Source organism: Gordionus sp. m RMFG-2023, chromosome 3 (genome assembly GCF_954871325.1).
Source record: "Gordionus sp. m RMFG-2023 chromosome 3, tfGorSpeb1-WG-v2, whole genome shotgun sequence".
Lineage (NCBI taxonomy): Eukaryota > Metazoa > Nematomorpha > Gordioida > Chordodea > Parachordodidae > Gordionus > Gordionus sp. m RMFG-2023.
Genome location: NC_088777.1, coordinates 8,364,199 through 8,436,287, shown reverse-complemented (window position 1 = coordinate 8,436,287; position 72,089 = coordinate 8,364,199). Strand labels below are relative to the sequence as shown.

Below are 72,089 nucleotides of genomic sequence, written 5' to 3'. Positions count from 1 at the left end.
AATTACCACTTTAAAAAGTGTACAAGAGTCCGACTGTAACTCAACAATAGCTCTGTTAAAATTCTCAAGAATTTTGACTAGTTCCTGAAGGATCGGAAAGTCTATAATATAATACTTTTCCGATCCCCCATGTTCTTGAAGAACTTTTATAATTTCTTCATTTTGAGAATAAACAGAATTGAACATATTGTATTTAGAGTTCCAGCGGACTTCTATATCTTGATAAAGGGCTTTCAAATGCTGGCATTTAATATTTAGAAAGTCGAGATGGAACAATAATTTATATTTAAATATCTAAATTGAAAAAGACAATTCTACAGCCTAAATTATTATGATTGCAAAAGAAAGATTCATAGATATTTTTAAAATTAATGAAATTAGACAAAATTTATACCGGCAATTTTAAGCAAATAAAGAATAGGATTAAATAGATGAGTCTGGATAAATTTATTTTAAGATAATAAGAATGTTTAAGCATATAATTAAGATCCTAATTTATAAAATAATACGCTCATTAAAATAGTGTACCTGAATATGGTATAGCCATCTTGCAATCAAGCAATTTGGCGTTGATTAATTTATAAGGGATGGCCTCTAATAATTCAGAACAGTTTTAGGAAGTTGAAAAGAGAAGTTTTCAGGTTGGCTTCTCTGTCAAAAAAAAATGACAATGGTATAGATTTTAACTAAACCAATAGGGATGAGGATTTTCAAAAATGGCAATGGCATGATAGTATGTAGTTAACTTGCTGATATGGCATCTCATCCTAAACAATAAGAGATAAGACGAGCAAGGAAAATAGTGAAACTGAGCATATATCAATTCCACCTCCTTTAGTAGGTTGAGTAGAATAATCTAGATAATTCACAAATAAAATCCCTTTGGCTACTTGCGGGTTATTATGGCTAGAATTTTTTTTGTTAGGGGAGACCAGGGCTAGTCGGCGCAATTTTTGTTAAAATCATCATAGGTCCGAAAATAATTATATTTGAATTTATAAATTACTATAAGATAACCCAAAACATCTACCTAACCTAATATATATTGATAAATTTTTTAATTATTTTATACTTTTTTTTCAAGATTGATTCTAGTAAAAGTGACTTTTTGCGTCAACAAGCCCCAATATCCGGGGTTTGTAGATTCAATTAGTTTATTAAGTCTCTCATAGGATAACTAATATTATTATTCCATTACTTTCATGGACAATGTTATATTGATATAAATATACCATTTACATAATAATTTATATAAAAACGACAAAATATGACATAATAAATTATGAAAATGTGCAAAATTTTTAAGATATTTTTTTTTATTTTTTCCTAATTCTAGTATTATCGTATAGAATTAATTTAAATATATAATAGTGGCTAATAAATACTAATTTTCTATTATTATATAAATATATTATAATATATCATATTTGTAAGCATAATTTGATTGATCCGACTAGCACTGATTCTACTAGCCCCTAGTTACTAATATAATTACTAATACCTTTTAAAAATATATTTAAACATGATATATGTTATAAAACTTTATGAAAGGCGGAAAGAGGGTTTTAAACATTAAATAATGTCAATTTTATTATTTTTAAACTCTTCATATTTTAATGCCACCTAATATTGTGGTGTTAAAACATTTTGATTTTTACCTAAAAAGCACATTTTATCATGGAAAATTTTAAATAACCTAGGGGTATAAAATATTTCCTGCATCAAAAATACTTATTATACAATGTTATTACATAATTAAATTTGAATTTCTAAACATGTCTGGTTTATAAATAAAATCTGTTGATCCGACAAGCCCCTTGCGCCGACTTTCCCTAGTCTCTCCTATATGTAATAACTCATATATTTATGGTGGCCAGCTAGAGAGAAGAGATGAAAAGCAGAGCAATATATAAATAATATAATAAATAATATGTTTTTTTTCTTCTTTGTTTGATTTTTATATGAGGTATAATCATTTATATATTTTTTTATGTATTTTTCTAACTGTTTCATTTTTGGATGTAAATTTTATGATATCAAATTTTAGTGTTTTCATTTTTGAAAGCTAGGACAAGCATAGGTCCATTATACATACGTATTATATATGATAGATAACTAAAATTTTAAATTTTAGCTAGCAAAACATAGCCCAAAATTCGAGAATGATTATATAAAATAAATGTCTATTTATATATAATTATATTGCTGATAAGAAGATGAGTCCTGAAAAATCGATATTTTTCAGCCTAACCCAGCCTCTGGCAAACAATTTTAGCCTCAGGATTGGGTCTGACGTTTGTTCACTTTTTATGAAAAATGGAATCAGAAAATACATCTCAAAATGTCATTGAGTAATATATAGTTTTCTATATTCATTTATTTGCAAATTTTTTTTATAAATTCTTCATTACTATATTCTTTTATATTCACAATAAAAATGTTAAAATGAAATAATCATTTATTTGCAATTAATTCACTGTGATTCCCTATTTTATAATACAAGAAGTCCTGTTTTTTTAAAAAAGCTTTCCTGAACAATTCAAAAAAAAAATGGATGATATTTGCTTTCAAATTCAGCAGAAAATTTTTATGATTATTTATCTATTTTTCTTTCTATTTACTAGAAATTATGTAACATTTAAATATAGTAAATTAACATTGGTTTATATTGGTATTTGTTTAAATTCAAATTTACTAATTAAAAGAATAGAAATAATTATTTAAAAAACCCGTAATTTATAGTTTTAAATAAATGGGAAAAATATATCATGAAGCATTTTACCATAAAAACAGGGCTAAGAACCAACTCTTAAAATTTTACTCAAATTATTTTTTTAAACTAGGAATTTATTAGATGATGTGTGTATAGAAATTTTGATTTATCCATAAATTTTTTTTAAAAACAAACCTAACCAAAACATCAAATAATAAACGTATTGATTTTGAAATTTTTTATTTTGCACAAAAAATTTAGCAAAATGAGTACACTAAAATAACGATAACTCTTATTCATATAAAATACAGTGTAAAAGATTGATATAAATTTAATTAATGGAAAATAATTTTATGTCTTTAAGAAGGATCCTGCATGAGCATCCAACTATTATAAATAACACCAATATTGATATCACATTACAGAGAAGTTAGTATTGCACTAAGAAATATCAGATGTAATAAGTTTAGGCAATTTAAAGAAATAAAAAAATATACCACGATATGATCATCCATAAAACCAAATAATATGTGTATTTATCTATATTTAATATTGGTATTGGGATTGGTATTAGTTAATATTGTATTTAAACAATATATCAAACCAATATATTTAGATAATTGGTATTGGTATTAGTTGTAATACCAATACCAATATTTAATTATATATTGGTTGGTATTGGTATTGTAAACCAATAATATTTGGAATTGGTCCCACCCCTATAATTTAAGCACCTCGATTTATATTTTTTCGACGCATTCTATTTTTTATATCTAAAATGTGATTGGCAAAAATTTTTCTCACAAAAAATTTTCGGCCATTTTCGGCCATTTTCTGTCATTTGACTTAGCCTACTGAGATTTTTAAAAAACTTTCTTGTTTTTTATAATATTTCGTCAGTAAGAAAGGGAAATATATGATTAATATATTTAATCAAAAAGAAAGGACGAATGACAATTATGCAATTCATATTTTTATTAGAGCTATCCTGGCTCGGATTGCAACAGGCCTTGCAGAATTTCTAGTTTAGATATTATTAAAGTTTGTTAGTGTTAGATGTTTCAGTAAGTGTTTTTTAATAACTATTAATGATTGATTTGCACTATATTGTTTATTTAAATGGTATAATACTTCCTCTTCATTTTTTTAAAATCAAAATTATAAGTATATAAAAACCTCAATTAAAATTTATTTTAAAGGTACATATTATTATTTCCGAACATTTTCTACAATAAAAAATTTTGAAAATTTTTAATCTAGCGATATGAATACTACACTTTTAATATCATTATATATTTTTTCTAATTCTTTTCACATCAAATCCATTTTTGTATTATACTTCCTCTGTAAACAATGTTTTATATCCGGATAAGAGTAATCTATTTAAAAGGCTTTAGTCTTTAAGTAAGTCTTACTTAATTGATTATAAATTATAGTGTTGTTAAATAGTTCGAATTTTAAATAAGGTTATCCAAATATTTTAACCAAAAAACATTACGAAAGTCTGGCGATTTTGCTTATAGATAGTAGAAAGGTTTAGACTCTAATCTTGAAACTTAACAACACTTATAACTTGGAAGGTATTATAAAGGGGATATAAAAGTTTTGATCTTGTATAAAATATTATAGAGAATTTTATCCTCTGCATTAACCCATTGCTAGTAGCAATGGAGGGAATTGAAGAGGGGTATATACTAAATGAATGGATGGGTGGAAGGTAAACTTATAGGGACCCATATCTAACGTGAATCGTTAAACCAGTATTAGGCGTTATTATTTACTAAACCCAAACTGAACCTGACCCATTATAAATCATGTCATCCGAACATGAACCGAACTTCTGAAGAGTTCTGTAAACCGGTTTGATTGAGTCATTTATATTTTATATATTGCCACTTGACAGTGTCGCTACCCAAGTTAGCCTATAAAAATGTTGCCAACTAAAATTCATTCGATCTCCCCATTCATATAATTCGACAACCTATTTTAGAACTCAATAGTTTTTTGGGAGGAAACAATTAATATAGATTCAGAGACCTACAGAGGTACCATTTGCCCGGCTAGGATTTTTAAAAATTAATTTCATTTCGGCCCAGCCCGGGTTTTATATTTTCAGGCCCAGCTAGGCCTGGATGTTTTTTTAAAAAACCGGCCAATCCCGGATTTATTTAAAATATATTTTATTTATTCGGTTTTAAAATATTAAGCCCGGTCTGGATATATTTAAAAAATTTAAAATAAGGCACGGTTCGGGCTTAGGACCAGGCCTGCAGACTATAACACTGTATATTTATCTCATAATGAATATCAATAGTACGGAAGGTAATAATTTTTTTAAACCCTTTTAAGCTCAACAAAATGGAATAATTAAATAAATGATAGAATAATAAATTTTAGTTGATGAAGAAATTAAGATATTGACGTTTAAAAACATTTCCTTTTGATTTTTATATTTTTGGTTTATAAAAAAAAAATTTAAAATAATGTAACAATTAAATTAACACATTTACTAACAAAATATTTAGAAACACATTACTAATTTAATTAAAAGAGAGTGGTATTTATATTTTAAAAAAATTTGAAAAAAACTAAATATGATTGATTTTTGAAAGATATTAAACAAAACAATTACTGATTAGGAAATTTCATAATTTTGTAATGTATAGTGTTTCAATTTTTGATTCTAGCCGATATTTTCTATTTGAATTATGTATTTATCAATTATTTGTGAACTCAGGGCATTGATATCTTCATTTTTCTAAAAAAAAAAATTCCCTTAGTTTAAGCCTATATCAAAAAAATTCCAATATTTGTTTAAACAAAGGAAAAACTACAAATCTTTATTGAATTATGATATAAATTGTTGTTTTTTTTACAAATATGAATACATATACTATTACTTTACTGCTCTCTGGCATAACGGGCGTAGAATATCTGCTTATTTAAGGAAGATGGGATCTCATAAAAATTAACAATAAGCCGATTAGCCATTTCCTGCCCTACGCAAGAGTTGGTCAAGGGGTTTGAATTTAAGTTACAAAAGACTACGTTCACCGAAAGGTAAGGTGATAGTGATTGTTAATGAAATTATTAGGACAATACACGCACCTATGTTAACCTATTAGCTGAGTATAAAATGTGTATATAGTTGTTTATGGGGTGTGGGCAATACAATAATAAGGTTTTTAAGTTAGGTCAGATTTATAAATTTATTAATGTCGTTTTCTTTGAATCTAGTTCTATAAGTCAATAATACAAGGAATCACTAAATTAGATTCAACATGTACACTCTTAAACTAGATTGTTATCTGGTCTTAGTCAGAACCGCGTAGTTGAGTAAAAATTAAGAGAAACTTATTGACTACTCCACGCTGATCCGCAGCCCTTAGTATCTGTTACTTATTGTATAATATAATTAGTAAACTGCGAATTCAATTAAAAAACTGTTATAATAATAAATAATGAGAATATATTTGAAAAGCTGTGAGAATAATTTAAAAACTGTAAATATAATTAATAAACTGTGAACATAAATTAAACTATGAATATGATTATTAAACTGTGAATATAATTATTAAACTATGAATGTAATTATTAAACCATGAATAAACTATGAATATAATTATTAAATTGTGAATATTATTATTAAACTATGAATATAATTATTAAACTATGATTAAAGTTATAAAACTGTGCACATAATTTGTTCCCTTACTATTATTATGAAAAAAAGCCAGGGACCACGAACAACAGCATTTTCGCGACCTTGCCCCCCCCCCCCCCCCCCAACAAAATAAATAAATACGTTGCAAGTTTTGTTTTTGAATAAAATATATAAATTTAATTAATTTACAAATTTACAAATTTAATCTTTATAATATAAATCAATCATTACGTTATAAGTTTTAATATATTTTCTATAAGATTTATATTCAATATTTAATAAAAATTACAATATTAATTTTAATTAATAATTTTATATGATTTTAAAAAAAGTTTTAATAATCCTAATCACTTCATAAAACTGTATAAATATTAATCGTGGAATAGAGTAGTGCTATGTGAAGCAAACTGCAATAATATATTAAATTTGTTATCATGTTACATTTAAAAAAATATTCAATGTTCCTTGTACCGTCCTAATTCGGTTCTCGTTTATTTAATTAGTTTTGTTTTTTATACCTTTGTAAAGAAATTATGAGATCAAATTTTTAAAAAAATTTAGCTAGCCACTAGACTAGGGCCTATGGAGATAAAAAAATAAATAATGGAAATATACGAAAGGGAGTCAAAAATTAATAAGAATTGGAAAAGAAAACATTATAGTATTAATTGAATCCTTTTTATAAAAATTGAAGAAATAAAATGAATCTAATTTATATAATTCAAATTTTATTTATCTATTTCAATAAAATAATTGATGATAATCATCGATATATTGAGTATTTATGGTTTTACCTTGAAAATATATATTTTTAAAAAAGTACTTATTTTAAAATTATGAAAAAAATTTAATTAGATTATATGTCCAATTTTTTTATTTTTAAAATAACACCTTTTATTATTATAAATAGAAGATGTATTTTATCAGATTGAATTAGTTTAAAAAAAAAGATCAAATTGGCATAAATTTTGCATTGGCAAGGCGTCTTCATTAAAAATAATTCTTAACAATTTATTCATATAGAAATAATATATACCAAAATTTTTTATTAACTTTATTTCGGATATTGAGGAATAATTGCATAAATTAACTACTAAAAAAAAATATAAGCTAAATTTTAAGGAAAAGAAAAATTACCAAACTACTTTTTAGTATTTTTACTTTCAATATCCTTTTCAAATTCAACATTGTGTTTCGAAGAAGAAACCATGTTAATGTTAAGCTGCTCTGCTTATTATATAGGCAGGTTTTATAAAAATTTGATATATTAATATTAATAAATTATACTTTCTTTTCATTTATTTGTAAGATCATAATTTTCTTGTAAGTTAATTTAACATAGGCTGGAATTTTCCTTTCACAACATTTTTGCGACCATGAGATTTTAAATTTTAAAATAGGTGGCGGAGAGTTTACGGTAAGGATTTTATAGAAAATTCGCCATATTTGATAATTTACGGAAGAGTATTTCCGAATAAGATTATTTCCGAATATGGCTTCAAAAATCGCTTCAGTGTAAATACTCGATATAAAAGTTTCGTTGAGTTGACATGGAACCCTGTAAGAAACATAATCGTCAGTGCTTAAAAATCTGTCAACATGCTCCATCCCATTGAACCCGCCGACAACAAAAGACAGGAGGGTATACCTTGTCTTTTCGGAGAAGGGTGTACCCTTAGAGTGGAATTTTACATGCATAGATATATTCTTAAAATCGAATTTTCCCGAAATCTTACTCAATGGCTAAAAAAATACTCATTAAACAATATTCATTCCATTTTATTAGTACTTGCCAACAGGAAAGGTGACGGATACGCCAGAAAAATAGGACTAGAAATTTTTCCTATATCTGTGAATGCATGACTTCATAGTATAAGGGGCATAGGCGTAGTTAGGATTCCATTAAGGAGGGGAGGGGGATATTAGGTTAGCCTTTCTCCAAAAATTTTATCGGAGGTCTTTAGGTCCACTTGTATATATTAAAAAATCATTTAGGGATTTTACCTTTTTTATATTATGTTAGCGCCAATGTGTTTTTTTCCGACAATGTGTAATTTTTTTTTTAATTTTAATCATTTTTAAGAACGTTTTTTTTTTGAATTTAAAAATCTAATTTTATCGAAAATTTATTTCAGCATGTTTAGAATACCTATCTTTAGAATTATAGTTAATTTTGCCGTTAACCATTGAGTCATTCATAATTTATATTAAAAAAAAATATAGAAAACCTAATATAAATTAGATTAAGTTCAAAGGTTCGTGGCAAAATTGTCAGAAATTCATGGGGTAAGTATTCCAAACATTTCTGGCAAAATCAGACTTTTAGATTATAAAGAGCATAGAATAATTAAATACTCACTTCTTGGGGGAGGGAGGGTGTAGGAAAACATTTTTATCAGCTTAAAATGATAATTATAAGAGCACTCTAATTGCTGAAGGGAGAAGGGGTGTCACCACGACCAGTCCTTCTTTACGCCTATGCGCGGGAAGATTTATTTTTTAAATATAATCAATTTCTTATATTATTTTTATTTTTTAATTATTTTTATGTAAATTTATTATCAACTATTATCTTTTTATCGATATATTATAAAAATTAATAAAAGAATTTTTTTTTTCAAACATTTAAAATAAATAGAGAAAAAAAACGAATATTTTTAATTTTATTTTTCTTCTCTTATACGAAATTAATTTGAATCATTTATTTGTTATTTTTTTTGCCCATTATCGAATATTTAAAAAAAAATTTTTTAAAAATATAATACAAAGTTTATTCAATTTTAGAAATTATATTTTTTGATTAACAAAAAAAAAATTTTAAAACTAACTATTTAATAATAAATGTGTAAAACTAATATATAATTCACATTAAGAAAGCATCTTTTTTTTAAAAAAAATAAAAATAAAATAATATCATGATACAGATAGCCACAAATTTTTCGGAATCATACGGAAACAGAAGTTTTTTATTGAGGCAAGCCAGGTCAATGATACCCAATAATCAAATACCCTTAAACGACACCTTTAATTTGCCTCTTTGCGTTTTTTCTACGCATTCTTTTGTTTGGAATTACGATACGATTTACAAGCTGATAATAGCTCCTATATTATTAATCATGGGCGTTTTAGGTAACACCGTAGGGTTAATTTTTCTCAAGAATCTGCCTAAGAGGACACTGGGGGATACCTTTATGAAATATATGGTCTCTTTCAGTCTACTGTATTGCGCCTTTTACATGACTTGGCTGTTCGAGAAGATCAGGGTAATATATTATTCCATCTATTCGTTGGATCGAGAATGGATGGATTTCGTGTCACATTATCAACTAATATTCATGAAATCTACCTCGAAGGCTGGCATATTTTCGTTTCTCTTGCTTTTGATGGACCGGTTCGTGTCCTTGAGTTTACCATTCAGGTATGCCAGATTTCAAAGCTGCAAAACTTTGAAATATTTACCCATACCATTTTGGATCCTGGCTATGTTCATATGTGTCTCTAGCAACTTTTGGTACGACATGCGCTCATGCATCTGTGTATATCACAAATCCGACACCAATTTCAAGTCTCGATTTATGATGAAACATGTGTTCGAGCACGCCATAAAGCACAACGGTAAAACGCTGTTCAGATTGTATTACAAAATAAAACTCCACGAACCCATGTGGATATTTTACTACGATATAATGAGAGAAACCTTTTTATCCGTCATCCCAGGGGTACTCATATTATTTTTTGGCATTTATATTACTGTATCACTTTGGAAGTTTTTGAAAAATAGAAGCATATCACCCAGAAATTCGTCTAATCTCACTGGCACCTCAATAGTGGAAAGTAAGAATAATTCGCAAGGAGTCGAGAATAGATCATCGTCAAGGAAAGTAATAAAAGATATGTGGAGGCATGATATCTTGAGAAATATATCTTGCTTGATATTCTTTTTCCTTTATTTAGTATGCCACGTACCCAGTTTACTAACTGTCGCGATTAGGCAGCACTTGGAGAATATTAGGCCCTACACGCGAATGAACATCGATTGGTTGGTGGAATCAGGACATAATTTGGAATTTTTTTTCTTTATAACCGTGATATATATCACGTTGAGCATGGATAAAAGGTTCAAAAAAAAATTCGAAAGGTATAGAAATAAAATAAATAGCGTATCACTCGCATTTATTACCTCTAGATAAGCTAATAAAATAATCTGATGCCTTATAATTACTCGAGTCGATTAATTAGATATTTTAATTAAATATTGAGTGTATAATTTTTTCGTTTGAATATTTTGAATATATTTATTTTCATTTCCGTTCCAAAGAAATCCCACAAAAACGACTCATAAATAATTCTGGATTACTATACAAATTTGTGGTTAGAGAAAGAGAAATTATCAATAAAACCTAGTATGATTTCAATTGGATTCAGATGGTTATCTTAACTTATATTCATATTTTGTTAGATTAGTCTTTATATTGTATAAATTATATACAAATATATAAATATCTATGTTGTGATTTATTATATTGAGTTACTTCTTTCTCGTTTATGTGTTTTTTTTAGAAATTTACAATAATTTACAATTAATCATTAAATAAACCAATTATTATTGATTGTTAAGTAATTTTTTTTTTTTAAATTTGATTTCAAAATATTAAGTAACACTTAGTGAAACATTGAAAATAATTTACGTACAGAACCTTTTATAAGATTAGATTACTCTAAAATCCGCTTTTTAAATTGATATTAATGTTTAAAAAATATAATTATAAAATAAAAAATCCGTCTGGTATCTGACAAAGCCAAAGATTTAACCTGTTAATTTTTTTTGTTTGATAGTTGAATAATAATAAAACTTAGTTTTAATGATATTTTAACGTAGAAGCGGCCATGAATAGTGCTAGTAAGTCGGCCTAAAACTTAGCCAATTAGTTTTAAGAGTCGACTCAAGCAGAACAATAATTTATTAAGACTATTAGATATGGAATACACCAACATAGACTTCCATGGAAGGTGGGGGGGGGGCAAAAAAAGCATTAAAATGACAAATTATCAAACGTATATCGATACATACGTAGTCAGTATCAGCTTGAATTATTTTATAATTTAGTCAACTGGGGGGAGGGGGGGGGGGGTAAGAATCATTGGCTCGAGATAAAATTGAAGCTTTTTGAATTTTTTTGTCCCTAACCTTGGAAAATTTGTTATATATATCACTATCTTCTTTTATTTTATTTTTTAAATTTCAGAAATACATCAATAAATAAACTTGGGGAAATGATATAGGTGTTGCTAAGGATGCTCCATTGTTCAATGTCCCGATTCAAAAAAAAAGATAAATGAAATAATAAGACAAGAGTTTCATCATTCACTTTCAATCCTATTTGGCCAATTGATTTGGCCAAATAAAATAGTGAAATTAATTTTAGAACCTTTATATACTATAATAATACATAATTTAAACTCTATAAAAATAAGAATATTGTTTATTAAAATAAAATTATTTCAAGCCTTTTTTTTTGGTTTGTATAAAATTAAAAAAAAATTTCGATATTAAAATTAATAATTTATGACATTGATTTTGATATTCGTATAATTTCAATTATTTTTTTAAAATAAATATCATTTGGTGTAAAGTTCAACACGGCGGCACCTTTAAGATTTTTTTATAAAGGTTTTTAATCCCAGTCAGAAGTCCATAAATATTTTTTGTAATTATCGTAATTTTGGGTTTAGATAAAACTTACGAAACACCTAATCCATGAAATCTGTATGGTTATTTATATAGTTGAACATTGTATTAAGATTATGTTAAATACAGTAAATTATTTCGATAATATATTTAGTGAACTATATAATTTTTTTTTTAAAAAAAATAAAGCATTTCATTTCCTATTGAAAAATACAATAAGAATAATAAAGAAATGATTTATATAAATTATTCATGAACTTAAATAAAAGTGTATGATGAAAATAATTCTTAATTCCGAAAATAGTTGAAATCAAAAATTGACAATCACAAATTGTTTACAATAATAATAAAAAAATCTTAAAATTGTACTAAAATTATTTATTTATATCATTGGTTTATTCAATGCTGGACGCTTACCATTTTGTTATCCTTTTGGCTATTATCAAGCGATCATCATATATAAGAAAATCTCTATCTTTCCTTCACTTTCTTTCTACTGGCTGGTTATTCTTTGTCGACTGATGAATAAAATTTACCATATTTAAATTCTTGACTTTTAAAGAAATAAGTAGAATAGGTCCCATCCTCTCCATTTCAAGTAAAGAGATAGCTATCCAACATAAAACAATACATTATTAGTTAAGCTTGTCAAAAAAATGGCGTTTTGATCTACCCTAGAATCCTTAGAGCTAAACTTAGCCTATACCATTCAAGGAAGGCAAAGAATTAGTTTGGTATTTTTAAAGTCTACAATTGCCTTCTAAACTTCATTGTGCAAACAGAGATATGGAAGTTGAATAAATACTCTTTTTAAAGCAATTTACTTTTTATTCCTTTCGTCACGGTCACTTTAGCGTAACTTTAATCCTGCAGCTAAATAGTTTTAAAAAATATGAGGTCATCAAATCAGGTCCAATTTTTAAATTTAAGTCAATATTTAGAGTTTTACTTCATCTTCAAACCAGACATCGGTGGAAATAAAGTTTAGTAAGTAATAAGCAAAATAAGAGAAGCGTAAAATTTTGAAGGATCAATTACCGATCAGACGACAGAAGTTAGTGAGTTATAGGCAAATTAAGAGAAGTGTTATAGCACTTTGCAAAACCGAAAATATGAAAGATCATATTCTGAAACTTGTTCACTAATTAATAATTTGTACTTTAATATTCTCTAAACCGAATATCCGTATCACTAATAGCCGTCATCGAGTTATACGGAATTACGAAGAAAGTGAGGATCCAATTCTGAAACCTATGTCATTGTGTAGACCGTTAAGCGATCCTCCAAAATTTAAACCGTATACCGGCTGAATTAGCCGCTCGTAGGTTATAGGCAAAATAGAGGTTTTGGCACTTTATTAAAATCTAAAATTAAAACAAACATTTTGTAATTCGGGAAAATATTTAGTGGCTTAATTGATCCTCAATATCTTCCAACAGAATGCCAAAAAAATTAACCACCGTAATATGGTTCCCCGGAAGGTTCTCACTTGTAATAAAGATTCACTAATCGTGTTTATTTTGTATGACAAAAAACGCTAGTTAATAATTATTTTGCATTATATTTATTTATATAGAGCTAAAAACAGCTTTGAACAAAAGAGAAAATATCTCATCGTAAACATTGAAACTAGGCTTTCAAAAATAGGAATCAGGAAATATAGTGATAAAGATTTAAGAGAATACAATTAATAAATGTCTCGTTATGAGAAGAGAAATGAAGCTGAATAAAACCATAAGTGCAATTATATGGTGTTAAGTGATTGGAAAGAGTGTGAGCAGTTTCTTTAATAACATTGAAAAAATTTTTATAACTGAAGATATCTTCGTCTTGGTAGCTTATCCAATAAAAAAAGGGAATTCTCAGCAGGGAAATTTCTTTATAAGGACGGCACCCCATGCTATATATATTATAGGCAAAAAATACTTTCTAGATAATAAAATAAAGGATTGGAAATAGAATGTTTTCATCAAGTCTGACCTTAACCAAATCGAATATATTTGGGGAATTACGAAAGGAATAGTACAAAGGAGATTTAAAGAACAATATCCAAGATAAAATAAAATAGTATCAGTTTTGTGAACATTAAATTCCAATTAGAAATTGGAATCATGGGTTTATATAACGAAATTTCCATCCCTATATGATGAGGCAGTGCCATATAGAAAAAATTATATATGCATATTCCTTTTTGATATTATTATTCTTCCTTCTCTTTACTAAAACAAAAACGCTATTTCTTCTTCCATCGGGGTTAGATATGGAAGAAAAATGGATAAAATATAATTTTTAATGTTTTACTATTAGAATGAATAGTCGAGATACCGTTTTCCTGATCAAATTCCCTCACCAATTACTTATCTCCGGCCGAGGCTTCCAACTTACTACTCATATCATCTCTGGCTCTAGATTGCCCCCTTCCAAGTAGAGAATTACATTAGTTCATATGGGACTTTTTTTATAGTTAAACATGCTCGCCCTATGCCATTAAGTCGCTATTAAATTTTTAAAATTTGTTTAGTTATTTTTCGTTATTAATTATATAAAGATAAGGAAAGGACTATGATAAGATCAAGGTGAACCTGAAACCATGGTATTTTAACTGAACCCAAACCTGGATTTTTAAAAGTATAGGTAAATTTTATTTTTAATTAAAAACTATGTTCTACATTTTAAATGGGATCCGCCAAATAAGCAACTTAAAATATGAATTACGTAAAATTTATGCAATATATCATAGTAAAAAAAGGAGATGTGGGCGGTTTCCCCTAGAAAATTTGCCACTTGATAAGTATCGGTTCAAGTCTAAAAAAAATCCCCCAACACCCAAAAAATTAGTATAATGTCTTTATACAGTAATAGTCAAAAAAATTATGCAGCAGCAGTTCGCTTACATGAAAATCACGCTGGTGTGGTTTAAGTAAATAACGTGCCTTTACAAGGGAAATAAAAATTGAGAAATATACATCTTTATTTTTTTTTTACGTTTAATATATGAATTACTGAGCGGTATAATAAATATTCGCGTGAAGCCTTTCATTTTGATACTCACTCAATTATTAACGTATTCAAGATAAGGATCAGGGACAGAAATGTCCTGCAAAAAAGAGCCGGACAAAAATATCAACGGATAAAAAGATATCAGACAAAAATATCCCAATTTTCAAAAAAAAAAATTAAGGCGGTCCTGGATCGATTTATTTTTTATACCTTAGCCTAAGCTAAATAGTTTTGAACTAGTGTTGGTGGTGTTTTCTCTTACTTTATAGGGTGTTTAATAGAGATATAGCCGGTTAAACATCAAGCCATTTGGAAATAGGTAGGACCAAAATACGGCCTAAAATAGGTAACATATTTAAAATTACCAAAAAGAAATTATATAAACATATTTTTAAAATTTAAGGTATTTTTTTGTAAGTACTGCCTTTTTGTCCTGGGAACCTCTGTCTGGGTATCTTTCTCCACTGTCCGTGATCCATGACATGAGTATGACAACGAATTAATTTTTTAAATTTTATTGCCCAAAAATATTCAATACTCTTTTATATTGTGTAAACTTTTTTTATTAAAAAAAATAAATCTTATAAGAATTTGTTTTTTTTTTGCATTCAAGATATAAAAAATAATAATAACCACTGTTTATAATAAAATTAACTTCCCCCCTCTTTTCCTTCCATACAAATTTGAAGTTAAATAAACATATTTAAAATGAGAGGAACGTAATATATATAACAGGGTAAAAAACCGCCAGAAGGCAAGCCTAAATTCATATTATTTTCAGGAACCATTTCGGATCAGATATATTTTACATCTAAAACAGCCTTTTCCCAAAATGTTAACAACTTTAAACATCAAACGAGCTAGTTTTTCTTTTCCTTAAAATATCTTTATTTAATTCTTAAAAAGGAGCATTTGTTTTAAGAATAGTTTTTTTTTTAAAAAAAAGAAAGAAATGATGACATTATAAATATAGTATACCGATAAAGGTAATCATTATATTATATCAAACATTTATTAGAATATATTATTTTTCAAGGGGTAAAAAAAAACTATCCAAAAAGAAAATAAATTTGTATAAATTAAAATATTTTAAAAAAAAAAATATGCGAGTTCGTACTTTAAACCCGAAATAATATGTACAATTATCGCATAGTGATAAAACGAATGCGAAGCCGGGCTATAGATAGATTAAAAAAAGAGATTTTCTTGATATATATATTATATAATATATTTGCAATAAGTAAGTTTATAAATATCTTCAAAAAAAAATTTCTTTGGTTTTATTTATTATAATATTGATTGCGACGTCGGGGTTTAGGTGGTGGTAATTTATGATATCATTTTTTTTTTCAAATGGTGCACGAATCATTTAGATAATTTGCTAATCACTCTGATAAGAGCGCCGTTTTCGTGTTTAAGTCTTTGATTTACTTCTTTCAACGATTCCATTTTCTATAATAATAAAAAAATTTATGATTTTTGTAAATATATTACGCGATTTACCTTGAGTTCTTCTTCCAGTTCGCTAATCTTGATTTCCAAATTTCGTTTTTCCTGGTTAAAAATCATTTGTCAAGGATGAAATAAATATACATATTTTAAAAAAAAATGGTCAGAGATCTGGATGATCTTAGAATTCCGGGTTAAGCTTAAAACTAAACCCAGATAAGAAGGGACACACGAGCCAGACCTTTTTATTAAAAAAAATTTAATGATATTGCTAGTTAGAAAATCTGATGAAATCATATTACTTCGACAATTATTGTTGACTTCTCGTATTCTCAAAATATTTACAAAATACTAGGGCTGGGCCGTATATTATAGCCCTGCAATCGATTAAGTAAAAAAAAAAAATAACGAAAGATATTTTCTCAAATTTTGCCCAAATGAAATAATTTATTTATCTTCGTAAAAGAAATGCGCTTTAAAATTGATATATTTCATTTTAAAAATTTCAGGGCCGAGCTCGGGTCTAAAAATTTTTTTAAAAATATTTCGAGATTGAATTTCAGGGCTCTTGAATGGATCAAACTCTAAACAGGGTCTAAAAATACTCCTGGCCAATTAGACCTCTACGAGGTTAATTTATATAGTAACGTTCGATACTTGAAGATTCAAAATATATTGTTCATATCCAAAAAAAAAGACTTATGTTATACTAACTTTTCGCGAGAGGGTAGACTGAGAAGAATTGTCACTGTTATAATCACTCGATGGTTTGATTTCAGCCAAAATTTTACGATCACCCTTCATGATTTATAATATTATAAAGATAGTAAAAATCATAAAATTAAAATGTTAGAATATTGAAATGTTGATTCTTTCCATTTCTTTCTTTTTTCAATAATTTGCGGTGTTAAATTTTTTTTTTTAAAAAAAGAAGAGAAATAAGGTAAAACGTTCTTGATGGCAAATCCAAAAGAAAATCTATATCTTGGGCAGGACAGGCCAATTTATAACCGCTTAACAAATATATATTTTTTTTCCCCGATTATATCTTTAATAGTCTTGTAATATCATTGTCGTAAGAATCGGATGAATCTTTGACATTTAAAACATTTATGGCGCCTTTTTTAAATTAATTTTGCTAGAACTCTATTCATCCATATGTATAATATAACTTACCTTATAAATTTCGGACAATTTTGTCATAAAATTTTGCCTTAAATTTAATTAAAGATAAAAAAATATATATGGAAAAATCGAGTCAAATTAAAATTGATTCAAAATAAATGCATAGTGGAATACAATTCGGCCAAGATTAAATCTTTTTTAAAAAAAATGAGCGCCATAAATGATTTAAATTTTAAAATTTCCTCCATATCCTAGAGCAATATTGAATTGCACTAAATTCCTCAAGTACTCGCCTACAATAGTTTTTAGTTGCCCGGTCCGTCCCGAAATTTTTTTTTACTACTTAAAAAATTTAAGAAAGGTCAGGCCCGGCCTTATGAAAAGTCTGCCCAGACCCGATATTTATACGAATCTTCTGGCTACATCTAATTTTTTTTCCCAATGCCAATTAAGGCTCTTATATCTCTCCTCTATGGGTATCTTTTCTACAATAAACGTTTTATAAATCAATTTTGATATCTGCATTGTGCATTTGGAATTGGATCATATCATAAATGACTTGCTTAATTTTTTGTGAATTTATTATCATCATTTATAAATAGGGCTGGCTATCTATTTCTATAACAACCGTTTTATAAATCAATGGTGCTTGATATCTGAATTGTACATTTGCATTTGGATTATATTATATATAAAACTGATTTTTGTGATACCATTATTTTATTTTACGATTCTAATGTTCGGAATGTACTTTTACATATACGCAATTTATTTAAAAAATTTTACGCCACTTTTTAAGAGTTTGTCTTGAACCTTAAGCCCTCTCACTGTTTACGTGAGACAAAGAAAGATTTGGTCTGTTGCAAATATTTGACTTTGTCTATTTTATAAATATTATTATCAAGTCCTCTTCTGTTTTTTGTGTTATTCCTAAATTTTCTCGAATAAACAAGCAAATTAATAATAAATCGGATCCTAAAATTGTTTTTTTGCCGAGGGTTCGAAACCGGATGTTAAATTTTTTAAATTCCAATAAAAACTTAAATATAAATTAAATATAATTGATTGACAGTATTCTTCATTCCATTCATCTAAAGATGAATTTTTTGTGCTGTAACCAGTCTCGTTAAGCACTCTTTTTAAAAGGAGCGCGCTACCGCTACCGATATCTACCAAAAAAAAGGTAGCACGCCACCGCTACTTAAACCGGTGAAAACCAAGCGCGCTATTAGCTACCGCCACTTTTTAAAATTTATTAATAAATCTTTTTTATTTTTTGGTTATACTATATTTTATTTTGTGTACATAAAAAAATCAACATTTATATTATAAATATTTAGAAGTTTATTATTTATTATCATCCCCAAGTCTAGATCGCTGATCAATAAGTATAAGTTTAGTCTTATTAAATAATCGCTCAACATTAGTACTAATGGGGTATTTTATTTTATCAATATGAAAAATTATCAAAAATACTTATTTGCAAATTTTGAATTAAAAAATGAATTTAATGGGTGTTGGCTCGTATTATTAAAAGATATAATTTTTTTTATAATCTAAAGATATGAATTTATAACCGATTTTTCATACATTTTAAAATACTTTTGAAATTTCGGAAATGGAAACTTCTTAAAGTTTTCAAAATTTCCATTTTCTTCTTGTGTAACTTCCACTTCATTTATATTCTCATCTGAATCTATCTCACATGAAACTTATTACCTCGATATCCATTTACTTCGAAAATTATTTGGGTTAACATATTAAGAAAATATAAATTTTAATTTCTAAATTTAATAAAATTTAAAATTAAATTATAATTTTAGTGTTTAAAGTTATATTTTTAAAAAGTAACTAAGTAGCGCGCTACTTTAACAACTCTGTCTGTAACCATTTTGTTAATTTCACAGATTAGGGTACATCGAAAACATTTAAAAACTTTAAAGAAACCTAATGATAAAGTTCTGAAAATTTTCATAAAAATGTTTCATATTGTTTTTATTTTTCTACTTGAAAAAGGAACTTAAAGCGTATATATGATAATCAAATGGCGTAATCAATGTCTTAGGTGTCGTTTATAGTAAGTACAAAATCCGCGATGTAGCTCGAACTAGCTATTCGTAATTAATCGCTAGAAGTATAATTATTACGCGTCACTTGAAGCCATTATGGTATTTAGTGTTTATCATAAACGAGACCTTAGTCACGTCGTGTTATATCTTATAAAAAAAGTATTCAACGCATGCAGGAATACATCTCTGGATGAATTATATTAGTAAAAATTTTTTAAAAAGTCTGCTAAATAAATCATTTAAAGTCGGTAAATAGTACAATCATTTTGCTTAACTCGTTTTAATCTAATTTAGCCAATAATGTATTCCTATGTGCAAAATACCGATGCTATAAATTTCGAATAATCTGATCATGAACTTTTGAACCATTTTACCGGTCAAGAACCAGTCGAATTCAAAGAGGGAAAATCCCGGATCATGGCTGATACCGGATGAGGCACATCTCGAATAAAAATAATGTATATTATAAAAATAATGAAGAGACCTTGGAGGTTTGCAGCTCTTTTTCTAAATCCTTTATTTTCGATTTAAGTTTAACGTTTTCTAGCCTCGTTTCATCGTATAACTAAATTTAAAAAATATAATAATATTTATGTTATAATAATAGGGAGTATTTATAATAATAAATAGGCATAAAAGATTAGGCTTTTGTTGCTTATTACATTTTCTATATGTTACTAGGCAAAATTTCTTATACTTAATTTACTATTTTGTATTAGTGTTTGAATCGGCCTAATCAATACTATAGGTGCTTTATATTTTTATGAGTAATTCAAAAATTATCTAAACATTATATATATATATAGAAAATTTAAAGTATGCGCGGAATGCATTGTTAGCAAATAATTACACATCTTAATGTGTATATAAATTATATTATATATATATAAGTTATTTGAAATATTTGATAAAATTTTTGTAAAAATAATAAAAATAAGTATTTTAAAATAATTTCAAAAATAGTAATTTTTGTTAAAATAATATCAAAATTTGTACATCATAGCAATTGTAAATAATAATAGCAAAATAAACTGGGTTATTAAAAAATAGAACCTTTTTGTAATCAATGGTCGCAGTATTATCGTTAATATTTGAAGCGGTAGATGTTTTGGCCGTGGTCGAAGAAACTACGCGATTACGCGAATGATAATTGGCGGAATGAGATTCTTCATAATTTGCTGGATTTGTCTTGATGATCATTTTTAAAAACATGAATTTTATTAATGTCACATTTAGAAATTTAACAACCCAAGTTCTTTTGATAAAATATAAAAATTTGTTTTTTTATAAAATATTATAAAATGATTTTTTTTTAAAAAAAAAAAATAACCAACAAAACAATCCTTTTTTAAATATTAAAATCATTTTCGGGGTTTTTGGTATCGGTAAAAAAAAATATAAATAATTTATTCAATTTTTTTTAAAGCTTTATTTCTTTTTGTAACAATTTAAAAAAAAATTAGTTAGTTATTTTAAATACTTATTTTACAAAAACGCGTAATTTTTTCATTGATGAGAAGAAAAAAAAATTTGATATCTGCGCCTTGGGGAAGGGAGGGGAAATTACTATCATTATGTTACGATGATTCAGATTGGTGGATAATTGAGAGATAGAGTTTTTTTAAAAAAAATATAATAAAATATGCCACGCTAATTTTTCACATGATGACGCTACAAAAAAAAATAAATAAACATTCATTCAAGCATAAGATATAACGCATCTCTATTTTAAAGAAAATGTATAAATAAATAAATATATTTTAAGTATTTAAAGAGTGCGGTGGTGTTGGGAAATCAATATTAAAAAAAAATTGCTACAGTGATTGTTCCATCGACCCCTTATTTTTCTAAGATAACCTCTTTTTTTATCAAACTTCAATAATTTTGAGCAAGTGGTAGTCAGTCATCGGAAAACCTTGGAGTACTTGGTTGATAACATTGCCCAATTATATAAAAACTTATCAAAAAATTAGGCCATACTTTAAAAAATGGAAGTGTTAATTTATAACAAAGGTTATAACGGACCTCCCCCTCCCGGTAACCCCTCAGGAGTGGGAGAATCCAATTTTGCATAAAAATGTAATAACTGTAGTATTTTTATATTTAACAGATAACTAGTTACCCACGACTAGCTAATTTTTAGGCAAAATTTAGCGCGGGCTAATTATATATACCTAGTGTTATTAAACAGCTAAAAAAAAAGGCACACGCCTAGAGATTTCCGTAAAAGATGTCTAAGCAGTTCCACTTTCTACGAGCAAAATATCCAGGCTTAACTAATATTCCTGGCTAAAATATTAGGTTAGCCGGGTTTAAGAATGGAACAGCTTAACCACTATATACATCAGTTTTAAATGAATCTTATCTAAAATATAATTGTAATTTCTTCTTGCTAATTTTTCACTTTAACTCAAATACACTCCTAAACCAATAGTGTAGCTAGTAACGAAAATTAAAAAAAAACAATTATAAATTTTTTTTTTAAAATTAATTTAACATTTGAGCCGAGTGTATCAAAAATCTAACAAAGACTATTTATTATTCACTTTTCACTTTGTAATTTTATTTTTGAATAGTGATTCAAATTAGAATAAATCTATATATTTTTAAAAAAAAATATTTGTGATAAAATCCGAATCGTCCTTTTTAAATTAATAATTTAATTGTCAGTAGAAATTGGAGACAACTTGTCGCAAACGATCAAATTGATATTTTATTTTTTTTTAAAAAAAAAAAAGAATTCCTTCAAGTATTTTAACCCCAAAATTAAATATTATTGGGCGATTATAATCAAAGATATGCCTATATATTTTTTTGTATATTTAGATAAATACGGACAATTTTTTTAAAATTATTGTCATTTTGTTGAGTGCAACACCCCCACCAACCCCCCGTAGTCACAGCCCTCCTGTTTAATTTAAATATTATGTAATTAAAATAAACTATAATAAGAACAATTAAAATAAACGACAATTATTTTTTTTATGAAAATTTTAACGCAAGTATGCTAAAAAAAAATATGTAGCATTATTTATATTTTTGAAATCTATGTTGAAATGATAAATATTTAATAAATTGCTAAGAGTCAAAAATTTTAAAGTTCAAAATTTAATGTTTTTTTTATTTCAAAAAGAAAAATGTAAAGAGTAATTAGTCATGTAGCAATAAATTAAAAGCAGTCTGTGGAACATATATATTGTAACAAATATGATCAAATATCAAATCAACCAGTTATAGTTATTTAAAACCTAGGAAAATATATTACGAACAAAGCCATTCGGGCGATATTTTTACGAAAGAAAATCAAATAATAAGAAGTTAAATTTACAATGATGGCGGGATGAGGGTGAAATGAATTACATAGCTATATAATTATAAATTTCACCTATTATTTGTTAGCTTTTGAAAAATACTTTAGTAATTGGGTCTTTTTTAAACTAACATGCTCCATGCATCATAGAATTTGGGTATTGATATTTATACATAACGGCGTTCAGTATTATATAACTTACTAAAAAAGTTTAAATTTAACCCTAAACCATCTTATGAGTGCCCCTAACCATACCCTCTTTCATAAGTTAGACGCTAGTGAAGGTTGCTTTTCGTATGAGGAAAAAAAAATTGTCTCAAGCAAGGGATCGAATCTAGATCGAAATAACTTGCAGTGACGGACAGTTTTATAACCTTCCTAGCCACATTAGCCATTCAAATAAAGATTATACGATGATAACTCACGATGTTATCATTTACCATTATAATTTTAATTATATGTTATATATAAAGTCCTAGACATTATAACATGTTTTTTTATGAAAATTATTTGCCGCTTGTGGTTAAAAAAAAATTCTTATTTTAAAAATAGGTAGGTAAGGCTCGTAGTTTTACAAGCCTGATCTGAGGCGATTATTTCAATCCTCGTTCGATTCCAAGTTTGAGGGATGAATTTCAGATCGAATATTGCTCTGACGGAAAAATAAATTGATAATAGACAGAGCCAAGTCGCCAGAGTCCAACACAATTTCTATAGAGCAGGGCAGAATGGGATTAAAAATAGCGGGTTCTGGCTAGGTCCCTAATATTTTTTAAATAAATTCGGGCGGGCTTGAAAAATTAGACCCGATGGAAGATCACTTGTTAAAAATATATAACAAATTTCAGATATGGGCAGATAAAAAAAAATTAAATTCGCAAGATAATACTTCCCTCATCTTCATCTAAGCAGAATAATTATAAAAGTTTATTATACAGAATTTATTAGAAAAATGTACCAAGCATGGAAACCTAAACACCAAACTTTCTAGAAAATAATTGTTTACAAAAAAAAAATCCTTACCGTTTTGGACTCCTTCGAATGTTTTAGAGAACTTTTCTTCGAAATTGAAGACACGGACGAGATCGAACTGGCTGGCGAGGATAATAATTCCTTAGAACTTTTATATGACAAGCTTAAGAGAGGAGTCGAGTAATCGTTAGAGGATGTGGATATTTTATGCATGCAAAAAATAAGATATGATGCAGGTTTCAAAAAAAAAAGAAAAAAAATGAAAGATGTTTCTATTACACAAAGTCAAAAATTCTTATAATTAAAGAATATTTTTGAAAAAGCTATAAAAAAAAATTAAGGTATTTTGCAATTTTGCATCTTTAATAATCATTATTTTATTTTTATTTTTTTTTTATAAAAAAAAACGACAAAATAAAAAAATTATCAATTTTTACGGATGATATTTTAAAAATGCCAATAAATAATTTTTAAAAATATTTATATTATTTTTTAAAAAAACATATGCAATTTAAAGTTTTTTTTTAAAAAAAAAATGGCAAAAATTTTTGATATCGGTTTTGTATAATTAATTAAAATTACAATTTAAACTTGATTGATTTAAAAGTTTTTATTTATAAAACAAAAATAAATAGGAAAAAAAAACAAATACAAGCTTATAAGTTTAAAAAGTTATATATCATGTCAACCGTCTGGCAATAGCATCGACCTAGAATTTTAAAACTTTTGAAACATAAATAAAAATAATAGCCAAAACTTAAATAGCATGCCTATTTCAAAAAACGAATATATGACTTTTTGTATTTGATTCCTTAGAATGATTAGGATAATTTTACTCGTGTTCGTACGTACCACTCATTCGTAGTGCGAATTGTGGATCTTTTTTCCTTCTTCCTTCCTTTTCCTTCTTTCTTACTTCCTTCCTTTTTCGTTACAAACGAATAATTCGATTCGATTTAAGAATAGATCAAAAGAAATTCAAAATCTCCTAATTTTTCTCCCACAAAAATTTTAGAAAATATTTTTACGATATCTAAATCAAGATCAAGGTCGATGTCTTAGCCGTTTCATGTTGAGTAAATTTTGATTTATTTTAATCTGTAATGCTTACCATATTTCATTTTTTATAAGTAAAAAAAAAGTTGGATTAATTTTTATAAAAATTATTATTAATTGACGAAAAAAAAATTTGACAAGTTTGTGCCAAGTTATCTGTTTTATATAATTAAAAAAAAGAAGATGTTTCATAAATAAATCATATAATATAATTTTTAAATAAGAATGTTAATAAATCCATAAAAAAAAGGTAAAAGTTCATTTTTTTTAAAAAAAAATTAAACTAGTTCAAATACGTTTACCATCTAAAAAAGAAATTAGTTTCTTCATAATTCCTAGATTTTTAGAGATATTTAAATTAGTTCTATTTTATAGGTTAAAAAAAAATTTTCAATATTTTACAAAATTATTAAGTGAATTTACTCGATAGGACAAATACACCGGTCAAATATCCAATTTAGAAAAAAATTTATAAAAAGGGACATTTATGTCAGGGATTCAAATCCCTAACTTGATTCACATAACAAACATTCTTGAACAATCCAAGTTGTCATCAGAAGATAGTCTGAGATCTGATTGACTCAGGGGCGTAGTCAAAAGGGGGGGGGGGAGATTTGCCTGTTATATTAAATATCTTTTTAAGCTAATAAAAATTTCCCTCCTACACACCCCCCCCCCCAACTAAAAATTCATAATACATAAAATATATCACAAAGAATTAAAAAATGAAAACAAAATTATTTGTATAAAAATCTAATATAGCAAAAGACCCATAATAAGTGGACCTAAAGTAGTGGTGCAAAAGCGCTTCATTTTGAGCCGATGTTTAAAAACGGCTAACTCAATATTTCAGAAACATATGGACTAAGCCTCAAAATCTTGCTAATAGATATTCCATCTATAAATCTTCAGGCTTGCGTAATAATTTTCTGGATAAAATACTGAGTTAGTCGTTTTTAAAAATTGGCTCTTAAATGGAGCCATTTTGCATCGCTAACCTAAAGATCTCCTATAAAATTTATGAGGAAATCCCCTACATAATAGCCCCCCCCCCCATTACAAAAATCCTTAATATGTTTAAGAATTGACTAAAACTCTCATGCTTTCAGATAAATCCCTTAGTTTTGTTATATTAGGATGATAAAAATTCATTATATTTTAAAGGATTATAATTAATTTATATATATATATTTACGAACCTGTTGTTAGCGATGTATTTTTGTTTATTTTTGTGGAAAGAAAGATACAGTGGCAACAAAGGAAAAAGATGTTTATTTTTGTTTTAAAAAAGAGAAATTTATGTATATACTATCACTTATTATTTTTATGGAAATTTATGAAAAAAGAAATATTTGAGAAAAAAAGATTCATTAATTAATAATTAAAGAAGAAAGATCTATAATTAATTTAAAAAGTGAAGAGGTAAAAGATCTATAATTAATACTTAAAAAGGGAAAAAATTATATATAGATTTTTGGTATTTCGTTATTTCTTTCTAATAGAATTTTTGTATTTCGTTACTTTCATTTTAAGATTGGAATAGTGATGGGAAAATCGACGCTTGGCTTAACCCATGAAATTAAGCCAAATATTTCACTTTTGACATCGAGATTAAAGCTAATTTGTATGGCTTAGAATTATAAAGTTTAAGCCTATTTTTTATGACTTAACCTTATTTTATTTATAAATAGAGGGTTTCATTGGATTAAATTTTTTTACAACAATGAAGCATAGGAATTTATTCATCGGTCAAAATGTAAATTAGAGACTAAAATAAAATGATTCTATTTTTGAGGAACTTCGGCAAAAACCATTTTTATCTTTATCAATCCTGGTTTTTCTTATCGAAGTCTATACATCCATTACGGCCGCATTATATTTAGATAGAATTAGACATCCGATTCATATAATTAATGAACCCCCCCCCTCCTTTAAAAATCCTGCTTGCATTGGAAAACGATTGCATATACACACTCCAAGCAAGAAAAATTCTCATCATAAACGGTGGTGGAATGGTATGTCGCAATAGAGTCATCTAAATTTCCGGCGGTGAAATAAATAGGGGGGGGGGTGCCCTTTTAGTCAATATATGGGCAGCCTTATATTTTGGTCATGGGGGAGGGGCTCCTTGGAAATTTTGTTTCAATGATGATAAATATAATGAAGTGGGTTGAGTTAGATGATATAAAAAAAATACTTTCAAAATATATTAATAAAAGCTCTAAATTAAATACTATTACATAATCAAACTTAACCACCATCAGATTTAAAATCTTAACCAAGAAAATTGAAGATCTGCCCAACTCTGGCTAATACCCTTAATAACAATTTGCTGAGCACCACGATTTAAGCTTTATAGTATTGCTAAATCATTAAACTTTAACCAGTTCCAATGTGGCAGTCAAACTTGTTAGCTTTGCAAAATGACTCAAATCTCCAAGTTGAGCCTCATTCAAAGACCGAGACAATATTTTTAGGATAGGATTGGCTAAAGATAGGTGATTTAACAAGGCCTTAAGTTAGGAACCTTTGTGTGCCAAATTTTATCTACCCATAAAAAGTAATAGTTGCAGAACTAGACTTACTTAAATCTGTCATCGAATTAATCAGGACAATTCACTAAAATAATAACTAGCAATAATGTCAGGATAAAGGTCTCAACCCCCTCTCTGCCACTAAAGTTCCAGGAAGCAATCATAAATTAGAACACCTGTAAGTACAAAGACCTAACTCATTATCTTCAATTCATTATGCTTATGGAAGGGAATGCAATTGAATTATTTCCCAAAGTAACTTAGTGTAAATAAATAGAAACAATCACGCGAATTTTGGGTAGGAGGTTCGTCTTTCGGACAAATTTCGAGGTTTAGGTAATATTTTTAGCCAAAAATCTGGATTAAGCGTTTTTAATCGGCTAAATTGAGGTGTAAAATGGAATACCTTAAGTAATCTTAATCGTAATGAAAAGTTGATCATTATTCCACAATATATTAATATAATTATTTATTGTTTATAGCTATGTGTAAATTATCATATTTTATAATTGCGTATATAAAATGATAAAAAAATAAATTTTGTTTCAATTTTTTATAGAAAAAACTAAATAAAATAATCGGCTCGTATCAGGGCTCGATTAGGTATTATATTTTTCATCTTATTTTCGTATACTGCGCTAACTGTGAATACAGGGTTATAAATTTCGAATGTGGTGCCGGATTTAGCAATGGATAACTATTTGTTTTTTTTTGTTTTAAATTTAAGAATTGTTTTTTTCTTTTTCTAATATTCATTTTATTTATATTTCTTAAAAATTCATAATTTGATTTTAGGAATAAATAAAAGATTTTATTATCAAGAAAAAATAATTACAATTGTATAAAAAAAATTAACATCATTACCCTCTCCGAGGAAGTTTGGCACCGTTTTAATAAAAACGAAATTTGGCAAATGATAAAACAAAAATATGGTATATATTTTTTTGTAATATAAGACCAAAGAAGGTAAGGCCTTGTTTATAGTAAGCTCGAAATATCGCGATTTCGCTCGCGAAGCGTAATTCACAGAATGCAGAATGTTAAATTGTATAGCTAGGTTATCGTTTAGCGATGAATAATATTCTGTTATTACTATAAACGAGGCCTAAGATAAGTAATTTATTAGGATTAAAAAAAATTAAACATTCAAAGCATCATCAGATTTTTATTTACTAACATCCGAATTTGAATACATTTACAAAACGGTCTTATTTTCAGAAAATATAAAAAATGGTGGTATTAGAATGGGGGAAAAAAATGTATTATTTTACATTAAAAGAATATTGAATGAATGAATGAATGCCATTCAAAGGAAAACAAATGACCTTCTAAAACAATTTACAATTAAAACCAATAAATAAATAAAAAATGAAATTATTGGACCAAACTCGAATGAATTTATTTTTTTCTTCAAATTATTATTCAATAAAATAAAAAAACGTAATACATATCAAGGTCATTATCAAAGAAACTATTATAGATCAAATCATAACGAAGAATGGTTTACATTTTATAATTATATAAACCAGCCAAACCTTTAAAAATGGACATTCCCTCCCTGCCAAAATTCTAACAGAAATTTTTATCAAAAATTTTTTATGTACCTCGTGGAGGTTTGACTCTGTTTAAAAAATATTATTTAGTTTTTTTAGTTTACCTCTTCTTTAGAATAATCCTCATGCACTTTGGTGTCCCTAGAATTATCTCCGGGCAGTTGATCGGATTGTTTTTCGACGTTCTAGATAATATAAATATTAGAAAGACTGATATTTTACTTAGAGTATAATCTATACAACTTTTAAAAACATTTTTCGCTAAATTTAAGAAACAATGAAAATATATTAATCGGTTTAGGATTTTTCAATAGATTAAAGATATATAGCCGCTATAAATTATATAATACATATTAAAAAAAAATTTAATATAATATTATGTCCTAACGTCCGGTCCAGATCGGGTCGGATGAAAACCGGTATTTGGACCGGTTCGATTGTTGAAGTTCGTTATGTAAGGGATAAACTTAGAGCCGGTCCAAAACTTACGAACCCCGGATCGATTTTCAAAAAACGATATTCGATTCGAATATAAATTGTTCGTATTCGGACAAATAATACTATTCTTTTCGATTTTTACAATTATGAATAGTAAATTACTCGGCCCGTTTTAAGGAATGGAATAAGAATATTTCATTATTTGATTCGGAAATAAGTCTTTAACAATATTAAGTGCATAATTGTTGTTTTTTTATCCAAATCCTAACTAGAAAGATGTATCATTTAATTGAGTTATTATAAATAAACTTTATCGAAAAAAAACTAAGGAAAGGAGATATTAAAAAAATGAACTTGTCGAGGCATAATGTGAATTTTTTTTGCCACTTTACAGGGCTAGGGAATAAAAATATACTTATGAATGCTTTTTTATAAGATTTAGTTCCTGTTATGTAATCACTTTAGGTTTCATTGTGAAACTAGTAGAGGTCCGCGAATGGCAAACTTTTCAGGCTTGGCTTGGTTGGGATATTGTTCCGTCAAAATTAGCACCCGGTCCGGCCCGATTCTTAATAAGGTTGCCCGACACGGCCCGTTGGGCGGTATAATGGGAATTGCAGATCTCTACTAACAAATGAGATCACTATTATTATTTTTTAAACTTACAAAGCTACATATGCCGGTACTCCTTCTCTTTTCCCTAAGGTGACGTTTGCTTTCAAGGGTAGGAGGAATACTATTGGAGGTTGCATTGGTGGGGAAGACTTGAGGAGGCTTACCAGATAATTCCATTTTGTTAGCCGTTGTTCCAGCTTTGCGTTCCTCGAGAGCCTTCTGCCTTTGCTCCTCCAAAATTTTTCGTCTTTCCTCGTAATCTAGAAAACAAAATATTCAGTAGGAGAATCTTTAAGTAGGAATCGGAGAGAAATTAGTGCAACTATTTTTATTGGGTCAAAATTTGGCAAATTTATGTGATTTTTCTTCGTAAAAAATTATTACGGGCCTGTTCGGAAGGACACCTGGCACAAAAATAGTTTCAAGAATCTTAACGGGCCGGTTCGGTCCGATGTTGGCGGTATAAATCAGAGATGCAACCGATGACCATGATATCGGTCAGAATGGGCCGATACTTTTAATTATTTTAATTTCAATTAATTTAAGGTATGTTTGGTGTTAGTTGAAAAGTCATCTCGATTTATATAGAAGTGGGACAGTTTAAGAAAAGAAAAATATTTAAATCTTGTTGGTTAGTAAATGTCATCATAAAAAAATAATTAAGAAATGAACACAAGTGTAGAAATGGAAATTAAAAGGAACTGCCAAAAAAGTGATAATTAATCCAGTAAGGTTTTTTCCCAATCAATATCTGTGATCTGGTATAAAATATTTTTTCTTTTAAAACAGAAGAGGGAGGGGAGATTTTATAATTTTAAACTTTTACTTTATTTTTTTTTAAAAAATTCTTAAATAAATTACTTACAAAATAAGACGATAGCAATTATATTCATCCGAAAAATCAATATTGGCAAAAATTCAAAAATAGACTCTAAAGTAGAAACAAATAAGATTGCCAAAAGAAGCGTTAATAGAGGTATTTATCTGCATAGGAACTAATTTTCAAGCCCGGCCCAAAGCAGATCTCTAAGAAGTATTATAATCTAAAGCTTATAAACCCTTAGGAAGATATATTTTTAAATTAGACGAGAGGTTTAACAAAAACAATAAATAAATTTAAGCTAATATTGGGTTAGATGCATGAGTTCTTCTAGATTTTAATCTGTTTGAAAAAGCTGGTGAGAGGGCATAAAGAATACACACTAAGGTTGTGTATAAATAATGTTTCTTTAAGTATATATTATTTAATTTACGTGTTATAGAGGATTAGAATTATTGCCCAACTGCTTCAAGTTATAAATATCCTTAACTAATTGAAGTTAATATTTTTTTAAAAAACTAAGTAATTGAAAATATGTCTAAAAAATAATAATAAAATTTTTATAAGGATGTTCTAAATTTTAAGCGAAATAAATTATTTTTAAAAAAATTTCTAACAATTTACATTGATAGACTAGATTAGATGGGATCCTACATTCTGCGTGATAGAAGGACTTTTTGGAGCAAGAAAAAAAAAGATTACAAAGATTTTACTATATATATTATTTATTAATATACATATACATTCATAAATAAAAACTGAATAAAAGGTTAATTAAAATTGTATGGTAGCGTATTTTAATGTTATAGTTATGGTATAAATCATAGCTGGTGGTATGCTATAAAAAAAAATAGATGGATACATTGAAAAATTAAATTATATATGAACGAACAAAATTAGATTGGTTATATCGGATCTATAATCGGCCGATATCAATTCAATATCGGATCGGGTAAGCTTCCAAAAAGTTATCGATACACCTCTAGTTCACTTATGACCACAAAAATTTGTGATTCTTTAAATAGCTAGCTATGGGCATAAAAATTGGATTGATTATTTTTTAAACGAGATATTAGCCATAACTTTATCACATTATAAATTTACCTTTAACGGGCCTTCTGTTCGTAGAACTATTGGATCCACCATTACTTTGACTACTGCTCGTATTGGTGTCGTTGCTAATATTGCTTTCATTGTTTTTGAGTAAGGGAAATACTCTGGCAGTTTTTTCTTCCATTTTTTGAGCGATGTTTAATATCGAGGAGGAGGAAGAAGTCGGAAGTTTTTGTGAAGGCTTGGAAAAAAAAATAATTGTCAATAATGAAGGATTAGTTTAGCATTCGACATTTTACCCCATACCCGAGGTAAAATGATTAAAACAAATATCAATAATTGAACCTGTAAGGCAAGCACAACAATCCCGTTTAATAAATTAATAATGGAGTTAGAAAAATGTGGTGTTATCATCTATTAATAACATTTGCACGTTCATTTATAATACATTTTTAAATATTCTCGAGATTAAAAATAAAAGCAAGTTGTAAATATAAAATTTATAAAAAGGAAACATATTTGGCACGTAAAGATATTCTAAAATTTTATAATTTTCTTTATTATTTATAGAATTTTACCTTGCAGTTTATGTTTTTAAAAAATGAAAAATCAAAGGAATAATATAATGGACTTTGACTCTTAAATAAAATTGTCAGAAACCCGTAGGCGTTTTAATTTTTTTTTAAACATACGCGGGCCGGGACTAGAATTTTTTTTTAAATACCAGGGCCGGACCTGGCCAAATATTTTAAAAAACCATTACTATCTATAAAAATTTAAAATTAATAAAAAGAATTTTTTTTTAAATTCCGACTGAGCCTTGTAAATGCTACCTCTGTTTTTAATTAGATATATGTACATAAGTCATTTTAAAAAGGAACATATTTAGCAGAAAACAGATAGTTTATTGAATAGTTTTGTTAAGTTACGCCCTAACATGAATTCAAATTAAAGTGGTTAAACTTACTTCGTCTTTGGTTATTTTCGAGGTTGTAATTTGTTTTTCGTTACCGGGAGAATTCGATCTTATATCGATTTCTTCTAACTGCTTTTCGGCTGCTTTAATATCTTCGGCACTGACACCCTATAATTAAAATATTTTCGTAAAAGCTATATTCGAAAAAAGGGAATATATAAATGAACAAAAAAAATAATGATTTTAAAAAAAACAATATTTTAAAGATGAGATTTTTAAGGCACAAAACCAATTACATCAAAAATATCCTATTCAGAGTCAAAACGAGAAAATGATATTCAAAAAGTTTCAGGACGAACATGAATGATCCAGAGCTTAAAAATTATGAGAATTTGTAAATTAAAAGTAAAAAAATGGAATATAAACTTGGGTAGATCTTCTAGATTCTCGGGCCCGTTTAGATCTAGCCTTTCTTTGAGCCTCGGAGGCAACCTCTCTCTGAGAAGAAACCTGGTCGGAAAGGACCGAAGATGCTGACGAAGCCAATGACGATTGCTGTAGACCTATGTTAGCTGAAGATGGTGTTCTCCTGGGGAGTGACGTATTTTTACAAAGTTAAAATGTCGAAATAATTTGGGGGGAAAAATGTAGGGCGAAAAAATATTTGGGTCCAGGAGAGGGGGGGGGGCTAAGGAAAGAATCTTTTTAAAAATTTCACGAGGAAAAGTTTTTTTTATCTTTATAAAACCTTATGACATATATAGACACTATACTAATTTATATATTACAGTATTCAATAAAAAAAATAAAGGCCAAAATATATATTTATAACTAAGGGAAAATATTTTATAGTGCAGTAAAAAAAATATCGGGTAAGCAATGGAAGACACTGGAAACGTATTGTCGTGTGGGTAAGATCATTACCGTTCGGATCTGGATATAATATCAGTGGATCTAGGAGGGAACGAATCATAATTTATTATGGTTATTTTTTAAAAATAATATTGAATCTCTTTTTTTAAAAAAAGAGCATATAGATCCAATTGACTTATACTTCAAAATATAACGTTTTCGACAGGGAAGGCTTCTTTAGATCGCAACAAAATGGCGATCCAAATATATGAAACAATGAAATGTAGAAGATAAAATTGACACTACTTTAGTTTTCATCTTAAAATATTTTTTATCATCTGCTACATTTCACCGCCTCGAATAATTGTTTCGCCATCTCGAAATAATTGGATAAAAAATTATCAAATGGGCCCTCTCACCAGATATGACCGATCTTTTAAAAGAAATTTATCAGAGCGAAAGGTCCTTGAGTAAGCACAAGTTCGAAAAGGACCAAAAGATATACCACCTTTCATTGACATGTCATGGCATAATAGATCGACACATAATTTAAAAAGATAAGCGTGTCAACGTTATATAAGTATCGTGAAGAATGCCTCTTTTTGTCAGAGTCCATCATTAAAAACAAAACAATTATACAAATTGGAACTCTAAATACAAAATCATTTCCACCTTTTGAGTGGTGACTGATAAAAAGCTATTTATTAGTTTTGATGTTTAAAAAAGGAAAGTTTTCTATATCAATTTCGGAATTTGCATGCTTAAATGATAAATATAATTATTTCATGTAGTAATACATTGAATAAATTGTGATCTGGTGTTATAAGAACTTACATTTTTAGTCAACTATAACTATATGAAAAATTATAAATTTGCAAAACATTCGGGTTAGATAAAGATCTAAATAATTCTAATTTCATTCCAATAGTCGCATCAACTAGCGGCTCTTTTTCACCTTTAACATTTAAGTTTTAAAAAAAAATCCAGACGGTAAATTTAAGACATTTCGCCGAGAAGAAGCGAAAGAATTTTTATATATTAGAAAAAAAATACAAATCAAATTTTTTTTTTAAATATTTATACCTCTTTTACAATTGTTAAATCCATAATTATCTTTTTCAATACAACTTTTTAATTTTATTTTAATGTTATTTTTTTTTATACATGCTATTTTTATATATATTTTAAATAAAAAGGAAAAAAATATTACAACATGCACAAGTCACTCACGTTAACTAAAAATATTAAGTCAAGCAAATTAAAAAAAAAAATAGAGTTTTTATTTTCTTTGTAAAAAGATTAATCGATAAATAAAACCTGTCGCCATGGGGCAAAGCATAAAACGGGAAATAGTAATGAGGATTGAGTTTGTTGATGATTTGATTCAATTGAACGCTATCTCCGTTATTCGATAATGTTCCACCGGAGTTAAGGTTGGAACCATTAAAGATGGTGGATTGTTGATTGGCATTACCATTGGTGTTACATGGGATAACGTTGACCATTTTATTGTTAAGTTGGTTGCCGACACTACCTAGAGGATTTGTGTGGCAATTTTGTTGATATTTCTTGAGCAAGGCAGTGAAATGGGAGACCGTGCTATTATTATTGGGGGAAGTGGGCGAGACGCAAGAAATTGTGAGGTATTGGGATTGAGAGTTTAGAGAATCATTTGGCTCGTTTGATCTATTAGAGTCCAAAGAATTAGGATTATGGGAAGGGTTTTTGGGATTGGCGATGTCGGGAAAATAAAAGGTTTTCGCGAGTAGTTTGGGGCTTACGCTGGAATTAAGATTGTTGAGATTATCAGTATTAATATTACCACCGATATTATTATCATTAATGGTAATGTCTTCTTTAACGAGGTTCAGAGAAGTAGGTCTGTTAAGGGGGCGGTGGCCAACGTCTAGGACATTCGTCCTAAATTGATCAGTAAGATGACCATTCAACGGTTTTTCTCCTTCTATTATTCCATTGTTAGAGTGTTTAAATCCGGAGAAGGGTAGTGTTTGGCGGGACGGAAACGAGAACTTAAATGCCTTTTCGGGGCTTGAAGGGCTAGAGCTCTCGTCACCGTTGTTGCATTGCGTCGAATTATTATTATTCGTGGTGAAGCCTTTATTCAATACTAGATTGCTACGCTTAAACGAATTTATAGTGCTTTCGCTTTGATTGGGACTGTTGTCATCGCCCACGAATCTGTACAAAGTCCTTTTGTTCGGGTTTTGATTGCCCATACTATCGGTTGGTTTATGGTCGTTAGAATTTTTAATGAAGGAATTAATGGGATTATTATAGAGAACAGGGGAGCAAGAAGTGTTAAGTGATTGAGTGGTATTAGTAGAATGATTTTGAGTCAGACTCGTTTTAGTTGGGTTACTGTTTTCGTTATTAATCATGCCACTATAAATATAGGGTGGGGGGGATTGGAATTTTTTGTTAGTGTTTTATCGGTAATATAATTGGCGGGAAAAAATATATGGTAGCATGCTTCTTTTAGTATATTATTAAATTAATAGTGAAAATAAATGTAATCAGGCCCGTTTAGATGCAAATTAAAATGTAAAAGATTTTAAAAAAGTGTTTATGCTACTTGTTAAAAATTTGTATTAAAATAATATTGATGAATTGAGATTGAATGACAAAGTATGTCCTTTCCTAAAAATGCGACTAATCGCATCAAAGCAAATGCTTTATAATTTCAATTACTTTTTGGGGGAAAATAAAATAGGATGTCGTGATAAGATTCCTCCAAACAATTTGCAAGAAGGTAACAAAATTAGCGAATAAGCAAGGAGTTAAAATGGACTCATAATATTTTAATTTAAAAAAAAAAGATTAATAAAATAAGAATGTAACTTAGGAATAATGGAAGGTTGGGAATACTTGGTGAGTAATCCGCCTAACATTGTGTTGTTGTGAGTAGACGAGCTACTACTACTAGACGAAGATATAGAAAGTCGGGTGTTCATAGGAGTAAATGTATGTTGTTGAGGTTTGACGGTGTTGGCCGGAGTCTGATTTTAACGAATAGTTATAAATTATTCGTGATATTTACCTGATTTTTTTTTAAAAAAATCATGGCCTCGTATTCCAGTTTGTATAAGTTTTAAAAAATAAATCAAAAGTTTTTATTTTTAAAAAGTAATTTTGGAGTATAATTTCGCACATATATACTATATATGTATATCAATAGAGGCTTATCAAATCTGAGTTTTAGCAAAATTTGTAGTGCGGAAAACCTCGATTTTAAATAAAGTTCAGAAGTACCTACCCTTTGAATTTCAGATAATTTTTCAGCGAACCTTTAAATTACTCTATATTTATATTCAATTTTTTCACTGAAATTGTCTAAAATTTAATAGGTACTTTCCTATACATATTAGAATTACGATTTTTAAAATAGCGCTCTATATAAATGATTTAAATTTTATGCATTCGCTAAAAAAAACCCGAGTCAATAAAACTTTGCCCTAAATTTGCTAAACCCCTACGACATATTTAAAAAACCAAAAAGTAAACTGCAAGAAGGGTTTCATTAGAAAAACCTTTAAAAATAAAACTATAAAATAAAAATGGTATAATTTAAGTCACTTGCCTGTAGAGGAGTTACAAATGAGCTTGGTTTTTGGTGCTGAGTTACAGGGCTTGTTCCTGTAAAGGTTACGGTTGATTTCTCTATAAATTATTTATTTAAAAAAAAACAATTAGTATATTTGGCTAGAAAAATATACTTCATGTCATTCATAACATGATAATAATTAAAATAAAAAGTATCGCCGATTATTCTTTCCTAAAGTAAACAAAAACAGAACAAATGCTTATTTCTATATTCCCGGAAATCATATAAATAACACGGATGCACATTTATTTGGTGATGGCTAATTCTAAAATTTTTTTTAAAAAACGACCTCAAGCAATACTAAACCCCGAAAAATATTACTTAGCGCGAATCCTTTAACAAATCCATGCCAAATAGTCACAGAAGTTACGAAACTGGATAAAGTGAAAAACTATTTAATGTGCCATCTGAGAGCTAACTTACAAAAGAAATTCCTTAAAAAAAATTAGCCACTTTCCATTTTTTTGGATAGATTGGACTCCAAAAATAGCTACCTGCTTGACCGTGTAAATCTCTTCCGGATATAATTATAAATTCTCGGCAGCCTTCTTTCTGAAAATTCCCACAAATTTCTCGTATGTTATTGTTTCTTTCTCTCTAGTAAACAATAAACAACTATTTAAATACTTCATATTGATATGGGAAGCGGATTTCGTATGTATTTTAACATTAAAAGGTTTATTTTCTAAATTTTCCTTATATTTTAAATATATTCGATTTTTTGTAATGACTGGACAATAGGATTTCATCCATTGTTTTTCCTTTATTATAATAGTGTAAAGTTAGATGAACATATTATCAACTTTTCCGCCACAACATATGACCCCAAATATTTGTATAAAGATGACCACTTTAAGTTGGTGACAGCACTTTTCGTAAATCTGCATTTAATAAATAGAATGTTCAAAACAGCCGTTTATTGCTTACTAGAGGAAAAAAAATGTCGACAGATCAAGAAATTTATAAATACTAAAAAAAAGGCCATCGATGGGCTTCAGGAGGCTCTTTAAATTTTTCAGGGTATTGCCCCCCCCACCAATTAAGCTACTGGGTACCCATAAATAAAATTTACCAACTTGATATGACGATTCTTTTGAGGCTGTTCTTAGTTGGCACATATTATTGCTAGCCTTATAAAGCTTCGCCATTTCCTTGGCAACTATCTGGCAAGGATTTTTCTAAAGAATATGTGACTCGCTTTTTCATATCTTAATATGTTTAGCGTTACTTTGAATAAGGGGTCTGCAAACCTCAACGCAACGACTCGATTCGTAGCTTGGGGTGGGAAAAGTGTGGATATTTTTTATTTTTAAGTAGGGAGGGACCGTAGTAAAATTCGAATAGTTCGGGTTGGGTTTGAAACTATCTTTTTTTCAGGTAGGGTTGGAAATATGAAATTAATCTTATTTTCGGGCTGAGTACGGAAAATGAGTTTCCTCCTAACCCTACATTCATAATTAGCGCGAACTATATATAAAACGCTATATTTTTGTATTCACCGCCGCGATTTCACTCTAACTGTAAGAAATTACCCTGCATTCACAGTTACCACTCTTATATACTTAGCCGCTAATTCGCGTTAACTGAGAATGCAGGGTAAGGCTGCATATATACTTTGGGGGACGGCATTGGTATGCATCGCGAAAAATACAAGATGGAATATTTAAACCAAAGCATATATATTAAGCTTTCACATTCGATCTGATTCTAAATTTATACCGACATACTTTGTTTTTATATGTTAACGCGTGCTAGATTTTAATAATTTTTATTTTCAAAGTGTCCCATTATAAACGCAAAATGATGTAAATAATACCCTTAGTATTTCCCACTCCAATCCTACTATCCGCTAATTTTACTGCATTGTTCAGCTTATTTTCTCCCTTTTTGAGGTGGTCGTCGGAATGGTGGGACGAGGACGTAGAGCTGGTGTTGGAAGTAGAGGCCTCACTAGAATCCTCAGATTCTGAGCCTGAATCCGATGTTTCTTTATTGGCGATAGGTTTGCCGATTTCTTTTTTGTTGATGGTGGTGAGCATTTTAGGCTTCGTAACTTTTGTTAAGATAAGGATTGATTATAAAATTGTTTAAAACAATTTGTTACAATATAGAAACAAGGCAAATTATAAAAATATGACAAATAGATTAACAAGGATAAAGAAAAATACTAATAAATCATGCTCATATTTCTATAAGCTATGATTCAAAGTTCATCGACTTTAGGTGAAATTTCTTAGATTTACAGTACCCAATATTTAAAGGTTATTTCAGCCCTTGACCTATAAGGATATAAAAAGGGGTGAAAATAGTATCTACAACAAAAAACAGCATTTAGAATTTAATTACCCAAAATAATAATTTTAAAAAATTTCCAGCATTTGGAGGTATGAATTAAAATTTGGTACTTGTAATTTTTTCTTCCGTGGCGTGTACAGTGGGTTGTGGTGTAGTTTTAGCAGTTATGCTGTATTTAACCTTCGCCACTTCGGGTTTTTCTACGTCTTTTGCCGCGATATTTGCTGTCCATTTTTGTTTATAATAATGATATAATTTTTTTTATCTATTAAGTTGATAGTAAAATCTAGGGCCCTTTAGGCATATAACTCAGTCGAGCCCAATGACATAATAACTACTTAGATCGATGATTCATTCATTTAAAATGTGTATCAATAAATATTTATAAAAATTATTATATGGGAAAAACAAAATGGCAAGTTACCAGCTGATTTGTAAAAAAGCGATGTTTGTTTAACATGTATAATGTATGAATCGTCCGTCTCGATAAGTATTATATGTTATGCTAGAGTCACTTATGCAGACCGAGCCTAACCTCAGCAAAGATTTTAATAATTTTATATCTTCCTAATATTTTATAAATAATCCCTTCATTTTTTTTTATAAAAATAAACAAAATCTCTTATTTTTCTCTAGTGCTCATAAAAACTTTTTTCTTCAAAATTAAATAAAAATTTGCTATGTTTTTTTGAAAAAAGGGAAAAAAACAAACATTGTTTTTTGAATGTTTTCTATTATTAACACAATTGTTGCAAATTTTTCATTATTTACAATCATTTTTTAATTTTTCAAATTAGTTAGATTGTGTTACTTAAAAAAGCTAACTTAGTTTTTAAAATGATTAAAAATAACAGGCACAGTCCTCCGGGAATTCAGCCTTTGCCCGACTCTGCCAAATTTTTACCCGGCCTTGCTTCAATTTTATTTTACTAAAGTTGAGGTTGCCTCAGCCTGTTATTTTTAAATACAAGTAACCCGAAATATATAAAAATAAACAACTATTTATAATAATTGGGATGTGTTACACTTTATGGATTATCACTTCTATCAAATATCAGAATTTATCAATAATCCGGCCAAATAATATTTTTGCTCGGCCAGGCCCAATTTTTTAGGTGACCCGGCCCGGCAAGATGGGCAGAGTATTGCAGACCTCTAGTCCCTATAATTAGTTATCAATTAATATTACCCTATATCTTATGCCATAATAATCAAATTAATGAATTGTGCAATTGGTATCCATACATATATGCAATAGATACTGCTTTTCGGCATATTTTTGTTCCCATCCATTTTCAAAAAATGGATCTCTGCAAACTTAAGCATATTCACGTGTCATTAATAGAAACGGCATTGAAAATCTTGAAAAATGTTCTTCAAATCTTTTTTCAATAGAATGATGTCCTTTGCGTTTGGTTTCATTAATCATGAAATAATTCATCAATAACAGAGTTCGATAAAAAAAAATACTCTGATAAATAAAGTTTATATTTTTAAAAATTATTTTCATTTTAAAGTTGAAGGAAAATGATACTAAAGTCAAAAAATTATCATGTTTATATTAAGAAAATATGCGATGATACAATTTGAATAATTGATAAATTAATTTGATAAACAAAAAAGTATTAGAAATGAGTGATATAATCGCAAAGTTAATGTCACAGCATTATTGACATATATAAGTGCCAGCAGGGTGTTCTTTTCGCTGTAGTTTAAATAAACGCATAAGAAAAATGGAAAAATTCTTTAAAGATTTCAATTCGAGAATAAATGAGAAATCATTGTTTATCAAACGAGGTTGTATGTTTATTTTTCTTCAAAATTTTGTGTTTTTATATTGAATTAAAAGAATTTGCAGAAAGTGTTGAAGGAAGATCTGAAGAGTTCAATTTCAAGGTTAGCAATGTCATTTCTAATAAAGACAGGTGGTGAATACGAAGATATTTGTGAGAATATATCTTTTCGAAAATAGATGCAGTGCAACCAAGCGATTACGAAGTATTGCCCCTTATTACTCTTTCCCACCCCATCAATAGACACGAAAGTTATAGATATGATAGTAGATGTCGTGCATATATTCCATACACTTTATAATAAATATAAATCGGGCAATAAATAATTTTCTATTTTTAAAACAAAAAAAAACTTTGGCTTAATTTCTTGACGCCCGCCGCTATTTTTCCAGACTCGATTGATGACGATGAGGTAGTTAAGGATGACGAAGATGCTGACGAGGAAGAAGCTGTTTCCTCTTCGTGAGGTACTAGATCGGTTAGATATTTATTTGAAATATATGATGTTTTATTTTTAAGAATAATAAATAATGGTTTACTTATCTGCATAATTTTGTTTTATAATATTTTTATTTTTTCTAGACCGTTGGGCAGGTGTCAAGAGAATTCTTAATATAAAAGCAATCCAACTAAGACGATAAGGCCAATTAAAATTACTTTTTTTTAAAAAAAATGACTAGACTTAGACCCTCCTTGCGAGAATTGGGGGGAAATATTGTTTGTAGACATTTAATATTGAAGATATAAATAATTTTGATGTAAGGTTGAAATTTCAGAACGATCGATGGTAAAATTCCTCAATAAATTTATAGAATATTTAATTACACTAACCTTCCGCTTTAAATTTCTTATTGTTGGCTCCGCCCGATAGATTTATGTTACGTTCGCTAGCGTGATCTTCGGTATTCAATCGAAGTTTTTCGACTCCGCTCATCCGAGACACGGTTGTGGAATGAGTTTCGCTCTCGGCACCGAGGGGTTGCGCTTGTTTGCTTTAGGTAGGGAGATAGGAAGAGTTTAAATAATATAGTTTAAAAAATGAATGAGGAAGGAGTAAGAATGGAGGATTCTTTTTACAAATATTCATTTTTTTGTAATGAAAATGAAACCTTTTAATGGGAATATTGTGAGTAATATTGACGGTCGTTTTCGTGGGTGCTAAAATTGTTGTCATTTTTTCTTTGCATAGTTTGTTTTCATTCTGTTAAGGAAGAAAAAAATTATTATATTTTTTTAGCGTAATCTAAAGTCGCTTAAGAGGAAAGGGAGCTCCAAATTTTAAATAAAACCGATTTCTTTCTTTTTTTTCAACGGTTACTTGAAAATGAACCATTTCTTCGTTCAAAAAAGGGAAAAACATTTCATAAATGTGATCAAAATTGTGGTCCGGTCAAATCAAAAAGTGATTTTTCAAGTTTCTTAAGTCCAAACCGTCCCATCCGAAATCTTCTTAAGTCGAGTCTTTGAGGATCATAATGATCCGGGAAAACCTAAAATCATACAGAGTAAGGCTTCAGCTAGATTCCATTCGCTTTCTAAACTCAAGTATAGCCAACCACTTTTTCTGAAAATATTTTCGAATTGTGGAAAAGAGAATAAATTGATGTTTTTAAAAAATATATATTAAGTGTAGCTTAATGCGAACTAAGAAGTTAGAAGCGTCATTGTGGAGGATGGGGGCTATTGAGGGCGCGAACCGCGAGAAGATTTTTTTTTTAAAAAAATACAAATCTTGAAGCAAAAACTAAAAAGATAAATAATTGGTTCACCCAGTGAGCTCCGGCAAACTGACAATTCTAGCGATACCTTTGAGCGAAATAAACACAATATGGAAGACTGCTCATTATTAAAAAACAAAATGTTTTGAAATTTGAAATAAAAGTTCTAGGAACATAATAAGCGATTTTTTTTAAAAAAAAAATCCGGGTTTTCTTTAAAAATTCGAACCCACGGATACTATAGAATAGATTGTCCGGCTTATAATTTCTTAAACTACCGAAAAATAAGCAGTGATTTAAATTAATCTTAATTTTAGAACCATTAATTTTTTTTTTTTAAAAAAAGAAAATTTGCTGTTTCGCTAGTAAAATCCTTTTTTCCGTCTATTTCATTTCATTTCATCTTTTACCTTTTTCTCACATTCAGATTTATTTGCATTTTATTTTTTTTAAAAAAAACTTTGTTCTAAATTGTTATCAAATTATTTAATACTTTGATATCGTCCATGTAACGAGCCATAGCGTTGTCACCGACTTCAGCAGGTATTAAGGACTTTGGTTTAAAAAAAATAATTTATTATTATTTATCTTCTAAATAAATAGATATCAAAATTTCTAAAAAAGTTTATATTATCATTTCTTGTATGTTATAATAAATGGACAATTTGATTTCCATATTATCTAGCTCTATCATTATCGTTTTCATATTTTTCGTATCCTTTCACAACCAAAGATGAAAATTTGATCGTAATCCAACTTAAAAAAAATATGCTAATAAAAATGCAAATTTCTATTTGATTTTCAACGATACATTTCTTTATTCCACCTTTCCTTTCTTTCTAACTCCACTAACGAGTAGTATAAAATTTACAGAATTATCTTTGAGCCCGGGATCTGCCCCGTGGTTTAACAACGTTCTAACAGCCTCCTTTTGATTCCAATGACAGGCCGCATGAAGAGGAGTCCATCCGTCGTAATCGCGAGCGTCTATATTGACGCCGGCTTCCAAGAGCAATCTTGATTTATTATTTATATTCATATATTTTTAAGAAAATTTAAAAATAATAATAACTCTATTTGATTTAATGAGTGATTCCCTTTTAGCGAGATTTTGTTTTAAAAAACCTTTCACTTAAATTACGTCTAGCTTTCTTCGGCAGTGAAGTTACAAATGAAAAATCCCCCCCCCTCATAATAAATTTATATAGCTTCTCATTATCAATGAAAAGGCCAGCCGACAATGTAGGGTTTGATTTTAAGATCGCAAGGTTTCGTATATGTTCTTGTGAATTAACTCAATAACAACAGAACCTCGTATAATTTTAGTTTCTAACAATGTCCATATATTTTCAAATTCGTAAGGCTCATTACTCCTTGCTCTCTTATAGCAAATACAAAAATACATATCATGATTTTTAGTGGGTTTACTCGATAACGCTGGTATAGCCCTTGGCGGAAGCCACGTGAAGTGCAGTGGCCCCGGTCTTGGGGTGAGGGCGGTCTCTTATAACGTTGGTCCTGATCCAAAGTTTAGCGTCTCGAGTCATTTTGTTAATCTCCTCGTTACGGGCTTCGTTCATCACTATGCCTGCGGGTTTTTGTAATTATTTAAAAAGATCAGAAGAAAAAAAAAATTTGATATAAATTTTGTAAATGTAAAACGGTACTTAGAAAAAGTATAGATGAAAAAGAAATTTTTTAGGCCAGGCCTGGTCAGGGTATTTTTTTAAAAAATATCAGGCCAGGCCTGGCCAGGTTATTTAAAAAAAATATCAGGCCCGCCCTGGCCCGGGTATATTTAAAAATATTAAAATATGGCCCGGCTCGGGTACCCGAGTCGAGCCGACTCTGAGTCAAATTGAGCCCGGTGGTGTCCCTCGTTCAAATCGGTATCCTTATTCATAGGTTTATCTCGTTTAAACCTCTTTCAAATTATCTCAAATAGTTTAGGAATTATGAGTTAAAGAAAAAAGGTCTATAATTTATAACAATACAATTCAAATTAATTAGCATTTCAAAATAATCCTCCTTTATATTAAAGCTGAATTCTATTAAACTTTGATATTTATTAATAATTGGTTTCTCCGATTATATTTCGCGCAATTTCGTTAGCATAATATATAAAATTAAGAGAACTTTCAAAATAAATAAAAATGTTATTTTGAATGCCAACAGTGAAATTTTTAATTTTGAACTAGCCCAAAACATTTTTGATATTTTAAAAGGTATCCCTATGGATTGATATTCCTCCCAGAATTAATACAAATTTTTAAAGCAAATACAATGTAAAATCTTTTTTCGATAAATTGGTCAACAATAGGGAATTATAAAGAGACATTTTTTTTTGTTCGAAATTCATAAATATATTAAATTAAGGGAACTTTAAAAAAGAAAAAAAAGAACTTAAATTTCGAACAAGTTAACTTCACGTAGCGATTATCGAGGTGTATCGAATTATATTATTATAAATTATAATTCATTGTCCTTTAATATATATACAAAAGATAAGGTGTGGTCCGGCCATTAATTGATTATCATTATACTTATATTTTAATACATACATAATAATCGTAGTTGTATAAGATTAAAGAACTTTAAGCCGCGATTATTTAGAAAACGAAATTTCATTTTTAATTAGATTTATAATTGTTGATCGTCCTCATATTATCTACTTTACCACGTATTCACTTTCATTATACATAAGTAAAGTAATCATTAACTCCTCTCGCTTTTTAGTATATCAATTTTTTCTCTATTTTATCCGCATCATTTTATGAAGGAATATTTGCGGAGGTTTGTTCCTCTTTATTCCCCTCTTTCTTTCATTTTTAACTGTTCTTTCTTTTCTTAGGGCGATGCTCTGTAGCGAGTAATTAAAATTGCGTTATATTGGTGGTACAAATAAAAATTTAATCATCTTTAAATGTTTTTTTTAAAACTTTTAAAAATAAAATCGGTGTAATCATTAATACTAGTAGAGTTGGGTAATTACTATATTTTTTTAGGTGTTTAAGCCAATAGCCGACTAAAAAAATTGGCAATTATCACTTTGATCTCGGGGCTTTTCTTGAAAATATAGCGGCTCAAATTTTACCCGCCAAGCCGGCATTTAGACATTACACAACTACACTTACCTTACCAGGGTTAATTCATATGTTTATTTCCTCTTCCTTTATTCTTGAACCAAAAAAAAAATATTCAAAAAATATTAGAAAAAATGTCAACATCAATCAAATAAAACCTTTCCTGTCGATTTCGGATTGTAAAAATTTTTCGATTTCGAGGGATTCAGTTATATCGATAGGTAACTCCCCGTCGCTATTAACAGCTGCGATATTGGCCCCGCATTTTACCAAATATCTTATAATACCATTTTAAGAATAAATATGTAACATTTTATCTATGATAATTTACAAGTTAAAATAACTATATAAGGTTATGTAATTAAAATAAGCATTTGATTGGTCTATTTTTTGTAACTTGGGGAGTGAGGGAGGGGACTCCGCGTCAAATATCGAATTCTTTCAGGCAAACGAAAAGTTATCTGGAAAAAATTTTCTGTTTAGAACCTGAGACCCTGGGAAATGGAGGGAAGGGGGGGGGGGATAAAATCTAACGTCTTTCTACAGGACCAATCCAGCAAAGTCGCTCCCTGATAGTTTAATAGGTTTCGATTTTTTTAGAAAAAACGCTTTCAAATGTGTTTAAATTTACAACACCCTCATGTTTAAAGAGTTAAATTTTATCACTTTTCCAAGCTTTTTAGACTTTTAATTTTTTGATCAACAAAAATAATAAATTATATAGTTTTCCGGCTTTATTAGCACTATAAAAATTTTGGTTCTTTAACTGAATGCGTAAATAGTTCCTACATTTTATTTAAAGTAGGAGTTGGAGGTTTTCTTCCTTTAATATTATAGCAAAATAAATTGGTATAATATATTTTATCTGCCAAAATTAAGATTGGTTAGATTTTTTTTCTTTAAATTTTTTACAACACAAGGTTAATTTTTCGATATTTTTATTTTTAAGGATGAGATCTCTAAACATCCAAAATCGAAATACCGATTTTGAATTTTGGTCAGAAAAGTTATGGTTTTTTTTAAATTATTATTAAGGGAAAAGATAGTCACTAAAAAAAATTTAATATTTATCCATAACCTCGGCAGATAAAGTATCATATTACCGAAACAATTACCCTTATGGAATAGAAGTGATTTATTATCGAATTCAAAAAGGGAAAATATAAGATTGGTACTTCGAGACGTTAGGGAATATAGCAAAAAGGGAAAGTACTAAAACAAAAAAAACGTATCATTCTTTCTTTTTTAATTCAATTCAGAAAATTGTCAATAAATAAAAAAAAATTTATTATTGCCGAACCCTCAAAAATGTTGGGTGGGTTCGAAGATCTGTCAGATTCTAAAGCATTGGGTTCTGTTCGAAACCCTGTCCAATTATTGAGCATTTGCCATGTTTTATTTTAAGCGATGAATTGTTCCCTTTTTAAAACAAAGGAAATAAGTCACCAGCATTTTAGTAAAACTACGCCGAAAACTTCCGAAAAGGTGACCATCTTCTCATCTTGACCATTTTAGCTTAGATATAGGCCGAATTTTCGATTAATAAATGATCCTATCAAAATTATGCTTTTTTAAATATTAACCAAAATTTTCCCCTTATTTCTTTAATATAAAAAAAATATTTGGCAAAAATTTATCGCATGAATTAATCATTTTCAGTAGGGAATAAGTTCCGTTTAAAAATTTTAATAAATCTTTCATTTTTCCTTCGTAAAAAAAAAAAAAATTGTCATCGCGATTGCGATTTTATTTATCAATTTTATATATACATTTTCTGCCAATAAGAAGAAATACAGCATTATAAATGATCACGTGGTCCCGTTGCGGTTATTTACAAATTAAATAAATTTTTCTTTGGCCCCCCTCAGCCACATTTTAAGGGAGTCCGTTAGTATTGGACAAAAGTTTTTCTGCCCGATTTTTAAGGTCAGTGAGGGTCATCTTCTCCCTCTTAGAATAGGCATATTTATCATATTAAATCAAATGATGAGGTCAGAACATTAGAAAGTTTTCTTACAATTTAAAAATCACTGGAGTCCTTCAATTATTATAACGCATTTTAGAAAGCCTATCTATCCTATTACACTCTCTATAAGTACGTTAAATTTTAAATAATTTTCGCACGAACGACCAGCCTAATTTTCATTTTAATTGCGTTTAAAATCCTTGATTTTAAGAAAAAGAAAAAAAAATTCTTTACGAGAGCGTGTAATTATTTGTTATAATCTATCCAAATAAAAAAAAATTTTTTATTAATTTTTTTTTCGGAAAACGAGATTATGACACTTTTTTATATTGATTTTCCTTTTAAAAATATTGGCTGCCGGTTAAGGGAAATCATATTAGAGACAAAGACGCCTGGAAATAATTTCGAGGGAAAAATCTTGGCTTAAATTGTTAGACCATGATTCGCAACTTTCTGTATAATAATTTATTCAAATATTACCATTTATTACGATTGAGAGAATCGTTATTAAATGCCATTGCATATTGGATACAAATAATGTGATACATTCTGCAATCACGTTAAGGAAAACATGTAAGGTCAAGGACTTCTACCATGAGAGAAGGGAGTATGACGCAAGACGGTTATAGATATTGAAGGGGGTGAGGTAGTTTTTATTTCTTTCATTTTGATTTGGTTGGGATAGGGGGTAAATCATTATTGGTTGAGGGGGGGGGGGGGTAGAAGTCCCTAAGTAAAGTAATAACTTGTAGCTATTTAATAGATGGGTGCAGGTGGTCATCCAGGTAGCCAGGAATATTCAGATAAGGGTTGGGTGGAGAGGGTGGGGACAAAGTATATTTGGGAGCTTTAAGCCATTAGAAACAAATTAGGCCAGAGGTCTAAAAATGGGGGTGCGGGTGGACAGGCTCTGGCTACAGGGCTGTGAATGCATGCAATATATACGTATAAATATTATATATGTGAACTCACTGTACTATTTCCAAAAAGCCACACGAAGATGCAGCGTGCAGTGGTGTCCAGCCCTCATTGTCACCTTGGTTAATGTTTGCGCCATGTTTGATTAGGAATTCTACCATAAGTATATTATCATCTATGCAAGCCTAAAAATTTACAAAAACACAATGTTTATTTTATTTCTTTCTTCGTAAAATTATCCTAATATTATATCGTTAGCGCATCTATGTCAAATCACGCACATCTCCCTCGTTAAACCGGTATTAACCATTATTTACCGGGCCTAAACTGAAACAGTTAAAAAAAATTGTCACCCGAACCTAAGCCTCTAAAAAAGCCTGTGAACCTTCTTGATATTTTAACTCTTTTAAGGACAATCTATAATCATATTTTTAGATATTTTTGTGTATTGCTGCTATTTGACGGTGCCAGATGCCCAATTAGATATATAGAAGTGACAACAATCATAAAATTTGGTCTGCTACTCATAGATATAATTTGACATTTGACAGAAGAGGATGTGCTGTTAAAATAACAGCTACAAAACCGGCAACTAGTTACCATTTGTAAAAAAAAGTAACTCTCGCCAGTTAATTTTGAAAAATACCGGTAAATTTTTGAATAGAACAACATAAGTATTTAGTAATTAAGGGGAATTTGTTGATGTCAAAGGTTTGACATTTTTCTAATGTCATAGGGCTAAATGTTATGAATGTGATTAGTTAATTGGGGTTGAACTATTAACAATACTATGATTTTAAAAATAATGTTTATGAAAACGTTGGATAAATAAAGTGTTTTAAATAAGAATGATTATTCCAATTTTCTCAAAAAATATAAGAAAAGAATGTACAAAATTAGACATTGAATTGTGCTTATCGTCCCATATCTTTGATTTTTTTTATGTTTATACGTTTTGACATATTGCCGAGAGGGGGAAAAAGGAAAGAACTAAAAAACGTAATTTTTTTTAACAAAAATGTAAGTTTCTATAATATAGCTTAAGAAAAAGATTTTGTAGAAATTCTTAAACATTTTTTAAAAAAAATTACAATCGCTATATAGTATATTATGCATGTCCTAACAAACCATGTAATGGAAGATTATTCTCTTCTAATATTATTTTTTTTGTAATAAAGATTGCATTTACATTGCAACTATAGGAGTTAAAGTAATCATTAAATATCACATTAATTTATCTTTTTTACAAAATATTACAGGCATGTATTATCTACATTTATTAATATGTTACAAGCTATCACACAAGATGATGTAGTCACTTAAGAAAGTCATAGCCAAGAGTCTTCCAGCTACAGGTAGTATAAATGATGCACAATACATATTTACATTTATTATTTTACAAGTCTATCATATAAGATAATGTAGTCACGAAAGTTCTAGCCAAAACAATTATTTCCCAGCTCCAGGTAGAACACATATCATACGCAATACATATTTTTATTTATTAGTTTATAACTATCATTTAAGATGTTTAGTTTCTAAGAAAGTACTATTAATAAACAATTATCTTCCAATTCTTTATAAAATACATGAAACATTTTATTTTCATTTCGTCATTTATTTTAGAAGGCTATCATTCAAGAAGATGTATAATCACAATTCAATGAAAGATATATTAATGCATACAATGATGCTATTGAAATTATTTTTATATTATAAATTATACCCAAATCAATGTATTTACAAAATTTGGCATAAGTTATTATTTTTTTGTGAAATAAATTTAGTGGTGATTTAATAAAAATATATATACATCCTTATGCCTCAAAATCAGCCTTTTACTGTCCTGAAAATGAAAATTATCTATTAACTGAACCTTCACTTTTTGCTCTCTTATATATCATTCCTAACAGCCAAGATTTCAGTCAGAGTGTAAATTTTAGTTAAACGTAATAGAGGCCATATTGAATGTTTTGGCTTATTTGTCTCTTTATTTTTTTTTAGTCGAAAGAGTAAACACAGCGAGAATCGTGGCCAAATTGTGCCATCTGACTGCCCGTCTAGAAATATTATTTTTGCAAAACCCGGTCGGCCCCCAGGATTGATTTTTTAAAATTACATTAGAAAGTCAGCGTTACTAACCCGGATGCGTACGATCGAATACGAACGCCTAGTGGGTTATTTTTGGTAAGCAGAACTGGCGAAGTGGGATGAACCAAACGCTGGGTTAAGGCGCCCGATATGACGCTCACAAAAAATACTAAAGGTGTTTATTAATTATAAACAACAGGATGGTGGCCATGAAAGCCGGAATCCGTTAAGGAGTGTGCAACAACTCACCCGCTGAATCAACTAGCCCTGAAAATGCTGTACATGTCATATACTCGAGTGTTTGAAAATTTATTTACTGTTCGTAATTTCAAATTCCCTTTTTGAAATATTTACAACACACTACACAAGATTATTCAAAATAAAGATAATTTTTAAAATTCCGGGGCCAGCGCCGTAAAATGATTAAAAAATAAAAATGTCGGGCCGGATTTGATAATTCAAAAAATATCCGAACCAGGTTTGTTATATCTGGACGGAGTTAAATTTAAAGCAAAAAAAATATAAATTAATTTCGTAAATATTTGTGAAATAGATATGCTATTTGGGAGAAAAATAAAATTTTGCACATTTGTTGACTTTTTTTTTCTTCTTCTATTATTTTATTTTTCATTTTTTTTTAAAGTTTTTCTTTATCAGAATTATTCTTTTCTTATTGGAAAAATGAATTTTCTTCAATAAAATAATTGATTAAAAATATTTTTTGATAATTTATTAAAAATATTTTTTGATAATTTATTATAACAAATTTTTTAAAAAACAACAATAAAAAATAAATTTTTTTTTAACAATGCCGCGGTTAATTAATAATATTAATTTAAATTATAAAAATTCAATTTATGTTAGGATAATGAATATGATAATTGTCTTGTCTCTCTTTTCGTTCGGTTAAATTTAGTTTTTTTATTAGTATAATAAAAGATTGTAAATTAGATTGATGTTAATTAGATAATGAATAAAATTTGATAAGTTATCTTTTATTCCCTATAAAATGATATATTTTATTTTAAAATAAAAGTTTACTCGGTATAATAAATATATAATGATAGTAAATTCGATTATTATTTATTTTCTCTTCCCTTTATTACTGATTTTTTAAGATAATTTTTGTTAAAAAAAATTTATTGTAAAAACTTGTAAACGATCGAAAGGAAAACTATAGTCTAAAAAAAATTTTCTTTGCCAAGTTTTTGTTTTTTTACAGAAAAATTGTTTTCTAAATGGTGTGCCTTTTCTATTCATTGAATTATTTTTTTTGTGTTTCTGCACAATCAAGAAACCAGTTGTGTGTTTCTATTTAAAAAAAATTTATATTTGTAATCAATGTAAAAGAGGGAAAATTATTAAATTTTATCTTGAGTTTTTTTCTTTAATGTTGAGTTAAATTAAGGGCCCATATGAGAGGTAAAAAGTGACATATTTCTAGAGACCAGAGATTCCAAAAAAATTTTTCCTAAAGCAAATTGGAAAGGGAGCCAAAATGATATTAAAAAAACGAATATTTAATTTTAAAGGAACAGGAATTACAGAACGAAAATGTTTTTGCTTCGGATCCCTGGTTAAAAATGTTCTATATTTATGGGATCTTGCAGCTCAATCATGTTCTGTTTTTGTTATAAAATCATTTAATTATCTCTCTCTTATATATAAGTAACGTTCGGGAAGGAACAAATAATGCCGGCGACCTTTTATCATTATAATTAACTTTTCGAGAAACAAAATCGATTTACAAAGATTGTACCTTCTTGGTAATTATAATATCGAATGTTATCCAAATTAAATAATTACATAGATATAATGCATTATAAAGATCTGGTCATTGGCCAGTCAACTCGTGCAAAATATGGGGTGATGGCTGAAAATTTGCATAAAAATATTCATGGGCAGCGAACCTGGCTATTCTCCGCTAAAATATTTAATAGGTCTTTTAAGATTTATTTAGCCGAGCGGCAAGATTTATAATCCGCGCCTTTCGATTTAAAAGGAGAAACCTTGAACAGGAGCCTAATGATCTCCAAGTTTTTCTAATGATTTAAATTATCAATTTTTAAAATAAACGATATAATTAGGGGTGTAACAATTTTGTAATGTCGGATCGGAGGGTATTTTTTTTAAGAATATGGGTTTACTACATTGCCAGATCCAACATATAAAAAATGGCGACAATGAAAAAAATAAATATTGGAGCGGCCATGGATGTAAGATTACTTGGGTATTCATTCCGATTTATAGATACGTCACATGGCAAAAAAAATTAATCAATCGGATTCGGGAGTAATGTAAACATCGTCAACTATTTCCTATTTCCGCTTTTAATGGAAATATTTTAATGGAGGGAAAGGAGGAGGTCAATAAACTTTTTTCGCGAAAACATGAAATTAGGAGAAAACGATTTGTTTATTATTTGAATTAATAAAAGCAAGAAAAAATAGGATTAAAATTTATACCCCAGAGTTACATTTTAAAGGTGTAAAAAAAAATTTATTATCGATAATTTTATAGGTGGTTGATTTTTTCCCCAGTTTGAATTCCTAGCCCTAAAGATCTACATGTCAAAATATTATATTTTAAACTATTTTGATTGACGTCTACCATCTGAGAATCTGATCAATTTTTAGAGCCTAAAAAAATTATTATCTCCCTTGCCCTTCTTTTAATTGGTTAAAAACCGCTATTTTCAATTTAAACCTATACCAGTGTCCAATACCCAAAAATGGCAATGTTAAAATTTTTTTTGTTCCAAATCAGTATCATATTTTTTTGATAACAAAATTTGAAATCTTTCCTAAATTTAAACAAGGGATGAGCAAAACGCGAACGTTTCAATTAGTGCGCTACTAAAACACAAATTCCTAATTTTATTTTTTTCGTACCTTTTTAATTTCAATTTTTTTGTAAAAATATATATTTCATAAATCATTATTTAAAATTAGACAAATAAATATATTTTTTTAAAAAAATAATGATAATATTGATAGATCTCCAGGTGTAGGTGTTGTTAAAGAGCTCGTTTTGAGTCGATTTTTAAAAACGGCTAACTCAATATTCACCCAGAAAAATATTCCGGAAACCAGAATATTTTGTTCATAGAAGGAACAAAGGTTTAGACATATATTATCGAAATCTCACGGCTTAAGCCATATTTTTCTAACTAAAATATTGAGTTAGCCGTTTTTAAAAACCGGTTCAAAACGAGCCTTTTAACAACACTATCTGGGTGTATGTATTTTGTTGGTTGGAAGTTTATTATTGAGAATTATTTTTTTTAAGATAAGACTTTGAAAAAAATAAATATATAAAGGCAAAAAAAAAGAAGGTAATTTATCATCTTCAATTTTCTGTCACAAAATTAGTGAGATGAAAAAAACAAATTACAAATTTAATATACCTTCTAAAATTTATTTAAAAAAACATAGTACAAAATGAAAATAATTTTTAAAGAGATTGGGGGCTACTTGATGTTAATAATATATTTTAAACAAATTTTTACGAAATATGCCAATATAACTATACAAACATTTCTAATAATTTGAGCCATGTTGGGGTGAAAGGGGTAATTTGTCGGATCTGTTATAAACATAGGTGCATTGGAAAGTTCATAGCTGAGTATTATATTGTTCTATGTTCGCTTTTTGCAAAATGTTTTTTTTTCTCGATAAATCAATTCATTCTTGTTGTGCACACATCATCTTAAATATAACTAATTTTTAATTGCCCGCTCTCTTTGTACGAGTTTAATTATTTTCATTTTTTTGAACAAAGGCCGATATTTTGTATAACCGTTTTTTTCTACCACATTAATATTTGTGTGTAGCTAAGGAGTGTTGATGAAACAGGACACATAACGTTCCCGCTTTTTTTCGAAGTTATAATTGGCTAAGAATATGAGCATATATAATAGATACCTATAAAATGGAGGGATATTTTGTTAGGCATTTTTATTACTCTATTTTATTTAAGTTAACTTTAATTATTTAAAATGATAATTATTTTAGATTTTAACCTTTTACAAATTTGTACGTTTGATTAATTTCAACCATTGAAAAATAAAGGAAAGATTTTATATTGACATGGGTCGTTCGCTGTGTGCCTCTTTGTTTTAGACTCTACTTCTCCAGTCCTTAAGGCTCATCTACCCCCCCCCCCGGACAACTATAAAATAAAAGATGGATTTTATATTAACATGTATGCCCTCGCTTATTTTTAGTGATTCCCATCTATTGACAATGGTCAAAGCTATTCCTCCTAATCCTAACCCAGAGCTAGTCGGCGCGCCAAATTTTATGACTATGCTGGTACCATGCTTATAGGAATTATATGAAACAATCACCAATAAAAATGTTATAAATATAATTTCGAACCTCTATTTGCATTATTATATTGTGATCTCCTATTTAAAATACAAAAATATTTTTTCAATCATGCTGCCCTGTAAAATTGTAAAAAGTGGATATAGACTACTATAATACTCAGCCGACAATTTATATATTTTAAAAAAATTGCGGAGAGGGGAGAGAGATTCTCCGCCTGTTTAGACCAAAGGTTATAGGCGTAAAATTGTATTGGTTCCTGGCGATTCCGCCCATCTGATAATGCCTGAAGTGTGGATTATATTTAAAAAAAAATTATTCGTACAATTTTAAACATTATCTTTTATAAAATGACCTGTTATAATTAATTTCAAGATTTTGGCAATGTTTTTAGAAGAGATAAAAAAATAAAAAGGGAGCATTTTTAGGTATTCCCAAAAAAACATCACTACAAAACTACATGAATATATGAGAGTTTCAAATTTAAGGCGGATCCGTAATGGAATGCCGCTGGGAAATACTTTCAATTTTGAGGATTTTTAAAACAGGAAAATCAAAAATGTCCTTGTCCTGAAATTTAAAATGTTCTTATTATTATTATTATTTATAATATAAATTATTAGAATTTTTTTTATATAAATTAAAACATTCTTCTTTTAAAACTGATTTTTTTTTGTTGTTATTGATGGAAAATATATCACATGTAACGCGAGTAATAATTGCATGATCAAGGCTAAATTTAAATTTGTTGAAGAAAGAAAGAAGGAAACAAAGAATTGATTCGTAAATATTTTCAAATAATGTAAAATGTTATTTCCTATTCATTTTTATTCAAATTATTTTTTTCTTCTAATTTTTAAAGTTTTGAACACAAAAAAAAAGAATAAAATATTAGGTAATTTATTTATAATAAATAAAGTTAGCAATTTGGCGGGCAAATTTTTTTTCAGCTTGGAACCGGAACCCTTGGAATAATTTGGGAATCGGAGCTCTCTTTTAACGTTTATAGAAACCGGAAGTGGAACCCATTTTAAAATGTCCCGAAACGGGAGGAGGGTATGATGCAAGATGATCATTGAAATTGAAGATGGGTAGGGAGTTTTTAAGATACTGTTGTCATTAGAATAAAAGGGGAAGAACTGGGATGATGGATAAAGGGTTATCTCCAAGTATATTACTTTATAATTAAAGCAAACAAGACAAATTTCCCACAAAAAAATCTAAAGTTTAATAATTGATTTTCTCAAACATTCATTTCCCTCGGAAGATAGGAATAAGGATTAAAATGTTGAATCCCTTTAAACTTTGAGTAGTTTTAAATAAAAAAGATTGTCAGGAATTTATTATTATTTGAAGATTATTCTGACATAACACTATCTCCCGCTTAAACGGAGACTGTTAAACGGGGATGCGCCTCGCTGATGAAAACTTTAAGATTAAAAATAATTATAAAATCATTTAATTAATTATATATAAATAATATCAAACTGAATAAAAAAAATGCTTGATACATTTTCAAAATATGAGTTTTTTAAAGAATTTGGATTAAGATTAAGCACACCTTACATTATAATAAAAAAAAATAAAATTATCTTCAAAAAAATTGCATCGGCACAAAGGTATATTTGAAAAAAGATTTTAACAATCTGGTAGAGTAATAATATTGTGGAGTGGTGTTGAAAAAACTGATACATGAGAACTACCCAAAATCATAACTTTCTACTTTAATAGTTTGATAATTGTTAATATACTTAAAATCTATACATCAATCTAATATAAATTAAATATAATTATTAGATTTTATGTTAAAAACGATAGTAATACACGTTAGAAAACGAAAAGAATTACTATTTTGTAATTAATTAATAAACAACTCTCCTAAAATAGCTACCTGAAGATTTTTCCCATAGCTGGTGGAAAGGTTTGGCTCTTCATTGGCTAAATAAGAATCAAGTAATATAATTTTTGGCATAAATCTTGATTTAGCCATATTTAAACACTATGCCCAACTTCGTTGGGATTAGGACATTGGGATTTTCATAACAATATCAAGTAGTTCTTTTTACATCTCAGTATAATTTTACATTGCAAGTAATGGATTAAAATCTCAAAATAACACCTTGCTGCACCATGTCAGAAAATGGTTGCATAAAAAATACTGATAAATAAATGATCTAATTTGATATTTCGTTGAATAAAACGGACGAATGGCATATTTTTTAGGCCTATCTCTTTAAACCCCTAAAAATATTATAAATATAACAAACCAATGAGACCAAAGTAGCATGGATCATGGCAAATTTATATAACACAAACACCGATTTCTATTCTATCTTGATAAAAATTAAAATAAAATTATGTTTTGAAGGTGAAATAATAACTAAACTAATAACTAAACTAAAATAGTGTGAATCGTGTCGTGTAGGCCACTGAATGCGGGAAAATAAGTTTTTTTTCAATAAATAATTAAATTCGAATACGAATATCCGAAGGGCATAGGCATTGCGATTATGTTAGAATTCAGAATATTTAAATAACTTGTATTGAAATTAAAAATACAAAATTCATTTGTTAATTGTGTCAAATTAAATCAAAACAGGTAATTTTTTTAAAAAAATCTTTCTTTCTTTCCTTCCTTCTTTCTTTCTTTAATCTAAGTATGCTAATTAAGCAATTTGGTATTTTTTATTTTTATTTTTCAAAAAATTAAATTTTGGACTTATCAAAATTATTATCATTCATTATATTTAGATCAAATTTAGTAAATTTAAATCGAATTAAAAATATTGATTTAAAATCATTCATTTTTTTAAATCGCAGTGACTTAATGGCAATTTTAATCAAATTTTTTTTTTATTGGCCAACCTTAAAATCAAGTAAGTAACTTGTATGAATATAAATAGAACAATACAAATATATATGTATACATTATTAACATTATTTATAAGTATACTTGACAGTTGACATAAAATTTTAAATTAAACAATGATTTGAGAGGAAAGCATGTTCCAAACAAAAACTATAGCATTATATTATTTTTTAAAATACAATTGTCTTTGTTCAGAAAACGACATTATAAAAAAATTTCTCAACTATCATTTAAAAACTAATATTTTAGAAACATGACAATTCTTTTTCCCCATTTTTATTTCTATGAATTAAAAGTTTTCCATGTTATTTCCTTCTTGTCTACATTTGTTTCATCGAAATAATTTTGAAATTTTAAAGCAGATGAAAAAAAAATGAAAATTATTCACGATACGAAATTAGTATAGATAGAAATATAAGAAGTGTATTATAGCGGGCACAAATTGAGCGTTTTAAAACGCAAATAATGCATTTCAAATGGCATCGCTAATTGGTAAAATTATCGTTTGACGTTAGCAACCATATAAAAAAACGTAAAAAGGTTTGTTGTAAAATTATATAAAATGTCAAAAAAAAAACTTACTTATCTAAAATGGAGAAAAATTAAAAATGTCGATAATAGTTAAAATTTTCAATTTTTAATAAAAAGGCAGCGTCAATTTAAACAAGGTATGCGTTAAAACGCAAACGCTCAATTTGCGCGCACAATCATTTCTCCTATATCACTCTTTATTTTTAAGTAAAAAAGTTCCAAAAATATTTTTTTGCGATTATACAAATAAGAAGTTATTAATTGACATTTTGATATTATGGTAAATTTTAAATTTTAACGAACTTTGGCTTAATCATAATTGCTAATACTACATGACACTTCAAAATCAAGCATGGCTTCATTAAAAAAAAATTCCCATTGGATTAGAACCATGGCGAAAATTTTAAATTTAAACATTGATAGAATTAGTATTGTTAACAGTTACTTTTAAAAAGTAACTAGTTACAGTTACTAGTTGCATACTTAAAATGTAATTCGTTACATTGCAAGTTACTTATAAATTATTTTGTATAACTCATCATTTTTAATATAAATTTTTTTTATTATACAAAATAATAAATTTACGAGTGTTAATTCCAAATGACTCTGTATAGTTTTTATCCTAAAGAATTAGTTCCAATATTTAAGTTTAGGTTCAACTTAGGTTTCAGTCTTTTTTTAGGCTAATAGCTTGGCTTTATTGGAGTGGGCTAAAGTTATGCGATATAACAACACTATATGACAATGTAATATTTATTTGCAATGAAAAAATGAAATAATAATGACAATAAAAAATTTATTAGCACCTTAAAAAAATATATATAAATAACACAACATCATATATGTATTCTTCAAAAAAAAGTTGGGCTTAATAAAATTTTTATTTGCCTTTGACAAATTAATCATTTTCATAATTGGTGTCTAAAATGAGTGCTATCCAAAAAATAGGCTCATTTAGACTAAGCAAACGTTCTATTGAAACGCTAGGTGTAAATGAGACATTATTATATTTAATAAAAACTATTTTAAATTTTGGGAAATCATCGGATAAAGCTAATGAATGAGATATAATATAGGGGAGACCGGGGTAAAGCGATTGACGGGGTAACAATGTTAACGCGAATAACTTTTTAACCATTGAGTATAAAGACCTTAAATTTGGTGTGAAGATGTATTTTTATATCTAATTTCTTACCTATGTTCATCTTTTAAAAAACTTACCTGGTTTTATATATTTTGTCAAAAAACTGTTTTTTACCCAAAAAATATAAAAATCATTCTCTAGTATATTTTGCTTTTAGTAAAATTTACATATCCTCAGGATTCAAAATTTGCCACACATGTTCCTTAATGTATTAGCTATAAAATAAAATTTATCTGACATCTTTAGCTATATTAGAAGTCACGCAATAACGATATTTATAATATATGTCACCTAGGGGTAAAGCTGTTATGGGTAAAACGGTTAAAATATAAAATTATTCACATTAATTTTTCATTAATTCATTTATTATAATTTTTATTGTACCAATCAAATAATGAGAAATTATAAAAGAAAAACCATATACAGAGATGTAAATATAATAAATGAAGCCATAAAATATAAAATAACAAATAATACTTCATTAAATTTGTCTGCTAAAAAATTTAACATACCTTATACAACGTTGAGAAGGAGATGTAAAATTGGTATTAAAAGTTCAGATCATCATAAACAAATATTTACAAATGAAGAAGAATCTAGATTGTGTGACTACATATTAGAAGCAAGTAGGTCATTTATGGGATTAACGCCTAAACAAGTAATTAAATTATATTGTTTGTATTATATTGTATTTCATAATTTTAATAACTCAATTTAAAATATCAATATTAATTTGGTAACTTTAATAAAAATGCTCAATTGAAATTATATTGTATTTCATAATTTTAATAATGCTCAATCTAAATATCAATATTAATTTGGTAACTTTAATAAAAATGCTCAATTGAAATTATATTGAATTTCATAATTTTAATAATGCTCAATCTAAATATTATTAATTTGGTAACTTTAATAAAAATGCTCAATTGAAATTATATTGTATTTCTTAATTTTAATAATGCTCAATCTAAAAATCATGTGGGGCAACAATTTCAGATTTATGATATTCCAGGAGTGTTAAAAAATGAAATACCAAGGGCAGTGACATCAAATAATATATTAAATGGATTCTTAGCATGTGACATATTTCCTTTAAACCCAAATATATTTACAGAACAAGATTATATCTGCTGTAATAATTCAAATGCTAACTCAAATATTGAATTTGAAAATAATGATGAAAATATTAGAGTGACTCAAAATCTTACAGTGACTCAAAATAATGATAGTGATTTATCTATATTATTGAACGAAAATGTTCCAGATGATAATGATGAACCTTATCATGATATGTTACCATCATGCTCAAAAAATTATAATAAAGTATTCAATCCTTCATCTATAATACCTATTCCAAAATTATTCAATATTTCATCGGATAAAATATCTAAAAAAAAGAATTCAGAAATATTAACATCTACACCTTAAAAAAAATTATTAATTCAGAGAAAAAAAAAGATATCAAAAAATAATTGTTTATGTGTTATTTGTAATAAAAACTATAAAAATAGTCGCGAGGGCGATGAATGGCTAAAATGTACAATGTGCCTTGAATGGGCACATTCTAAATGTGCTAATTATGATAATTATTTTACATGTCCTTATTGTATCGATTAGTTTTTAAATAAAAATCATAAAAAAATCTTAAATTTATAATATTTGTTAAATAAAACAATAAATATGTGTCAAATATTATTTTAACCACTTTACCCTAGTGCTTATCCATTTTACCCTGTACCCAGGGTAAAATGGCGAAAATGAGTAGTTTTACATAACTAATCATAGCTCCTAAAATATTATAGGTAGAGGGCTACACTTTTTTTTATCTTGTAGAAGAGAGATGGGGCTACACATTGATCTATAATTTGTTGTGTTTGACTCTTGTTTAAAATTTTTATGGTAAATATGCAAAATGCCTATCGTTTTACCCCGGTCTCCCCTACATATAAATATTTAAAATGAAGGTAGTTACTTTCTCAACAATTCTTTTTTTGCGAAAATGTAACTAGCAAGATAATAACATTATTTCGAATCTATATTAAAAATATATTTAGCCTTGGAGGAGCTCATGAATCAGCTGATTGTAATGGGTGATCCCCCTTCCCTTTCCAAGTTATAAAAAGTTTTAGCAAATTAATTATATCTTAATCCCAGCTTCTTTCAAATTCTCTATTTTAACGATTATATTTTAAATAATGCATTACAAGAGACTTTCTTTATATATATTCTACAAAAAAAATAAGCACAACTAACAAGGTCAATTATTTAATACTTTACATTTTTACCTATATCACCGGATGATGATGCCGCTATAATTTATTATTGTAATATAAATATATATATATATGTCGCTGCCTGACAATTAGATTATTCCATCTCCACTCTTTGTAATTTACCAGGAGAGTAATTAAAAAAAAATAGGTTACCTATTATTCTCAATATGATGGTAAAGCCTCATACTGGCTATAATTTTGTAGAGATTTCTGCTTTTTTATGTAGATAGAATAGTATAATTATAAAATATCGATTTATGTAAAAACAAAAAGTGGATATGGAATAACCTAATTCTTAGGAGACGATAGGTAAAAAGAAAAATAAACTTAAAATTAAAATTAAGTCAAATCAATTTCTGTAATAAGGTAATCTAGTGGAATTTTTTTTATAAAAATAGTTATATTAATGAGTTTAGAATCGAAACTGTAGGAACAGGGAAAAAAAATCTACAGAACCCTTTTTAAAAAAATATTTAGAAAACCGGCATCTTTTGCAAAATATGATTCTGGTTTTAAATGAGTAGGTAGAGATATTAGACAAAGTATCTGTTTATCAAACGGTTCGATTTATAAAAAAAATAGTATATCAATATTTTAGCCAAAAAAAATCCGGTAGCCTGGATAATTTGCTCATAGAAGGCAGAAAGGTTTTGACATCTATTAGCGAAATCTCAAGGCTTATATAATATTTTTGGCTAAAATATTGGCCTACCCGTAATTTTTTTAATTTAGCCGTTTAACAACAATAGGCGCATCCTTCTAATACATAGCATGTCAAATTTGAATAATTAAAGTCTCATTATAAAAACTCTTAAATTTTACGAAAAAAAAAGATTCATATAAATTTAATAAACAATGTGTTAACTATTTATTGTGCATAAAATAAAATAAATCAAAAATCTTGTTGAGAAATATTTATATATTAAAATAAGTGATTAAAAACAATATATAAATGATAAGAAAAAAATATAAATTATTTCTAATATATTTATTATAAAAATATTATAAAAATATTATAAAAATAGGTTAAGTGATAAATGTGACCTTATATCAAAGATATTATTACATATATATATATAACTAATGAAAAAGAAATCATAAATAAGAGTGAGATATAGAGATAGAGATGAAAAAGTAATTTTAAAAAAAGTAAAAATAAAACTAATTAAGTTTAGAAGATATTATTGCTATTATTTCTTTTCCTATTATTTAAAAAATATTATGATTTATAAAATTTGAATAAATTAATATTAAATCATAAAAAAAAGAAAAAATAAATATCATATGTTGAGTTTATTATATAATAGAGATTTAAAAATAAAAGGAATATGTTTTTTAAAACATAAAAATATATAATTTTTGATAAAAAAAAGAAAGAAATATTTTACATATCTGTTTTGTATCAGTAAAATTGATATATTTTTTTTTATATATTAACTATGATTCAATTAAATTTTTATAGTTATTAATTAAAAGTCTTGACATTAAATTAATTTAAAATTAATCAAGATGTTTTAAATTATACATATTGGTTTTATAGAAAATATATTTAGAAATATTGGCAAAATATATTTTTTAAAAAATCAATTTAGTTCAATAAAGCAATTATAATAATATTGGCAAAAGATCTTGGACTTTCCAAAGCTATATAACATTTTAAATGATTGATTTAACAAATATATATATATATGTTTGTTATATCTATATGGTTAAATATTTATATAAACTAATTAGATTTAATCAAGAATGATAATGTAAGTTATAGTAAAATAATTTATAAATTCTCCAAATCGTCTAATATAGGCATAATCATGAGGGGCCAGAAATTTCTGCCCCTTGGCAAATTTATATAATTATCATTTTAAGATATAAAAAAATATTCACCTTTATTCCACACATCCTCTCGCAGAGAAGGAATACAATATGTCAAAAGAGAAAAGAGACGTGATGACGCCACCCCCTTCGAAAATTTGTTATAATAAAATATCGATTTCGCCTAATAAGAAACTCCCTCTACATCCCCTTCCCCAGCACTAAAGTTAAGAAAAAAAATGAATACAATATATCATTATATAAACAATAATTTGATAATAAAATAAGTAAAAGTTAAAAAAATTTTTTAAATAATAACTATTATATCAAAATTATCATGAAAATAAGCATTTTTATTATAATAAAAAAAAAGTAAAAATCCAAAATTATTTTTTAAAATGTAAAATATATCCAAAAGTCTGGTAAGTGGACCTAAAGACCTACAAAATTATGGAGAAAACAAGTATGATAGTCTTCCCCTCCCTTAACAATATCCTGGATATGCCTATTAAGCATCAGGATTGCCAGGTCTACCATTAGCTAGTGGAATATAACAATCTTAAAAAATTTGAAATTTACCACACTCAACTTAATTACCATTTCTATCATATTTTTTCGGAAAATTTTTATATAAATGAAATATATTTTAAAATCAAGAAATTCATCTCCCTCTCTTTCTATTGAATCCTCTATCTCTTATATTTCGTTATCTGATGACCAGCAAAAGGATGGGTTAACAGCTATAACATATTAACTAATTTGTATAAATTTCAAAATGATAATTAATATTAAAATAAATCCGTAATTACTATATGAAGATCTATCATATTCGAATAAGTTTTACCTAGAAACCCTGCCAGTGTAGTATATTATAAGCAAAATTTTTAAAAAGTAACTTTGAAAAAAAAGTCTAAAACTAAAATTATTTTTAAAAAATGGTAACCCAATCAAAGGCCTGCAAAAAGCCAGCTTGTTGTCAAATATAATTTATGATTGGATGGGGGGGGGGCATCCAAAAGGTCTCTCCTGTAAGTGTGTTTGCCATGAATTTGCTTTGGGGAAGGATAATTTTTAATATTACAAAAAAAACTTATAAAATTGATAGGGTTAGCAAAAATCATGATTTTTATTCATAATAATATTTAAAAATTGATTACTTGATTATATCATTATTTTCAATTTATTTCCCATTTATAAATTTTATGTATTCTGACTAAAGATCTGTGAATCAAGGCTTAGCCCATGCCTGGTCTGAGTCTATTTTAAAATAATAATTTTGGTTTGGGCAGGATTGGGCCTAAATCTTTTTTTAAAAAAAAATTAGAGCCAGGGATTTTTTAAAATAAATTGATATATTTTAAAACTCTTGCAAGAAACAAGGTGCTAATATTTTTTACAATAAAATAATTAAATTTTTGGGCTTTTAGGGAATAAAAAAAAATTTCTTTGGGATCGGTCTAGGCAGTATAAATTTTTTTAAAAAAAATTTCAGGCTAAGCTGGGCTGAAAAATTAGGCACAATGTAGATCACTAATTCTGATCACATAATTTATAAAATAATTAAATGATAATTATTTTAATTATATTAATATTTTTGCAAAAGGCTATTAATATTTATAAAATTGCATCAAAATTTATCTTATAATAAATATTTACAGAAATACAATTGAAATATATCACCTTTAATTTTAACCAATATGAATGATAGGAGGTGTTTATTATTATTAGGAAAAAATAATTTCACGACTAAGGCAATATATAAAATAATTTATAATAAAAAATTTAGCAATTATGTGGGGAAAATATAAAATTTCATTTTGGAATCATTATTGAACATCTAAAATTTTTGTGTAAAAATTTTTATTTCAAATTTTTATTTTTACGTATTAGCTAAAAGTGAAGTTAATTTATGTAACTATATCAATCACTATAAAATAATTGAGTGCTGATGAGCATTTAAAATTTATATAAATTTATAAAAATTGTTTATTGGAAAAAGAGGGCCTAATTTCTAATATATAGATTTAAGGTCTGTCTAACACAAATGTCCACCATCCATCATTTTTAAAATTTTAACCTAATTGCCTGCCTGCTATTTTTTCTAAAATTTACATGCCCACCATTTAATCTAAAAAATTTAATTAACCCACCCACCTAATGTAAAAATTATTTTATTGGTTGGAATTCTTTCTTTTTTTTATTTTAATGAATTTTTATTTAAAGTTAAAAATATTATTATATTTTTATATTTGATAAAAATAATGATTAGTAAATATAAATCCGTTCTGTTCCTTTGTCAGAAAAATATAAATTCACCAGTCCACTTCTTATTATTTTAAATATAACATGCAAGCTAACCTGCTCAATGTTTCCCACCTATACTTGCCCAGGCTAAAAATCTGCCTGTTACAGAATTCAAATATAAATGTTAGAAATCAAAGAAATATTTTAAGACAATTTTATATTATTTTTTTCAGTATTTGGTTTTTGGTGTAATATTCCTATGTATAAAGTTGTACTGATATATTTTTTTCGTAAAGACAAATGTTTATTCATTTGTGCAAGTGCTAATGAGTTACCCTTAACATTTTGTATTTTTGTAAACTAAATCAATATTCACTTTACTAGTATAATTAAATAATTTGGATATATTCTTCTAATGCAAAGAAAAATTGAGTTTATTATAATGCCTCTACTTCAGGTGAATCTGCATTTTTGAGCTTTGGGAAACCCCCCACCCCCACTGACCCTTAGGGAAACCTTTGATTCACATAATTATGTAGATAATTTAAGTAGGCTATATATTTTAAGAGTAAATCTAAATAAAAAAATTTTAAACCTGATGCAAAGCAGTTAAGCCATCAATGTTAGGTGTATTTATGTCAACTCCTCGTTTAAGTAATTTTTTAACTTCTTCTACATCTCCTGCTGAGCAAGCTGCTAAGAATATTGTGGAATCTAAAAACCTTATTTTATTTGCTTGCCGGCTTTGGGATGACTCTTTGTTAATGTCTGAATCTTCCCATCTTTTAATTTGTTCACCCCTTTTCATGGCAGTAAATTTAGGCCCGGAATTTTCATCGTGCATTTTCATCTTCAATTATAGAATTTATTTATAGAATATTTATAACATTCAATATAATATGATTATTATATCACACTGTGCCGTTCTATTGGAATTCATAAAAGCATGCTATTTAAAAAAAAATCATTTTTATATTTTTATTCCAGTAGGTATAAAGATCATTAAAAGTTAATATTTAAGAATTAAATCATTATCCACAAAAAAAGAATTACAAGTGAATAAATTTTTAAAATAATGACTATAATTGACATTTTGAGAAAAATTTTTTCAAGAATGGATATATCCATAATTAAACTTAAAATGCAATCCGACCAAAGGACTTCAAAAGGGGACTTAAAAATATCTTATATAGTTTGTGGTAAGAGTCAGTCAAGTCCCCCTCCACTTTCCTGTATAATGCAAAGTCACCCATACAGAGAGAGACAAAATGCCCTAACAATACTTCCAAATAAAAATCAATAAAGTTATTTTCGTTACATTCAAAATGTTATTTAAACATAATTGAAAATTTTAATATGGAAATTTTGGTTTTATAATTTATTGAAAGTTTCTAAAGTTAAAAAGTTTACATAGTTTTACAAAAATTTTGACTTAAAAGATCAATTCAATTTTAGTATATTAAGGGATATTCGTGTAATATTTTATAAAATCGTATATTATTTTATTTCTAAAGAAACATAATCCAATATATATAAAAGAAAACAAAGGAATACAAGAGGACTCCTTGTCACCCGAGAGACTTCATGCAGAGGGAGGGAGCGGGGTTAACGATTAGCTTTCAAAGGAGGAAGGTATCTATTATTGAGGGGGGAGGGCTACCAGTTAAAAATAATTGATGCACTTTTATTTATATATTTTCTTCATATAAGTGCTATCATCTACAAACTCCGCTGAGCATTAACCAATGTCTGTATGAGAGAGAGAAAGTAGAGGTAATATACCTAAAATTTTCCTTAATTTCCTCTACTCCAATTCTTTAATTCCCTAACCCCTTCAAAATTAAGCAGAACGTCCACATGAGAGGATATTTACACCTACTCCCCCTTTTCATCATAAATCTTTACCTACCCTCCTAATCCCACATTAATGAATACATGTTTTTAATTATAATGGTACTACTAGAGTGTTAAACGGTTAGATTTGAGCCGATTTTTAAAAATGGCTAACCCAATATTTTAGCCAAAAAACTATAGCCTAAGCCACGTAATTTCAACAGGCCAAATCCTTGTACCATCTTCGAGCAAAGTTTTCGGCTTGCATAATATTTTTCTGAATAAAATAACTAACTAACCTTTTTGAAAATCAACTCAAATCGAGCCGTTTAACAACACTAGTAACCAGAGTTGTACAAAAGATCTTCTTTGAAGATTTTTGAGCGAGATCTAGCTCAAAAATTTGAGCAAGATCTTTGAAGATCGTAAAATTTGAAGATCTTTTATTTTTAAAAAATTTTGTGTAACGATCTTCAAAAATCTTCATGATATTTATTTTTTTACCCCTTTATTAAAAGCCCAGATTTTTTTCAATTTTCATCAAGGCAGGAGGAGAGGTATAAAACATAAAAGAAATATTATATTAATAAAATTGAAAAACATCTGGGCTTTTAATAAAGGGGTAAAAAAATAAATATCATGAAGATCTTTGAAGATCGTTACACAAAATTTTTAAAAATTAAAAGATCTTCAAATTTTACGATCGATCTTTGAAGATCTTTTTATTTTGAGCAAATGTACAACTCTGCTAGTAACTATGTTTTCATATATCTTAGACTAAAATTAATTACTCTACTACCAACTATAAAAAAAAATGTGTTTAAGAGTTATTTTTTTCACACAAATTAAATTAAAAATGAATGCATTTTTAAAGTAAATTGATTGGCATGAATATGAGTATGCCGATAGAATGTCTAACCCTTTTATATTACATTTAAAAAAGATAGCAATAAATTATCCAGATATATTTTTATTTGAAAACAATTGTATGCAATGTATAGAATTGGTCGATGTTAGCGATATTTTTGTATTATAATCGGTTCATCATAAAAGTATTAACTAATTTTCATAATAATATATTTTACTCTTTTTCCTTTGAAAATTTAATAGATCACCCACAATAAATTTTTCCCGCCTCCCTTAAATGCTTACCCTCTACCCCTTAAAATAATTGGAGGCAACTGCAGCTACACCCCCCCCCCCAGCTCTTAAAGATACTGTGCGGAATTTATATAGAAGCTAGTCTTAGCATATGCAACTTACACAAATATCTTGTTATCTCTTAATCTAATCAAACTGGCAATCTTATTCCACATTTGTTACCTGAGTAAGATTATATAAAGAGGTATTGCGCTAACTATTGTAGCATATAAATATATATCACTAGGATTCATTTAATTCCTTATTACAATCAAATAAACATTTATACAAATAATATTAATCATATATATTCCGATAACAACATCTTAATAATTAATATATAAAATTCATAACACCAGCCATCACTCCATCTTTGAAAAACCACATGATCAGGATTGATTTAGATATTTATCTTCTTATTTGATAGCTAATCACTACAACTATCAACGTTTCCGAATTTCGTCATAGCCAGAATTACATGGTCATTTGGATTCAGGAAGCTTGAATTTCAATAATAATTATAATGAAGGTAATTTTCGTGGTCTTGTAAAATTTCAAGCATTAGGAGATTCTGTAAACAGAATTATTTCTGAAACTCCTTGTCCAACAAGGAGAAAGACATTGCAAAAAGCTTGTCCAAAGAGATCAAAACAACTTTTATAGAGTTAGAAAAGTTGATTATTATGCTCTTACTGAAAAATCACACTTGAAGGAGATATATCCTCAGAAGCAAGCATATCATTGGTTTCAATACTTACTTTTTTTCTCATTTATATATTATTAAACTATTTTATGTATTTTTAAAAACATAACATTGACTTGATTTAATATCGGAGAGCATTTTATTAGAACTCAGGGAAATTAGGGCTAATGTTGTTGAAGAATTTCATATTTTATATGTTATTTTTGAGTCATAAGCAGATCTATATGAGATTAACATTTGCTCCCTTGACTTGCAGCGAGGCAAGCTCATCGTCCTAACATTAATATAGGGTCTGTAGAAGAGTATTATAAAATAAATGTCTTTATCCCTCTCTTAGATACATTTATAACCCAAATAGAACGGGTTTTAATTCATCAGGCAGCACTTAGCAGTCTGCAGATATTACTTCCACAAAAGACTTACCAACCTTTTCAGATAGTTATAGAAAAAAAATAAAATATTTATCAGATTTTTTTCATGAAGATGTTAAAGTATCTTATGATGCCTTATTAGCTGAATGCCAACTATATAAAAGATTAACTATGGTTGATATAGTCCCAAAAAATGCTATGAATGCTTTGTATCATTTCAAACATTTTTAAGATTATTTTCCCAATGTATAATAAATTATATGTATTAACAATACTTCACATTAGTACTGCAACTAATGAGAGAACATTCCCTTCTTTAAGAAGAATAAAAACATACCTAAGGAGTTAAACTTCTGAAAATATATTGAATGGTTTGGCCCTTTTGAATATTCATAGGCATTTGACGCCAAGCACAGATGAGATAATTGAACAATAAACACAATCTCAATGAAGATTGGATTTTACATATAAATTTATAATATGCTTCTTAATTATTTTATGTGCGAATTAATATTTTAATTATATTTTTTCATGAATACTTTTTAAGTTATTACATACAAAATACAATTATTCCTAAGAAACTTGTGTAATAATTTATATTTCCAACATTTAAATTTTTATACTTTATATATAAATTTTAAAGGCTCAAATTTAAATTTCTATTTTGGATCATTTATTTTATAGTGATTTCTGATTTATATGCTGGTTATATTTACTTAACATTTTATAATTCACATTTATATTATAGTTTTTTATATGCCGCCGGTTTATATATTTATTTTTTATAATTCACATTAATTTAAAATTCTGTATTAGAAATAGTTATTAGTCCTAAAAAAATTTATGCTTGATATTTTTAAATAACAATGATTTTATTTTAAAAATTTTTAATCCCCCCCCTCCCCCACACCAAATTCTTGCGTACGCGCATGCTTTCAAGTATTAGAGTTAGTAGAAAACCATTAGAGAATATTTTAATTCTATTAACCTCTTTTAAACCCAAGCAGCGTCTACATGAGCGGGAGGGATAGGAACAGTTTGCATCCGATTTTTTTGAGGGGGTAGGGGGTAAGCTGCTCTAATAGGAGTAGGATAAATTTTTTGGGGGGTTATCTTTTAAATTGTGAGATGAAATATGATAAAATTTATTGCTGTAAAAATTAATACTTTTATTATAGTATTATTAATTCATCGACCAAATCTATATATTGCAAACAATCTTACACGTTGTTTTTTAGATATTTTAGCAAGCTCATAATGCCATAATAATTAATTCATTGTAAAAATGGAGGTTTTAATTGAATTTATTATCTAAAATATAAATTCGTTATATTCACAAAATATCGATAGTTGGTAGTAGAGATAGATTAATTTAAGTTATCCTTTGTAAATTCTTTGAAAAGAATCAATAATATATAAATAGGTGAAAATAATGATAATTTTTAGGGGGGTAGGCAAAGGTTTTTGAAGGGGGTTTGCATCCAGTGAAAATCCTGTCATGTAGACGCTGAACCCAAGTCAATGAAA

The 72,089-nt window shown here is 27.8% G+C and overlaps 1 protein-coding gene across 5 annotated transcripts; it reads right to left on the bottom strand.

The window, feature by feature from the left end:
- Positions 1 to 15,990: 15,990 nt before the first annotated feature.
- LOC135927242 (protein phosphatase 1 regulatory subunit 12A-like) lies at positions 15,991 to 67,474 on the bottom strand. Of its 5 annotated transcripts, none has more exons than XM_065463194.1 (24): positions 67,111 to 67,474; positions 49,278 to 49,408; positions 46,498 to 46,616; positions 44,685 to 44,844; positions 44,128 to 44,272; positions 43,750 to 43,809; positions 42,648 to 42,739; positions 42,370 to 42,530; positions 41,892 to 42,008; positions 39,856 to 39,969; positions 39,267 to 39,503; positions 37,427 to 37,506; positions 36,688 to 36,845; positions 35,146 to 36,066; positions 33,403 to 33,565; positions 33,028 to 33,144; positions 32,112 to 32,301; positions 30,239 to 30,447; positions 29,239 to 29,319; positions 20,763 to 20,897; positions 20,194 to 20,274; positions 17,230 to 17,313; positions 16,570 to 16,620; positions 15,992 to 16,518 (listed from the first exon to the last, which is right to left on the bottom strand). In XM_065463194.1, exons 1-24 carry the CDS (start codon positions 67,363 to 67,365, stop codon positions 16,432 to 16,434), a joined length of 3,948 nt encoding a protein of 1,315 aa, XP_065319266.1. In that variant the 5' UTR covers positions 67,366 to 67,474; the 3' UTR covers positions 15,992 to 16,431. The 5 variants fall into 5 exon arrangements, with proteins under 5 accessions (XP_065319268.1, XP_065319266.1, XP_065319267.1 ...); XM_065463195.1 differs by having other exon boundaries at positions 36,715 to 36,845; XM_065463196.1 differs by lacking the exon at positions 41,892 to 42,008 and having other exon boundaries at positions 15,991 to 16,518.
- Positions 67,475 to 72,089: the final 4,615 nt, after the last annotated feature.

Coding starts and splice junctions, on each gene's coding strand:
- LOC135927242 (XM_065463194.1), bottom strand. CDS start 67,365: ATGAAAATGCACGATGAAAATTCCGGGCCTAAATTTACTGCCATGAAA. Junction 36,846..37,426: donor CATTTGTAACTCCTCTACAG/GCAAGTGACTTA, acceptor CGTTAAAATCAG/ACTCCGGCCAACACCGTCAA. Junction 16,621..17,229: donor AGTCTACCCTCTCGCGAAAA/GTTAGTATAACA, acceptor ATTTTTAACCAG/GAAAAACGAAATTTGGAAAT.